The following is a 72,089-nucleotide window of genomic DNA, read 5'->3' on the forward strand; positions in this document are numbered from 1 at the left end:
TTATTTAATGTGAGAAAACAAGAAGGCTAGGCTCAACAAATAATAATAGATTTTGTAGTAACTTTTTAGACCTATTCTAAATTGTGCACAAAAAATACTTGCACAGTAAAAAAAACAAAAAATAAATGCACAAAAATAAAAAAAATGAGTAAAAATATTTGTTCAGATGTAATCACAAGTACCCTAATACATTCAAGTATAAAAGTTGTTTTTATAAAATTGTTTCTATTGTTTATTAACACACTTTTTAAAGGAACATATAAATGAAACAATGAAGAAATGTCAAGAAAAAACTATTTAATTAATCATCTGCGGTAGGCCTAAATTTTTATTTTTGACATAAATCCTTGTTCCTGCTTGGCGTAACCATTCGCTGGTTTTTTCTCAAATGTTGTGAGATCGAATGAGGACGGGTGTTGTTGACGAACTACACCTGAAACAAAATTCACACTTGTGTCAATGTCTGTATTCCTGTGTATAAGGTAATATTAGGGTACGCACAAGATTCACGCTTAGAGCAACATATCTTTTGGTAATCAATCCTTTGTTTTCTTGATGGCAAAACTTAGATTAATTCATTTTTAATGTTTTCATTTTTAACATTTTTTTAACACGTTTAGTGCTGACTACATCAATTGATGTAGTCGCGAAATGAGCGGCCTACATCAATTGATGTAGTTGCGCAACCCCCTCTACATTAGTTCAGTATGCGCTCAGCCATTGCCGGGGAACGTTAAAATCGTTGCTAGCCCGTAGCTTAGAATGTAAGCTTCATTTTGGTGTAGGTTGGTACTAAAATTTCCCGTAAAATCCCGTCTGACAATGCTTTTGTACCGGTTTTGGGGATTTTCTCTCTTCAAGCCATATTACAAAGCCACTGACTACTGATCCAGGCAGTGCTGCTACCTTTGGGTGTTTTAGGGAACTACGTTCAATCTTGGGGGAACGTAGTACAATCGCCCATGCTCTTTTGTTTTTCGTCAGATTGAAATATTTGAATGCCAATTGCGTTTGCTGTTGGTACGGCACCGCGCCAGGGCATTGCCGCCATTGGCGAGCGCCTGTTGGAATGCCTGCCGCACTGAACGTGTTAGGCAAAATCGTTTTTTTTTTTTAGCTAAACTAACAAGTTGCAATCAAGAAATCAAAGTATTGAAGAGGTTTAAAGAGTACAGTGCAGAAAAAAAGGATAGGTACGGTACATTCTACAGACAAAAAATGTGTGTAACATCATAAATTAATATCATATAGCCTATGATAATTAATTATAAGATGATAAATTAATATAATTAAAATCCATTGATCTAGCCCCTGAACCTTTTTATTGACTAATAATTGTTACGTAACTTTACGCCATACTGCTAAAAATGTATGTAAAGAATAACAAGATGTTTCGCCAGAATGACATTTTCAAATAAATAAATAAATAAATAAAAACGTCTTTATTAGCCAGCGTTTCTCTGATACATGTCAGTTTTTCAGAACAACTTTTGTCATTAACCTATATTGCACTTACAACTAAACATTCATATCTTTTAAAAACCTTTTAATCTTAATCTTAAAGGAATTGTTGGATGCAACGGTTTTTAGGCTCTCGGGTAGTCCGTTGTACAATGTGGGTCCGAAATATGAGAAACTTTTCTTTCCCAATTCCAAGGTGACCCTTGGAAAGTGAAGCCTCCCACCATGACGTGTCCTACGTTGTATGATCTCATCCCGGACAGAAAGCCTCTCGCAAAGATAGTCGGGCTCACGGAGAGTCAGTACCCTGTGAGTCATGCAGCACGTCAAAAACCTGCACATGGCTTCCATGGGCAACATCCCGGCTGCTTCACGGAAAGGGGAAACATGATCAAATTTTTTAAGGCAGAATACAAATCTGATAGCTGAGCTTTGAATTCGCTGTATTCTGCACATGTCTTCCTTAGTGATACTATTGCCATATGCAGGGAAGCAGTAGTAGACTACTGACAATATCAGTGACTGCATGAGTTGAAGCTTTGCAGCCTCAGGCAGCATACCTCTGAACCTGTACAGACCTCTCAGTCTTCCTATTGCTCGTTGGGAGACATGCGTGATGTGATCTTTAAAATTCAAATTTCTGTCAATAATGACGCCAAGAGTTTTGGCTTTGTCACAGACTGCCAGACTCTTGCCATCAAGATTGATGCTCAAGCCATTATCTCTTAGTGTCTGTACTAGGTTCACAGGGGCAGTATGAAGTACAGTGCACTTGTCTGGATTTAGCCTAAGCCCATTAATGCTAGACCATTTGGAGATGTTCTCCAGATCAGTGTTGATCTTGTCGATGGCCTCACTCATGTAACCAGGCTCATAAGACAAGTGCAACTGGGAATCATCTGCATACAAGTGTGCAGTACAATGTTTTACACAGCTGGGAAAGTCAGCTGTGTAAAGCGTGTAAAGTACAGGCCCCAAACAGCTACCTTGAGGAACGCCCCGTTTTTTGACGAGGGGATACGATGTTTCACTACCCAATCTGGTAACCTGCATTCGGTCGATAAGGTAAGAGCGAATCCAGGTAGTGATTCTATCACTAAAACCCATATATTTCATTTTTGCAATCAGCATACTATGGTCCATAGAATCAAATGCTTTGGAGTAATCAAGCATGACAAGTGAGCTATGTTTCCCTTTGTCCTTGGCATCAATCATGTCACAGAATAAATTGGTCAAAGCTGTACATGTGCTGTGGTTTTTTCTAAAACCTGACTGTAGTTTAGGTAGCAGCCTATTGTCATTCATAAATTGGGATATCTGGTCAATCACTATTTTCTCTAATATTTTAGATATTGCTGGAAGTATTGATATTGGTCTAAGATCTTCTACCTTAGTTGGTGCAGCTGTTTTTGGCAATGGCCTGACAATACTTTGCTTCCATGCATTCGGGAATACTCCACTGATGAGTGATTCATTTACAAGATGTGTGATTGCTTCAATAGCAAACGGACTCACAGCTTTTAACATGTCTATTGATATTTCATCACTGCCTACAGCTTTAGACTTTATTTGATTCATCACTAGTTTTACAGTTGCTTCGGTGACAGCACTAAATCGACATTCGTTTCTTGTTTCATCTTGTTTATTAGTCATATAAAATTTAATAATTTCTTCATCAGCCTTGATACCAGACCCCATTTTTGTAAAATATTCATTAATGTCATTAGCTTCAAAAGCGTCAATAGTTTCTATACAATTGTTCTTATAAACTTCGCAATTCTTTATACATTTCCAGAAATCTTTGCTGTTTGTTGTCGACAGTTTGTTGGTAAAAAACCTTTTTTTCGCATGCCAGACCATTGAATTCAATCTGTTTCTTATTTCCTTATACTTATGCCAATCAGGATCACTTCTTGACTTCCAATATCTATTCCTTAATTTATTTTTTTCCCTAGTCAATTTCTTAATTATATCATTTCTCCAAGGAGCTACTTTCTTGGTTACCCTTTTACACACTATAGGTGCGTGGTTATCATACACTTTTCTAATTTCATTGGTCAACGCATTTTCAATATTATTTACTCCTTGTAAGATCGTTATCTTTTTCCAATCTATTTCAGAAAGTTCTCTTACCGCTTGGTCAACATTGAATTTTGAAAAATCCCTATATCTGATCATCTTTGGTTTCTTTTGTTCTTTTCTTAGGATCAATTCACAAAAAATAAGCTTGTGGTCCGTAATTGACTTCCCTCTGTGATCTAATATGCTAGGTGCATTTATAACGCCGATCCTCTTGACTTCAACCGACCTGTCCACGAATATGTGGTCTAACAAGGTGGCTGAAGTTGCTGTCACCCTCGTAGGCTCGTTTATTAACTGGATTGTATTTGATTCTCTCAAGAGTCGGCATAAATATTTAGAATCACTACTTGTTTTTGACATAAGATCAACGTTTGTGTCACCCAGACAGATCACAGAGTCGACTTCAACTGCTAAGTCAACAAATAGGGAGTGAAACAAAGAATCAAGGTTAGTGTATCGTACATTGGGAGGCCTGTATACTACACACAGACCCAGTCTCTGGCTTTTTAGCCTGATGACAACAGAAAGTGTTTCTATACCAGGTGGAAGGTTGGCTGGAAAAATATGTTGGTCATACATAATTCCTTCCCTGATGTATAAAGCAATGCCCCCACCGGCTTCCTCCTCCTCAAATAAGCCAGAAATGTGGTGGCGATCAGAGCGCAACAAACTGTATCCTGGTATATTGAAGTTGTCTGAGGGAGTGTCAGGGTGAAGCCAGGTCTCTGTCACACCAAAAATGTCAAAATTCAAATCAAGGACAAGTTCACACATTTCAGTGAATCCAGTGTTCAAAGAGCGTATGTTTAGGTGACCAATTCTGACATTGCCCACACCTCCCCCTCCGACTAGTTTTCCGACACAGTGACAACACTCTGACTGCCGCCATGGCCACAGTCAGTTGCAGCCACCGCGTCATGGCCCAGTACAGGAGAAAGCGGGGTAGGCATTAAGTTGACATCACTCTGACCAGAGACATGTGGGTCATTCTGAGACTGCAAAAGGGTCCCAATCACATCCATGAGCAAATGCCCGAGGCGAGAAACAGCTCGTCGGCTGAAGTGCACTCCATCACGGGCCAGATCCCCTCTGCCAACACACGTGTTAGCCTCCATGAATGTAACACCGAAGTTGTTACACATCAGCTCAACCTGGGTGTTAAAGTCGTGGAGTGCTCTATAACTAACGTCTCGCCTAATCAGAACACTGTTCAGAACTAATTTTGAATTTGGAAAGTGTGTTCTGGCAGAGTACAAAAGGTCAGCCATGCTGTGGAGAGCCTCACGTTTCCCATGACCCCCATTGTACCCCGGGCCCCCCCGATAGCCACGTCTGAGATTGTTGCATCCAACATGAAAATATATCACAGACAAACTTACACCTAAATAACCTAACAATACATTCTTAATATCTAAAATCTTTCCCCCTGGATAGCATTCAACATATGCCCCCTTCTCTTTGCACATATTTGTTGAGTACCTTAAGTGTGAGTCCCCAATTACAAGTACATTTCTTAATGTCTTGTGTTGTCCGTCCGGCTTCTCCTCCGACTTAGGTGCAGGTGAAGTGTCACAGTGTGAAGTCGTAGGCCGAGGAGGTGTGCAAGGAGCAGCAGAGCAAGCAGGGGTAACAGTGTGGAGTGAAGGCTCTTGTTTCTCCGCAGCTGATAGCTCCGCTAGCAGGCTCATGTCGGATGAAGATCTTCTCTGCCTTGCACGACTCTCAGCTCTTCTCAGTTCTCCCCTCAAGCATTTGATCTCTGCCTCCAACACTTCTATTGAAGTCATCAAGCGCTGGCGGTCAGCGGTCAGGTCAGCTACTTTCTGTTGGCTTTCCAGCAAGATGCCTTCATGGTCCACATTTGACTCTGCCCTCTTCTTCAGCTGTTTATTTTCGGCCTTGATCTTCTCCAGGTCAGCGGTCAGACTACCTATGTCAGCATCAAGTTGATCCTCCAACTCACAACAAACCATGGATTGTTCTTTAAAACTTTTGTTTAAGTCCATACAACGACTTTCAGCCATGCTCAGTTGATCTTGTAGCTGATTAATTTCTCTGAGAGCTTCTTCGTTGGACTTACACACGTTGTTGAGTTTTTCCATTAAGCTGGTCACATGCGGAATCAATTTTTCTACCGAGTCCTCACCAAAAGTAGCAATGGTTGATCTCAGCTCAGCATAAAAACCTGAAGCAAGGTCAATAACTTCCTGATCGATAAAAAATAATCCATCTGTGAGATTCAACAAGTCTTTAGAACGTGTGATTACAGGCATTTTACTTTTGGTTTTGCTTTTAAATTAGGATAGTGAGAATAATAAGTAACAAGTATAAATAATGGTTAACTTGGAAATAAATAAATAACTAATACATGAATAAATTACTAATAACTAATAACAATTATAACTAATATCTAATAAATAAAAACGTATACCAATTTAATCAACAGTAACAATAAAAATAAACAGCATAACAATTAATAATAATAAAAATTTTTAATTTCTGTCAAAATTTTAAAATTTTAAATAGGCTATATAAATAAAATTCTAGCAATATTTTAACCGAATGATTTATAAACTCTATATATAGACCAATAAATATATAATAACCACACTAACTAACTTTTACACCTAAAAAAAAAAAACCATACAATAATTTTATTTGCCAAAAGTGAACCTTAACAATGAGTTTTCTAGAACAAAAAGTATTAGCCCTCACTAGGATTCGAACTTGGACATTCAGGTGGGTTTATTACTGAAACAGTCACTTAGACCACTCGACCACCACACAGCTGATAAGGTAGAGTTCAGTAGAACAACAAGAAGTTCTGAGCGTGTCCAACAATGAAGCGTGCGTCTTGTTGTCAGACAGTATGTTGCAGCTTGTTAGTCCATTAGTTAGGTTATGTGTTTGTCCACATCACATTAACATCTACTTACGATGCTCAGCTACACACAATGAGTTCGCAGTGTCCGTAAAACATAAACTTGGACGTCCCAATAATACTAGTTATCACGTTTAAATTAAAAAATCATATATTCCGACAATAAAACTGATTTTCAGCAGGACTGATGTACAGCCGGTTTAGCATCACAGCGCGTGCCTTCAAGTGGGGGTATGAAGTAAATGTAGGCTACTGTATGACGTATATGTACATACCAATTATTAGTTAAATCATAAAACCTATGATGGTAAAAACAGGGTTAAAAAATAAATTACTTACTTTGGTTGAGTTGACTTTATAGAAAAATAAATAAATGTCAAATATAGGCCTATCATTGAAAGAATAAATAAAAGTAACATTATAAACCAAATGTTAAAAACTTACGGCAAATCAACTGCACCAATGCAGAGTTCTGCAGACTCCACTTCTTTCCTCCTCTTCCTTCCCAACTAAATTCTCTCGCAAGCTCATTTTTGAATAGTCTTACAAGGATCCGTCTTGTTGAGTCCTCAACACTGGCCCCGCCAACCGTGCGAAGATAACTGACCTGAAACACATTATAAAAATGCTTAACTCTTCAACCTCTATTACTATTACATTAGTTTAACAAGTCTGGTGTCTTATAAAAAGCTTTTTTGTTTAAAAGTACGGTATGTTATTATTTTCAACAAGGATGGCAGAAAAGTTTAAGTTTACAAATCTGTTTGTAAGAAGCTTTGATTATAGGACCTTCATTTATAATAAACTAGTGTAGGCCTAGCCTACATGTTGCTCATAATCGGGCAAATGCAAAGAAGTAAAGTAGTGTATTTGGGCCCAGCATTTAGAAAAAGAAACGTTCGAGATTCCATACATTATTTAGCACAACAAAATCAACAGTGGCGTAACAAATCTTTACGGGCCCCCCTGTAAACTTATTTTTTGGGCCCCCCTCTTATAGTTAATTTAAGACCACCGATTCAACATAGTGAATCGCCCTCCCCCTCCCCCCAGAGCTATTTTAGGACCACCGATACAATGATCAAACAGATTAATCATAAAAAGAGTGGTACCCTAAACAAATTAGTGGGTCTCTCTGCCCACCGCCCCCCCCCCCCCCCCAGCTCCCGGGCACCCCGCATTGCGGGCCCTTCTGTTACGCCACTGAAAATCAACGGACAAATTATATTTTATACAAAGTTGACTGTGAGTTCAATTCTTAAGTTTTTCCCTTAGCAGGTTCAGTCCCAGCCGTCACACTCCTCTGTATTTTTAGGTTCAGTTATATCTACACTCGGGGGTAAGTTCAGGCCCGCGGTCAGTTATGTGATACGCTATGGGCCCAAGTCATAGTTGCGCCCCCCCCCACCCTGCCGACATTGATTTGAATTATAAAATGAATATAGACATTTTATGAGTTGCTTGCGCATCTGCAATATAGGCCTAACAAATATAAGAAGACTCATTGTGTTTACTTTTGATTGTTAATTGAATTACCCGCTTAGTAACTAAAAACGTAAACCATCAATTAAAGTTTAACTGTTACTTACATACCGTACACACTTATATTTCCAATGGTGCGTTCTTAAAAGTAAAATTGGTTTAGTTGTAAAAAAGTGTGAATTAAAACATAGTTTTAATTTATATAAGTTATAATTGCAAACATTTAAAACTCCAAAAAGTCAATACCGTAAAATGGCTGGTTTTTTCTACATTTTTTTTTTGGCCAACTCGTCAATAACTTAACATCATCAAAGTTCATTTTCAGATTTACCTACATCACTTTCTGTACACATCATCATTTAGGCCTAAATGATTTTAATGACCGTAAAAACTAGGCTACTTATTTTAGGAACTTTTTGTAACACTTTTACCTTACGAATCTTTTATGTCGCCCTCTTTCTAAAATCACTGCCACTTGGTTTTTTGCTCATTTCACAGAAAAAGGGTGTGATATTACAACGTAAAATAACATCCTTCAAACTTAAATAAAATCATAAGCAAAAACACGGCCAGTATCTTTACTTGCTAACAACTGTACTGCTTGATACTGTAATAAGTTTCTCGCCATTTGAAAAAAGCAACTGACATTGAGTATAATGAAAAAAGGACATAACAAATTAATAGCCTACAAATAAAGACAGACGATTAAGTATAGTTAATGACAGGCCTAATATACAAACAGTGGCAGTGATGAGTCATGAGTGGAAGACGAAGTGAGGAGGTTTCAGATATTTTCCAATTAGTGTCTGTTACTAGCGCACCCAACAAAACAAAAAAAACTCTTGCGCCCCTGGACCAGGGCCCATTTTTAACCGCGGTACTGGGTAAGTTAAAACTTTCATCCCTAGATCTTAGAAAGACAGCTGTGATGTCATAGGCATATTTGATATACATTTTGATAGTGTTGTTACCCTTCAAAGTGCCATCTATAAATAAATCGTACCCTAGGCTATTATGTGCCAAGCCTTGATAAAAATTACTAAACGTAGGTAGCTGCGATGTTGTTTCATAAGTTAGACCTAAGTTAATCGTAAACAAAAAAAAAACATACCGGTAGCTAAACCTAACCTAGCCATAACCTACTGATCGCAAACGCGGCACCTTAAGTTATTTGTTTGACATTTCCTTTCGATAGTTTGGAAGGACGTAGGCCTAATTATAAAGCTGCAGCCTTCTGGGGTTACAGTTCCGCAGAGAACCTGCGATCTTATTAAGTTATCAGATCAATAACAATTTATCAATATTTTTATAAATATTAACATAGGCCTAGGCCTAAGTTTAGGCCTAGTTAACTTTAATATTGCATTGACTTTAATTTTCCCAGTTAGCTTATACATTAAGTTATAGGCCTAAGAGGCTAACTTTATGTTTTCTTTTGTTGCTTTTTCATTAAATAGGTTAGGCTATATTTGGCTAGTAAGTTACCGTCTCAGGCTATATTTTGTTTGTGGTTAAATATGCTTATAGGCTAGTTAATATCGATAGAAACGTAGGCAAAACAAATCATAGGTCAATTTGATATTTACATTGGGAAGAAGAATAAACATTTAATTTAACTTACCAAAGATATTTATCATTAAGTCATACATCTGTTCACAGATCACAGGTTCTCTTCGGAACTGTAAGTTAAGTTACCCCCTTCTGGTCTTAAAATATTCATCTGCCTACAAGACTAGGCCTGAATTTTAACATAACCTTACCAATTAACATCATTTTTAGTCTTAACTGTAAGTTAGGCCTAGGCTAACTTATGACAGGTTCTAAGTAACTTAGGCATAAGTTTAGCTACGGTATTTGTTAAGTAGACCTAGGCCTAGCTTGTCTCCAAGCTAAATTAGTTCAGACCAAGGACATATTGCAATGAATTAGGTCTAGGTTATCTCCTGAAGTTGGCTTCCTTAGTTTTGTAAACTACAGCCTAATTTTTCCCTAAAGAGCCTCCATCCGTAGAGTTTTTAAGGGGTTAGGAAGGCTATTGTAACCTATTTCCACTTATAAAGTATTTAAATTAGATTACCACCATTCGAGTTATTAACAAAACATATGCTAAATCTCTTAATAACTTACAATAACGATAATAATTTGTGTAACTTACCTTAACTCAAGTTGGTCGAATCGCCACTGAAGTTAAAAAGTCGAAGATGTAGTAACGCAAATCTTAAAGAATATAAAGTAAAAAGTAACTAATAGACCTATTTAATAAGTAAATAATAACAAAACAACGAATTCTTCACGTGTAACACTGAAAATCAGAAGTAGATGCTCTAGTCTAAACACAGCCACAAGGACAAGACAACGTTTGTTGTGAGTTGTGAGACAAAGACAAGACAAACAATATGGCGGTGGCGGATCGGATCGGATGCTGACCCCCGCTGTTTTGCTCCCATAATGCATCAGCGAACATCGTCGAACCTAAGAAAACGCAGAGACTCGGGTATCTCGCGCGGCAGAATATTTTGTTCATCATCTATGAATATTATAGTATAGTATGTGTTACAAATACATTTTACACAGGATGTTGAAAAAATGCAGGGAAATAAATACAACACTACAATTTTTTTCGTATTTTTCTATTGATATAAAATACATATATTATCTGTATCATCAATACCTTTACTTATTTTACTGCATTCTCGAAAGTTAATTTATGCCCTCAAAACAACATTTAGGTGAAAATTTACACTTTGTTTCTTCATTTTACAGTATTTTATGCAAAATTTATTTTGGATGAAACCGTATTTTCATATTGGTATATAATATGTATATTATCTGTATCATTAATACATATACGTTGGTTATACCTTAATCCCGAATATTTACGTATTATATACATTGCTTGCTACATGGGATGTTATGACTTAGCCTATTGTACAATATGTTTTTAATGGCCAAATAAAATTATTGGTTGATTGATTAAGGCTGCACTTGGCGCAGGACTGCACTGGACCAGTTATTCCCATCGATGTATAAAACTAACATGTGAGTTTGTTGTATAAAACTCAATGTTAGTTTTATACATCGATGGTTATACCAACCCAAAGTCTATTTGACCACTCTCCTTACCTTAATTTTGTTAAATGAAATTGGAAGAACCTTTTCTTCAAGCTAGGAAAAAGTTATATATTTGTCCGTGAACGCGATACCTCGAGTAATTTTGTCCGGTTTTGATGAAAAAATTTGGTTTAAAGGTGTGAGGCCAGATAAACTTGAATAGTTCGTAAGCCAGCATGATCGGACCATGGGAACGGGGTTTTCCGGGGGGGGGGGGGGGGGTTTATGGGGTAAAAAATAGTATTTTTCTAATTTTTGACCCTCAAAACACAATATTTCCTGATTTCTCTTTAGACCTTTTTAAAGAGCTTAAGAAAACAAATCGTTTAGTATATCAGAGTGTTTTTGTACGGTTATTGGTAACGTACATTATTTAAATAAAATCAAAATACTGTAAATTTAAAATTACATTGTTATTCTTATGGAGAATATTGTAAAATAATGTAGTTTGCTTGTTTATGGATTTTTACCAAACTGGGAAAATTTATTTATTTTATACTTTAGCTATTACTATTTTACTAAAAACCACACTTTATTAGCTTCCTTGTAGCAGCAAACCTAGCTACTCGTTAAACCTAATGATATTTAAATAGATTTAATTGAAAATTAATTCAGACAAATGTAAATTCGCTTAGTTCATTTGCTGCGGTGGGGGTATTCCTCTCCTGATAGTAAACGTCCACATTGAACGTTAAATAATTGTACGGCTTTTCATTGAAGAAGGTATCTTTTATAGAGAAAGTTATCTTTGCCTAGGAGATATATCTTTAATTGACAGGTGAACTTTTTTCTTGGGCCAATCCCCAGGTATAAAAATAGTACGTAACTATACCATATTGGTTGAATCAAATACAGACGTTTAGATCAGAAGACAGAAGTTCAATACCCTAACCACTCAACCAGCCATTAATGATCAGCCAGCCAGTAACTTATGGTTTATGCATGCTTGTTATTGTTTCAAAAACAGAAGCAATTGATATTTTATTTTGAAATCATAATAACTTAAACGAAATCATCTTATAAAATTATATAAATATATACTAACGAGAATGAGACTTAGACTATTTCTATGCCTTATCAATCTTTCAACAATCAAGTTGTGGCAAAGTACACATAAAAAATATTTATCATTTATTTCAAAGATCCATAAATTAAGGTCTCCTGCCATCCCATCGCATGCCATTCGAGCTATTCCAAATCTGAGACCAAAGTCGTTCTTACTTATCGAATAGACAATTTCAACCTCTGTAGGACAATAAGAATTGTCGTGGTATTAAAAAAACCATGTGAAAGAAAATTGATGCTACCCACCTAGCATATCTCGTTCTGTGTTAAGGTTTCAGGTTTCTGTTGGAAGGGTGTCGATCACTGATTATTACTGTTTCCAGTTGACAGATCTGAATGCAGGAAAGTTGTTTAGCTTTAAAAATGTGCAGTGGTTTGGGGAGTGGGTAGAAGCCTATGTACATTGGCACGTAGCAGCTGGCAGTTCTTCAGTGGGTGTTCTTCAGTTTTCATCGAGGAAGTGATTTAATTAGAGAAAACTTTGCTTGCAGATCAGTATGTTCCAAAACTCCAGGGCTGATCGCAGTCCTTGATAGTCTTAGAGACGTCCCTATTATTTTGATGATCTCTCTTGTTCAGTCACACCACTACCTACATGCGAAATTACCAAACTAACACTGCTTCAAATGAGACTGATGAAAAACATCAGTCAGCTTAGACAATGAAAAACATTGTGAAAAAGTTTAAAATCACCTTCAAACTGCCTCTATTCCTTGCACAATTTTTCACATCCAATCATTTTAATCCATATCCATCAACTGGCAAATGGACTTTAATAGTTGTTGACGGTTGAGACCACAAAAATCTCATTAAAACGTGGTTTACACTTGGCAGGAGCGTCAATTTTCTATCACAACTTTCTTTGAATACTAATAACAAGACTAATCGTCCCATACCTGCTAGAATAGTAGCGGATAATGTATGGAACATGACTTCGGTCTCAGATTTGAAAGCTCACATATCTACAATAACAACTCAATGGAGACCTCAATTTACTGACAACCCCCCTGGATTTAAATTTTTTGTAGGAGAGAGCTAATAAAGCATCTCAATCCCTCTGTTTGAAGATTCATACCGCTACTACAAGTATTAATATTTTTTACAGCTATAAACAATCCTGAATATACCAACCTAATCACGGATATAACTTTTTGCCACAACACTAGAATATTACCGTACCTCTATCACATGTGTTACAAAAAATAAAAGTAAGGATGTGAATTAACTCTTCTGGTGTGCAACTCCTGTATTACAGAATTTAGGATCTAATTATTTATAATAGCAACAGTGAATTTTGTTTTAAATAATACACTTTTTGCTTGGGCACTTACTGTAAACATTCATTGAAAGTAGGTGTTTTTAAACTAGCCAATATATGTTTTTGATAAGACAAGATAACAAGAACAAATGGTTTAAGCGAATTTTATTTCAAGAAACAAGTAGAAACATTTTGAACTCAATAGATTTTTTGGCAAATTCATAGTTTTGTCATTATACAGATTCATCATGTCTGTTCTTTAATTTAAAATTAAAGCACTTTTATCTTTGAGACAACAATGACTTATATATAATCTTAAGGCTAAAATATAGGACGTATGGTAGGATAGCTTAACTGGAAAAACATTCAAAACTACTTATCTAGTAATATGAAAATATAAAAAGTCTTTAGAATACATGTAAATGTACATGTAAATAGTTGAGATTAGGAGAGAAGGCCAGATTACTGAACTGCTTTGTAGACTCTTGTACAAGTTATGTCATCGACAGTCAGGAGCTGAAACAAATCAAATTTGGTTGAATCACAATGTTTCCAATGTAACTTTAATAACAAGTTAAGTAGCAGGTACAACTACTGTTTGAACAACAATTTCAACAATTTAAAGTTTTTGTTAGGTACTTAAGTAACAATTTGCTGCTAAAATGTTTAGTAGGAGTCCGCCCCAACTAGGGACTATTGACTATTTTGTTTGAATATTGAGCAAGAAAATAATATCCATGTGTCAGAAATTTGTATCTGCTTTTTGAAGGCTCTTAGAAGGGAAACACCTCCTTGTACTTCTAAATAAAGGCTCGTTAATAAAGATCTACAACCCGTTACCAAAGTGTAAAAGGTTAAAATTACTATAAATCATTTTGCATCTCACTGATTAGACTGCTGAAACACAAAAAAATAGTAAAATTATAATAAGTATAATAAGAAGAAAATCAAAAAGATACAACAAGAAACCACCAAAAACAAAGGGAAACATAACACAATCTGGATCAGGTTTACCAATGCAGTGACAGCTACAGGTCAAGAAAATATTACTTAACTAACCAATCAAGTTTTTAAGACAGCAGCTTAATATAAAGCAAACGTAATATTGATGGCGGAGTGAAAATTGAATGAACTGAGATGACCCATATTTTACTTCATTGCTAACTAAGATCAGTGGTTTCTTTGGCCGGGACAATCATCAAGGAAAAATTCTCCAGTTTAAAACTATCAAAAAATGTTACTGAGTGTCTTTAGGGAATATCCAGAATGAGAGTGACTCTCAGCTATTTAACTTTAATCACTTATCAAACCATCTTTGATTTAGTTTATTTTATGACCCATGACTATTTCTTTATAGCAATTTAGCAATCTCTTGAGGGACTAATAATAAGAAGCTACAACTTTCCTAAATGATAGTAGGTAGGTATTTTTAAGTAGGTCAATGTGACACAAATTTCAATGTGTGGTGTGAATTAAAAATAGAGCAGTTGTTAAAATAATGGATACCTGCCTTTCACAGGCTTTCGATTTTTTCCTTTAAAATTTGATATATTTTAAATTTGAATGAAGTAAAATCAGTCATAAACAATTTTTGTCTGACTTTCTGTTTGACTGCCACACACTCTTGTGGATATATTTTTGTGTTTCACTTTCACGTATAAAACAGCTTTAGTGTGTGAAATAGTTACCAGTAGATATGATTAAGTGATAACTTAAGAAGATCACTGAAGATGCCACACAATAAGCTGGTCAAATGCATAGGGTGACACAAACATCTTACCTACTCAAGAACTACAAGTTATAAGATCAAAGGTAATGTAGCTAATAAAATTCAAGTTCTAGAAACTGGGATGGAAAATAAAATAGTTATTGTTTTCCACAAAAATTAATTTCCAATAATTTATGAAAAGTCTTAAGACAAACACTAGCTATAATGAAAGAATGGAGGTCACAGAACAAAAGAAAGAAAGTGATTAAAGGGGTTGGGAAGGGATGATGTTGAATTCTGGAGGGAAGACTTCTTGCTTACTTTGGTTAAGTGCTACACTGACTTTTCAAACAAATCTGAAAGCAGCTTCTTAAAAGTGATTCTAAATTACTGGAATTTAGTTATTTATGTGTAGCTTATTTCACAGCTAAAAGATACCATTAGTAAAAATATAGTTATAAAATTGTTTTAAATTTACTGAAAATGTACCCAACAAGTGTTAAGCAATGCCTGTTATGTCATGCTTCATGTATGGTGTGCTTACTACAAAATGGCAGAATTTCTGCGGGTTTACTGTTACTCTGAGATTGGTTATTTGACAGCTGGGTATTTTCTCTGTAATCCGTAATTGTCCAGCAATGCTTCAAGCACACGATGGCTGTAATGAAAATTTGGTATTTCCACGTTTTAAGAGTAAACAATTGAAAAAACTTATTTTTGAAAAAAATCTAACTCATAACCTAATTCACAAAAGGGGAAGGGGGGGGCTCCTATCACCCGATTTTGCTGGTTTGTGAACTCAATCAAGATTATCCAGTTCTAAACATTCATGCCAAATTTCATCAAAATCAGACCAAAATGGCTTGAGTTCAAGTACACACACAAACAGGGTGTTGAAAAAGTCTTAACACTCCCAACAAAAATTAAACGGCGTAAGATAAAACTTCAACATATTACTATACGATGACTTTTCTAGCTTTTTGCAAGAAATCAAAAGTTTGCCCCCCTCCCCCTATAAGGGTAGAAAGGGGGCAAATAAACATTTTCAAATGTAAAGACCCATGTTGTGACCCCTCATTTTAAAGGTCTTAATTAGTAGAATACAATGCCGCAAATGTGAACTCAAACGGATAACCGAGTCGACAATGGCAGCCGTTCAAAGGTTTTATGTTCAATCATGTCCATTTTATGTTATGTTCAATGTTTTATGTTTTATGTTCAAATTTAACTTTAATTTGATGTGCATATTGACCTATCCATACGTTTATGATTTTCCTCCCACTTCTAGCGGTCCATCCCTCTAGCCCTGGGTCCATCCCCCTGAGGACGTACCGCATACCGGTAATTGAAATATGTGTTGAAATCATAAACGTATGGATAGGTCAATATGCGCATAAAATTAAAGGTCTTAATTAGAAGAATACAATGCCACAAACTTGAGCTCAAAAGAACAACTGAGTAAAAAATGAGAGCTGTTAAAATATTCAAAATGGAATATTCAAGATTTCTTTAAACGGCTGCCATATTGAAAGCGGTTATCGTTTGAGTTCAAATTTGTGGCATTGTATTCTACTAATTAAGACCTTTAAAATGAGGGGTCACAACATGGGTCTTTATATTTGAAAATGTTTAGTTACACCCTATCTACCCATAAAGGGGGAGAGGGCCAAACTTTTGATTTCTTGCAAAAAGCTAGAAAAGTCATCATATAAATATATCATATATATATTATATGTTTGAAGTTGCAAAATTTTATCTTACACCGTTTAATTTATTTTTGGGTGTGTTAAGACTTTTCCAACTGTATATATTTAGACACTGTATATAAAAATAGGTGTTTAATCCTCTGGGGACCTCAAAATGAAAAAGTTAGTGGGTCTAATGTTTACGTCTTTCCATGCCATCCATGGTAATAGCTTCTTCCCTATAGGGAAATTCGCTAAAATAAACCATTAAATTGCAATCATTTAGACATATCTCACCTCCTACACTGAAATCCAAATGTTGTCCTACAAACAATCATGTTTGCTGAACACCTGTCATTAGTTAACCAACCTTGATTGAAAATGTTGACCTGTGCTTGTTTCCAGGGTGACAAATGCTTGTTTTCAGTACTAAAATTAATATCAATGAATAGGATCTATTTTATATTTCTTACAAATAAGTTCAGTATTATTTCTTATTCCTATTTAAGATGAATTTTACCCCTTTTAATACAATTTGTATCCACCTAGGTAAAATTTTTTAAGTAAAAAGGGTTTGTTGAGATTATCAAAGTTTAAAAACGTTTGATAACTAAGATATTGAAGTAAATGTTACACTAGTTGTTGCAACTCAAGTAAATGTTACACTAGTGATTGCAACTGGCAACATTACTGTTGTTATTTAAGGTCAAAACATCATACACTATAATTTACTATCTAAGAAGATAAGATATTACCCTTGATATTAGAATAGTGTTATTTAGGTAAATTTCCAGTCCTTTAGATTCTTCTCAATTGTATTACAATAATTTTGTGACCCAAGGTAGTCCCAAAATGTTAAAAAATATGTTACACTAAAAAATATTCAAAACCTTTTACGAATCTTAATTTTTATAGAAGGAACTAGCTCATTATTTTATGATTTTCCATACAAGAAAACAGGAAAACGAAGAACCGGCCACCTCTGGCCCTAATCCGCATATAGAAGTTTGGTTAGGTTGGTTAGGTTATGTTAAGTTGGGTTATGTAAATTAATATAGCCCCTGAATTTACGACCAGTGGCCAGGACCCCTACACTCAAGAAAATGAATTATAAGCTTATAATGTTTCAAATTCTTGTTGACATTTTTCATCATTTTATGCTATTAAAAATCAATCTCAAATCAAAAAAAGTCATATCTTTCAATAGTTTTTTCATAATAATAATTAGTTTTGGTTTTTACTAACAGTTATTTTAGATAAATTGTGTGGGTGTTATCTGAATTAAAATCATTAAAACTCTGAGTGATAAGGGCAAAGCTCAAACCCCTCTACATGAAGGGCCCATGGATGGATCACTACAATAATACAATCACGAGATAGCCCCTTTAATTGAAGTCAATAGAGTCTATTAAGCCAATTCATTTAAGCAAGAATTCTATTATATCCTCATCAAAGGATTGCTGCTTCCCTTAGACACACTTGAGCCCAGGACATTAAGTTGTGGATTGCATGAATTCACGAATAAATAAACAAATGTATAAAGGCCTGTATGTGTTTTTCTTTATTTTAATCATGAAAATTTTTTCTGTATGTCTTTGTACGAAGTAAAAATAGGTACTTTTCTCAAAATTAAAGATTTTGATGTTTTGTTTAGTTTTATGGTTCAATTTAGCTCTAAATAAATTATTTATAAAAATTAGGTGCCTACATTAATTAAATTACAACTTTGTCACAGTTCACTTCGGGCTTCAACTGTTTAATACGTGTTTTCATGAGGGAAGTGTGGGATCAAAACAATGTGCAATCGGGTCCTAGAAAGATGCAGACATATTTTTTTTATAAAAACAAATGCGTCCGGGGGGACACTCTGTGGTGTCACAAACAGAGAGTTAATAATAGAACGATATTCTTATCCTCCATTGTGTATCAGTTGTTAAATAAACACATGGTTAGTCGGTGGATCATTCGGTAGCGTCACGGACTTCGGGCCCAAGGCAGCGATGCCGTGGGTTCGGATTTTGGTCACTGCCACTACTTTTTATCAGTCACTTCGCCCTTGTACTGTACCGGCTCAGCCCTTGCTGTGCTGGATACGTTCCACACACAGATCCATAGTCTATGTGGACGGGCAAATACAAGGTTAAAAGAGGCCGCCAACCTCTTTAAAAAGAATATTATCATTATAGCTAAAGGTCAATCACACAGGGTATGATTTTACCTATACAACTTACAAACTAGACTTGTATGATCTATTTAGGTTTCAATCTTGCCAGAAATTCTTAGCCAGAAGTATATTGTCAAGAATTTCTGGCAATCTGAATAATAATTAAAATTCAATTGAGAATATTTTATTCAATATAACAGTCTACTCTAGATAATGTTGTGTGCTAAAATGAAAAGGCTAATCGAGCCAAATTTATCTTATGTAATTTCAACCTTTAACTGTTAGAAATGAGTATATTGCATGAACAGTACTCATAGAGTTAGGGCAAATATTTTCATAGGTAATGATAATTAAGTCTTCTTTTGGAAATATTTCTTTCTTTTATATTCGTAAAAATGTAAAAATATAACCTAATGATACTTCTTTAATTAAGAATGTTTTAGAATAAAATTATATTGTGTCATTTTCCTTTATTACTTATATTTCAGGCAGTCAAATATTTATGTCTTAATTTTTAAAAGTATAGTTACCTATATTAATTTATGACAGGTAACGCTACAGGTATTATTAGGAGTGACGGTTTCAGTAACGGCCTGATAAGATTGAACTCTAAGTTTATATTTAAGTTGTTGTGTACGCTGATAACAAATACTGGATAAAGTGGCCAGTCAATTTCCAAGTTGTTTTATGTTTTGTTAAATGTTTGTTTTTAAGGAAATAAATTCATTATTATAAAATTTTTTTTTTAATTAATTGTTTCTGAGGGAGCATTTCACAAGATCAGAAGATGAAAAGTACAGTCATTACTAGTAGTAAAATTTTACATCATGAAGTAAACTTATGAGAGAGACTGTCCTTTGGACTTTGGATTGTGTGATCCTAAGAGGGTCAGAAGATCCAAAATATATGAATCAGTAGTTCCAAATATCAGAATATCTTTGGAACTGAACTCCTGATTAATATATTTATAGGATCTTCTGACCCTGACTAGGACAGTCTCTTTCATAAGTTAACTTTACAATGTAAAACTGTAATTATGGTACCTAATGAATGTACTTTTGGATCTTCTGATCTTTGGATCGATCTAATATTTTTGGATCTTGTGATCTAAAATATCAACTTGGATCTTCTGATTTTGGACCTTGTGAAGATGATCCGTTGCTGGTTGTATGGTGAAAAGTGTATATAGGAAACTCATCCTGGAAGGTGTTAACAGTACTTGCAAGAAATCCCCATCCTACAGGAACTATCATACTCAAATCGCAAACACCTACTTCCCGGTCTTGTAGTGAACATACTATAGCAGCATTTGTAAAAACATACCATTTTGACTTCATCGTTGGTGAACTCTCTGATGATCTTTGACTCTTTGGCTCCTTTCTGGATGTGGATCAGCTTGTTGCCATCCTGGGTGATGATACTTTTGACTTTCCTGCCGTCGGGAGTTTCTTCCTCAAACTCCTCCCCCAGACGGAACTTGATGGCCGTATTCTTGAAGGTGGAATTAGATGTGAGTGTGTACTCTCCAGAGTTCTCGGTTAACTCAATCACGGGACTCACTGTGTTTCCCATCTTGCGAGTCATGAGTCCAACGCCTGCAACAATATAGGTATTTAAGTTTAGAATGAGTAGTTTTTTTTAACAAACTACCCATATAGTTTTAGCAAATTTCCCTATATAGATAATAGCCCTATATAGATAATAGCTATTACTATAAGTCTCACGGTTAGACCTAAACCACTTTTTATTTGTGTCCAGTTTATATTTTTTATGTTTATGTGTATTGAATGTTGAAGGAATAACTCTAACTATTGACTTCTGGATGAAGGGTAAAAGAAACATCCAATAAACTGTGTATGAATTAGCTATAACCAATGTTCATTAAAATAGACCATCGAATGAGCAGCTCACAAATGTACGAAGTTGACTGCAAAACTAACGATTTAAAATGGAACTTTATATCCACAAATTATAATTATTTAATAAACTATTCAACAACCAAATTTGTCTTAAATGATGTACTGCATGATTTATACATTTTATGTACAATACTTTTCTCATTACCGGTATGCTATATTATAATAATTAAGCCTCAGACACAAGTCCTCCATTCTAACCACTAACTAGCTTTGCAGTAAACTTATATTTTATTGACTTCTTTTTTGATGCAACAGACTAGTACGACTATAAAGTTAATTCCAGAGAAATTAAAAAAGTTTTTTTTTTACATTTTCTTTGGGTTTTACCGGTAGGACATTTGTTTTGGGGTGAGAAAAATATGCCACAAACCTATTTATTGTAAATAAAAAAAAAAACATAACCTGTATTACATTTTTTACAAACTAATGTAAATATCTTGATTGTATGATCATGACTTACTTGATAAAAAAAAAAATAAACAAAGTATGATGATTAATTGTGATTTATAATTTGTGTATTTGAAGCAAAACAACTGAGATACAAATTACTTTTAGAATGTTAAGTCAACACCCGGTAGTGATGATAGTTAAAAGGTTATCAAAATATGTACGATTGGGATATTTCTGATAGATTGGCAAACTTTGGTGTCAAGGGCCAGACAATAGAGTCAGCTTCTAGTTCATCACTTCTGCTGACACCCACCTCTCTGTTCTGGCATTCTATTCTGACAAGCACAGCTCAACCCACTGCTGAAACTCAACCCACTGATGACACTCAACCCACTGCTGAAACTCAACCCACTGCTGAAACTCAACCCACTGCTGAAACTCAACCCACTGCTGAAACTCAACCCACTGATGACACTCATCCTACTGCTGAAACTCAACCCACTGATGACACTCAACCCACTGCTGAAACTCAACCCACTGCTGAAACTCAACCCACTGCCAAAACTCAACCCATTGCTAAAAATCAAATCTTTGCTGAACTCCACCCACTGTTCTGAATAATCTTTTTCTGTCTCTCAACACACTACTAAAAATTAACCCATTGCTCTCACTAAACCACCAGTTCTTTTTTTTACTTTTAGATGAATACTTTTAATATGATTGAGATGGAATGTTAATCAAGCGTCAGTTTCATTTCGTCCAACCCGCAAACAAAACCACAACCATTTTTAAACGTATTGTTATTTTTGAACAACAGACATGAAATCTGTAAAATTTATCTCCGTAAAATCTACAGTTTTAAAATCTATGTTAGTTATGGTGTTAAGTATGTTTGTGAATTTTAACTTTTTTATTGAAATCACTTTTAGATTAGATTTTTGGACATGCCCTTTACATATATTTTTAATCTGTCCCCAAAACCACATGGCCTGTTAATTGTCTTAAACTTATGTGATTTATGGACGGTTTTTTTGTGGACAACCTAGAACCTACAGTTATAAAATCAATGTAATTTTATTAGTTAAAGTATTATAGATTATTCAAAGCACTTTGCTTCAATTGTATCAATAAAAAAATAAATTCCAAGAATGGAAAAAGTTCAACTACTTTCTTTAGTCCTTTGTTTGAAGTTCATTGTTGGTGATGGTGAGTTAATGTTGTTCAAAGGTTTATTGCGGACATTTTCCATCACGAATGTAAAAAAAACAATACACAACGTTTCGGGATCTGGAATCTGATCCCGTCTTCAGGTGAAAAAACTTAACTAACACATTACAACTAACAATACACAAACGCCCAACCTAAGTTGGAATACACTACCGAGGGTAGTAGTAAAAAAATATGCACTGTATAGCAGTCAAGTCATGATACAACATGCAATTAATAACAAATCACAAAACACTATAATCTATAAAAGGTTTACGTACAAAAAACTCACACAATGGAACACTAACAACACCGTACGCTATGACTCCACCAATGAGACTGAACCAACATGGCTGACCAATCGGAAACACGGAGACAACAGAAATGGCTTCCGGTCCCTGGAAAAGTAAAACCAACAAAATGGCGGAGCGATGTACGATGCCGCAAGATGGGTGTTAATTATGTTTATTCATATCACGAGTTTTACTACGAGTTAACATAACGCGCGAATTTTGAGGAGAACTCGTTATTTCCCTATTTATTGAACAATTAAGTTCCCTATCCTTTAGTTCCTTGTTCAAAATGGGTAGCCAAAGTGGCCTTATTTCAACCGATGACTGACTGATTGGTTGGTCTGCTAATTTAATGTATGAGGCTTCAATGAGTTTACGTTTGAAAAAATGAGGTTCCTTATGGACAATTTTTGCCTCTTCAAAATTCATACGATGATTTTCGGACCAGCAATGATGAGCGATCTTAGATTTTTCCACTAAACCTTTTTTGGTGTTTTCTCTGTGTTCTTTGATTCTAATGTTCAACGGTCTTTTTGTCTCGCCATAGTAAGGCCTGGAACAATCATTGCAATTTATTCTGTAAACACAGTTTTTAGTATCCTGAGTGTCATTTTTGGGTTTTGTTTTGACGAGACTCTGCCTAAGTGTGTTTTGTGTCCTAAATGCTGTTTGCACATTAAATTTCCTAGCAACCCTTCTGATTTTTTTCCGACAGTCCTGACACATACGGGATTGACATGTGGACGAGTTTTTTCCTTGCGATTTTGTAAAGGTTCACGCGTAGCCCTATCTTTCTTGCATTTGTTTATAATGGATCGAGGGTATCCGTTACTAGCCAAATCCTGTTCTACTTTCTTAATTTCATCCTTTAACTCATCCTGATTGGAGCAAATGCTCTTAGCCCTGTCAAACAGAGAGTAAGCAACACCCTCCTTGACAGAAATTTGGTGGTTTGATTGAAAGTTTAGATACTGCCCTGTGTGTGTCTTTTTTCTATAAACAGATGTTCTAAGACTGTTCAAATGCTTTTCTACGCACACGTCCAAAAAGGGGAGTTTGTTTTGTGATTCCACCTCCATGGTTAGTTTTATGGAGGATGAAACGCTATTAAGATGCTCTAAAAACTCATTCAATTTATCATCTCCATGAGGGAAAACCACGAAAGTGTCATCGACATATCTCCACCATATCCTCGGTTTGAGCCGAGCTGAAGCCAAAGCTTTTTGCTCAAACTCCTCCATAAAGATGTTGGCAAAGATAGGTGACAATGGTGACCCCATGGCCATACCCTCATCTTGACGGTATAATTTACCCTCTAATTGGAAATAGTTACATGCCTACTTCATTTAACGCTTTCTTGAGAATGATTCTTGAGATGACTGAGATTGATTAATTAATTAAATAATTTATTATTTTCCTTTTTACCTTAGCTTAAACACATCAAAATAGAAGACTCGGAAATAAGGTTGCATGGTGATAGATTAGTGGGCCTAATATTATCAATAGTCAATATTTAATCTGATCCCATACTTATTATAATTATTGCAGAACCACCTTTCAGTATGTTCCTATTGCATTTTCTGTCTTTTTTGCTATATACAGACTGTCCCAAAAGTCCCGGACCGGTTTAATATTTTCTAAACGACAACAGATAAATCAATAAGATTTGGTACATCAACATCACACCTAAAAATATACTTTTTTATGGAAATATAAATTTTCTGTCACATCATGGGGACGTCGCGCAAGGAGTCAGAAGGAAATCTTAAATAGAAGCATAGGTTGACATGTACATCAAATTAAAGGTCTTTAATAGCAGAATATAGTGCTGCAAATTTGAAATCAAATGGACAACCAAGTCAAGAATGACAGTGGTTCAAAGATTCTTTTAATTTGCATTTGGGGGCACAGCCCTAGGAATCGGAAAAACATTTTTAACGTAAGCATAGGTCGATATGCACATCAAATTAAAGGTCTTCACTAGTAGATTACAATGCCGTAAACTCAAGCTCAAAAGAACGCCTGAGTAAAAAATGGCAGTCGTTCAAAGATTCAAAATGGCAGGTTCAAGAAATCTTTGAACGGCCACCATTTTGTAACGGGTGATCCTTTCGAGGCGCGGTTTCCGGCATTGAACTCTGCTAGCTAAGCCCTTTAAACTGATGTGCATATTGACCTATGCTCCTATTTAAGATTACCTTCTGACTCCTCGTGGGACGTCCCCATGATATGACAGAAAATTGATAGTTCCTTAAAAAAGTAGATTTTTAAGTGTGGTGTTGATGTGCAAAATCTTATTGATTTATCTGCTGTCGTTTAGAAAATATTAAACCGGTCCGGGACTTTTGGGACAGTCTGTATATATATATATATATGATCTTATGTATCTATTATTTTCTCTAAATATTTTATCAATTATTTTAAGTAAGTAAACTGAAACAGTTATACTGACTTTTTATAGCTCATATGATTCAATGTTTTAAATAGGTAGTTGCAATAGATTTGAATACAATACATATAATTAGTTTGAAATATATGGCATAGATTAAGATAAATTAAGTCCAATTGATAATTTGTAAATATCCAAGTATCGTTTTATTCTTAAAAAATTCTAAATTCACTAAATGTTCATCACATTATAAAAAATATCTCCAAAATTAGGTAAAAATATTTTATTTAATAACTTGGCCTTTTTCCAAAATGATTAGTAAATAATCATGTTATTTGCGATTTCAAAGTTAAAAGCTTTTGGAATCAATGTTTGGCTGGATATTTATGGAATATAATAATCAAAGCAATTATTGTTTGCACAGAGGATGCCTCATGTGGCAGCTCCATTTTACAAATGAACTGGACAGAGGAAATATTGGATTTAATAACATATCAATTAATAGATGTTAGGGAAATGGATTAAAAAATGAAATCACCGTTAGAATCGATGTTTACATTTACTAGGTCTCCAATACTACAGTATCAGCTTTATGAGAACTCTTAGATTGGTCTTTCACTATATTTAGTACCCTGATAATTAGACCAATTCGTTAATTACAAGGCAAACATGTGGTTCGGATTCCACTATAAACTGTAGGTTCCATGGAATACAGTTTGGTATTGCAGTTTGGAAAGAAATTGCAAAATTTTATGTTTTAGCCTGAAAATGGGAAAACCCATTTTTACCCTGTAAAACCACCCATCAACCCCTGTGCCCATAGTCTGATCACGCTGGGCGGGAAATCGTTAGCATAAAATGTAGCTTTAGAAGTTTATACCACATTTAATCAAAATCGGACCATTTTTGATCGAGTTATCGTGGTAACGGACACGTATATAAATAAATAAATATTTATACATGAATTTGAACGAATTGTGTTTTTGCCTCTGGGGACTTCAAAACGAAAAAGTAAATCGGTCCCAGGTCCAGGTCTTACAATGAGACCTAGAATAATAGCTTATTCCCTATAGGGTAAATTCGCTAAAACCTGTTTAATGATGCTTTATAGTATAATGATTTTTTTGTTGTGAAATAAGGTAGAAGAATAAGTAAGGGTAAGCTAGCCAGGTTGCATCTCATTTTATCAGGCAATTTATAATTTATCACATAAAACTCAATTACACGTGCATATAATTACACCTACACACTGCAATATTTCTGAATCGCAAGTTTTAATCCAGCTATATTGGTGCATGGTAAAACAGAAACGAAGTTAGGAGGGTATTTTAATTGCTCACCAAACAACTCCCTAAATAGAGTTAAATTGATTTTTAATTTCCAATCACGGTGAGTCAATGAAATAATTAATTCAATTTGCATCGAGGCGTCAGTATTGTCTGGGTTGATTTTAAATGTCACGTTTTCCAACTAAACCCAAATCAGATCAAATCAGTTTCCTGTGGAAACTTTGGCTTCTGGTTTTAAAAACTCGCTAGTGGAATTTGATAATATTTGTATAACTAACTTTTATATTGCTGTATATTACTGACACGGTAACTTTTATATTACGTATTTTTCTTGGTAGGTATTTTATAATTTCCTCAAGAAAATTTAGTATATTGTCATATCTTATTGTAAAGTTCCATTAAACACTTAGTGGTGGTCAGGTGGAGATGCGTAAAATTCACACGAGTCAATTCACACATAAAAACACACAGTAAAAAAATATTCTTTTACGGATTTTCTATTGCGCTATCTACATTTTTTGACTCTGTGCGGTTCCAGCAGCCGCTCCGCCGCGCGCCGGCGTCCGTCAGTCGATTTCCGATTTCATCTCACCGATATTTTTGATTGTTCGGACGCGTGAAGGACGTGTTAGAAAACAGTTTTTTTTATTTAAATAATTGTGTTTATATTTAAATTGTTGTGAGTAACAACCAAACAAGATGGACAATGAAAATGCGATAGAATATTTTGTTTGAATTTTAATAAAATAACTGTAACATCACCGTAAATAAAGTGATGGAAGACTAACTGAAACCAAATGAAATGACTGACAATTGACGGATGCAACTGAGACTGAACTGTAATTGGTCTGTGATGGAACTTTGGTGGATATTTTCATTGTAATGAGAAAAATTACTAGTGTAAATAAAAAAAATATATTTTGTATATTGTCACAAGAGAATTAAACAACGAAGTCCATAAATGCCAGCGGATCGATAGTTGTGGAGTATATAATCTATCGTAATTGTTTGTAATTGTAAGCACAGATTACGTTGTACATCATAGTACAAACGTTGTCCTTTGAATGTCGTGAAAGAGCATCATATTCAGTATGCAGGCAGTATATTTATTGGGGAGTGTATACAGTGTTTTCAATATGAACTAAATTATTCTGATACCTAAAAAATAGTTAGTTAATCTTGCATGCCAGTTTTTTTATTTTTTTATTTTTTTTAGAGGAAGTAAACCCCTTACGGCCTTAATAATCGTTCACTAGAACCCACATCAGACAGGTTAACTAAAATAATAGTTGTTATTGAATAAATCTGTTGTATTATTCGTCGAGTGTTTTCTTTACTGAGAAATATGTTGAAATCTACTTCTGTTAACCACCGACATTCATTAAACAAAGTAGCCTACCAAAATTGGCAAAGTAGCCAAAAGAATACAGAAAAACATTGGCATGGATATTTCCAAGGCATTGGGAGTAAAGTTCTTTGGGGACAATCGACTCAGTAAATAAAGAACAGGGACAAAAATCAACTCTGTTGCTAATATTTAATGTTGATGTAACAGATAAAACTTAATGTAGTGCTTTGACTGCTTAGAAATGCGATCAAAGGTTCTCTGTATAAGATGAAAATAATGCAGTAGTTCACATTAAACGACCTTCTACTCAAGATAACGTAATTTAAGGTTTGTCAGTTACTTGACACTGCGGACGCACGAAATACGGTGTACAAATAAAACCAGTCCGTTATATTTATAGAGCTACCATAAATATTCAACTTTAAATTTTGACACTGAAATTTTGGTTAGAACGTAAAATGGAAACAGCAATTTGTAAAGTATGATGTAGAAAGCGGAAAATATGATATAATTGTTATAGTTTAACCTTTTCAGAGCCAAACAGGACTTGTAGGGTTACTTGTAGCCGGAGTGTGTTCTTTCAGGGCGAAGATGTAAAGAAATAAAGTCGATTTAAGCCAACGGGACATTACAATATACCTCTATTGCAGCATACATGCAGCCTAAACGGTTTCCAAATTCCAGGTTGTATTTTCACTACAATATTCCTTGTCTAATTGTCAGATTTATTTTCAATTGAAATAACATTAATCTTGACGAATTCTTAACGATTTTGATGCTACAGTGACGGCTTTAAAATATATTTTTATTGAAATTTTAGTTGCTTAGTATGAAATAAACAAATTGACTAAATTAGTTAAACATATACATCCTTAAACCAACAAACTACAACAGTTAATTCACCAAATTCACGGAATTCATCCATAATAATAACGTGAGAGTTTTAAATTTACAATTTTTCTTAGAATTTATCCGTTATGTAAGCCACACAACAGCACTTCAATCAAAATCAAATCAAATCAAAATACTTTTATTCCAAAAATTAAACAGTACAATAATAGAACAATATATTACATGGAATTATTCCCCCGGATAAACTGTTGATCTGTGATCGGGGGAAGAGTTCTTGTAAACCATTGTCAGGCAATATACAAAGTACATTTAAAATTTGTTCGATGCTACATCTACTTCTACCTACATCTACTAGAAATTAAAAAAGACAATGACATTCATAAATTGAATATTAGAAAAGAAAGTATTGGATTATTTGTTTTTAAGCTCTACAAAATATTTTCAAATGTATTGAAAAAACGGGAAGAACCAATTTCTACCCCATAGTTCCTTATAACATGCTGGTTCGCGATTTCATTCGAATAGATGTAGGTTCACACGTTTGTACCAAATTTTATCACAATTTGGTGATTTTTTACCTAAATTATCATGCCAATGGACATATTATACAAATATGTGTTATCTATATGACTTTGAACGGATGGCGGTTTTGTCCTTTGGGGACATCCAAACGGAAAATCGGTCCGGGCCCAGGTCTTACCATGAGAAGTACGGTACCGGTAATATATTTTACCTTTTATAGAAAATTCACTAAAAAAGTAAAACCAAGATCACAACTTAGGATAAGAAGCGTGAAAATGTAAATATTTCATCCTAATCCTCTCACAGAAACCTAAAATTGTTGAATATTGAATGGAGTTACACATGATTAGCTTAGGACTACTCTTAATTTACTTTAAAATCAGCAGAAGCTAACAAAAAAATAAATCCTAACCGTAAAATGAAACATAACGAGAAAAGATTAATTCAATTTTCAAATTTTTAGACAATAGAACAGATAATGGCTACTAAGAGAAAGCTTCAATAAGATCCCATTTAGTCAAACTGATTAGACTTAACGTTAAAAGCCTTATTGTTATAATATATTGTAAAGCAACTAAATCAAAAGGTATTTGAGATCCTTTTAATATCCAGATCTGTTTTCCAACAGTTTAACGCTATCAAAGTAAAATTAGAATTGCTGAAAGCATTTTCATCGAGAAGGATCTCGTCTTACAAGAACTTGTGAATAACTGTAAGCCGATTAAATACCGTTTCGTGGAATTGTTTGTTGTAATATATATTTCCAGTGAATTAAGTGGTCAAGCTAAAATTATCTAACCTAATTATTTGAATTGATATAAGCCATAGATTATTAAATACATCGCTAACGAGCATTAGATTTTATCGAATGTTTGACCAATCTAAACCTGTCTGTAATCCTTGAGTTTTCAACATGAAACTCTCCTAGTTGAAAATTAAAAAAGACCGTAATAAAAGTGTTTAAAATTTTAAATCTTTTAGAAATCTCAAAGAAGATAGACTCACCCAAAGCCTTCATGTATTCTTCGAACTTATCGCTGGTGGCCAACTTGTACTTCCTGTTGAAGATGAGGGAAGCCATGTTCGATTAGCAACGACGAAGAGAAGCTACAGAGAAGACGGAGGGTAGTGGACTGTGTCTGGGTAGGGCTAGGGCAGGGTTCCGACTAGGGTAGGGTTCTGGGCTCAAGACTATGATAACGACTGATAACAATTGACCTTAGATCTACGACCAACCGTCAAACGTGAATCACTCTTCCCTCTTCCCAGTCTTCAACGGGGTCAACATAATAAATAACTAAAACTAAAAAAGTATTGCTGTGTTTGTTAATTTAAATTCATAAATTTATATAATTATGTATGACTATTTGGAGAGTGTTTGATATAATACAATGGGTAATCCTCTTTGACTCTTTGAATATCCTTCATGGACCATTGTGATGCCTTCCTTATTATTCATTCGAACTATTCTATAGTAAGAATAAAATTACAGAACTCCGTTGGTTTCAACAACGAAAAAAAGAAACATAATTAATTCCATCCAAACAATATTATTTCCCCCAAAAAATAATTATACTTTGCTGATTCGCACACTGCTGTAAAAATTGGATGATGCGTACAACCATATATAAAACATACTCACTTGTGTTGCTTAGTCTATGGTACAACTTTCCATAGCATAATATTGTTTTATTCGTCATGCTATTGCCCCACAAAGTTTATCAATGTGGAACTTAATACTACTCCTGCCATCGCTTATTAAGCTTAATAAAAACTATATTATGGTGTTTGTTTTATAACATTTCGTGTTTTAAGGACGAAATGTATGTTTGAATTTATTTTCCAGGATCCAAGGGGGGGCTTTAGCCCCTGTAGCCCCCTCCCCTTGGAATCACCACTGGATGTGTTGTAATTAGAAAGAGGACCTAGTGTTAGCATTTTTTGATTTTGCTAAGAAATGCCTGTACAATTTTAAACCAATATTGATTTATCATCTCCAACAATAAGTTTTAAATAATGATGGTTTTATTTCAAAATTTATTCAACGTTGTTAATTACCCTATGTTTTGTTCAAACAGATCCGTAGTTGGCAATGAAATAGGCCCTGTTTCTTTTGTGAAAAACAAAATAATCTTCATATATTTATACAGTGTATATTAATTTAGCTGTAAATATTACTTCGTAGACAAGATAACACAGGAATTCAAGTGACTGGAGTTTATTTAGTAAGAAAACTAAGCAACAAATAAATATTACTCTCATAAGCTTTTTATTGTTTACACTGTAAAACAATTTCAAACAAAAGTATTGAATCTAATTTCGTAATAGAATTTTTCACAAAGGTTAGCAAACGTTTGAACATCGAGTCAAACGAAGTGGTTTTAATTTCCGTTGATTATGATCCATTGCACTTAAAAGGGTGATTAATATTTACGAATCTATTTAGGTTTTATAATGAATGGGTATCATTATCGTGCCATGACTTTTCAAAGCTATGATTAAAATTCTTTGTTTGTTTGTGTTACTTTACTACCAAGCTATAATTTTACGTTGACAATTTAAATAGTTGCAATCCCACAAGTAACATTATTATGCTTCTCAAAGCCTAGTTTTATTTTCTCAGGTTTTTGTCAAGGAGAACAGGATGTTTCAGGCGAATGACGAGGTGTGTGTATCAAACTTGTCTGCTGATTTGACTAAAATACACATGGAAGCGTTGCAACGCGCACTTGCGCTCTTGAAACCCTACAGTAGCCCCGCGTGTTTTGGACAACGCGTGCTGCAACGAGTGTCTGGGAGGTAAGCAGCACGCGTTACGTTATGATCTGTGGAACGGGGCCATACACACGTGAGAAGTGGAATGGGCGTCTTTGAGCAAAAGACTTTGATTTTTTTATTTATTTACTGTGTATTTACTTACCTTAAGGTAATTAGGAGGTTATTTTGTTATGAAATTTAATACTGTACCTAACAATGTTCTCACAAGGTACTAAACCATCCTGGTTGTTTGCCAACACTTCGCCAAATGAAGCCATTAGTATTCTAAAACACCTTATTTAACATATTTTCTTAGATTACCCGAAGTGGTAAAAAACGGCGAGTTAAACCTTCACGTATTCCCCCAGGGCTTTTAGCGAATCCTTCGTGATTTTCTTTTGTTTTTTTCGTTGGGTACATTTTTCGTTTTGAATGGGATCGGTCGAAACCCTGGTTTTGCTAGCTATCTACAGTCTACATTTTTGTTATAATATATAGCATCATTAATTAATAGCCCAATGACAAAGGGTATGCACCCTTGTTTGACCCGCTGTCCAAAACGAGTGGATTTAGAGAAAAAGATGGAGAATAAAAACGTTAGGAAATTAATTCACGTCCCAAGACAATCGGCTTATAAAATACATTGTGTTCGATAAGACATTTTAAAGCTAGATGCCATCTCGGAAGTGGTGGTCATTTAAAAAAGGTGGAATTAATATATTTTAATGAAAGAAAAAATAGTTTAGGTTCGCCATTTAAGTACTTCTCTAAACAAATTAGTTTCTGAGATACCAATGGTATCACAGTTGTTGTTCACCTTGTATACTGCTTACTTACAAACAATGTCTTCAATTATTACATTCAAGCCTACTCTATGTTTGTACGGGTTAAAGTATATCATAAGACAACACATTTGACAGTAAACTAACCACTTGTAGTGTTACTGGCTCAAACCAATCAGCGCTGGAAGCAAAGTAATTTGAGGATATCATCACACAATCTCGCCATATACAGGATGTCCATAGAAAACGCTTCAGGACTTTGGGAAAAGAATTCTCATACTAAAAGGAAGAAAAAAGTCTATGTGAAGGTATGTCCGAAAATGCACATTTATCCAGTTATCCGCCATTTTGTTTTTTATACAAAAATATTTTTATCTGTGAAGTTTTTCATTTGGTGATTATGAAATTTGGTAACCATGTTAACATACACAATACCTATAATAGAAAAAATAATAAAGTTGTTCCGATTGTAAATTTCAAAATGTCCGATCTTTTTCGATCTTGGTATCGTTTGATAGGAAATTAAAAATGCTAAAAAAAGTATTCTTGACATTTGTTCATAGTATTAGCCGTTTTTGAGTTATTTTAAGCTAGAAAAATTCAAACGGCCGCCATTTTGAAATTAAAAATCGGAACAACTTTATTTTTTTTTCTATCATAGGTCTTTTGTATGTTAACATGGTTACAAAATTTCATAATCATCGAATGAAAAACTTCACAGATAAAAATATTTTTGTATAAAAAACAAAATGGTGGATAACTGGGTAAATATGCATTTTCGGACATACCTTCACATAGACTTTTTTCTTCCTTTTAGTATGAGGATTCATTTCCCAAAGTCCTGAAACGTTTTTATGGACACCCTGTATATGAATGTTGGGAATCTGAAATGACAACTTCAATCTAATGAAGATTTTACTTTTTATTTAAGGCTTAGGAGAAATCAGTGGTTATTTTATATGTTGAAAGGTAAATCTTTTGGGTATTTAAAAACTATAAATTTAAAACGAATATCAAATAAATAATTTATTCATTTTTGAAACTTAAAAAGAAGTAATAAAAGAGTTGTACCAACAAGGAATGATATTAAATCAAGATCCTAACTCACCTTAATGGTAAAGTGGCCGGTTTACTTGTTCGAGAAGAAAATGAATCTCCCCATAATGATAAAATTTTACCTGCCTTCGCTTTCAATTTTGTTTTAAGTCCTTTGTATATTTTGGATCTTCTCTTTCTGTAATTTGGATTTAACGCGTTTTATTATTGCATGGATAAACATATAAACAAAATAAAATATAAGTTAGTCATTGTACTACATCAAAGACTATTGGATCGCACTTTGTTTGCAAAGTGAAATACATACAATTTTCTTAAGCGTTTTTCATACCTATGTATTTTTAATTTTGCCAAACATTTGTAAAGGTTTTCATCACCGATATTATATTATAGTCTTAGTAGTTTTATATTATTATTCATTTGATGCTCACGCCATAACGAAGAAAAAATTGAAAATCTTCGATAATCTGTTGACAATGAAACGTCATAAAACGAACTTGGTACTTTTCAAAGATAGAGAAATTGATTTTCAGAAGACAAAATATGGAGAACCTTATTTTCAATACTTTGTTTTGAAACTATACAAACAGCATTTCTGGAATAGATTTGCATACAGATTTGTAATGCCAATGTGCAACGTTTTATTGAAACTTACAATTGAAGCGTAGCTTAAAATTTAATAAATAACTATCACGCTATAACATTTATGTACTATATATGTGTTGATTTCAATGTTAACTCACAAAATTAAATTAACAATATAAATGTTTAGACCCAGCTTATGGCATTATTATACGGAAAGTATATTTACACTAATACTGTTAACTCGTGAAACGGTAAAGTTATACTGTCTTGTGAATTAACAGTGTCAGTGTAATTATATATTTCAGATGTTATTATACGTATTTTTATTTACTTTCCGTAAATTTAATAACACGTATAATGCTGATCAAGAAGTTGTTTAGTACTATAATACACAACTTTTAATCTTAGTACAAATTTTTTCTTAGTACAAATAATCTTAGTAGTGTGACCGACTACATACCGTCACACTACTCTGTAACTGAGGGATGAGTATAGTTGGTAACAAATGTTTTAAGAGTGATACTATAGCTAGTATGAAAATGACTTTGGTTGTAAGTAGAACAAATAGTGTATTTTTTTCTGTGACAAAAAGCAGGACTTATTTTCTATGACCTGCTTGATGGAAAGACAGGGAAATATTTCACATTCCAACAGTTATAAAGCTCCACCGATACAAATAATACTTGTTTGATGTGGTGGTGCAGGTCGGAATCTTTATCACTAACCTTATCACCGTAGAGTTCACTGTCCTAAGGTCGTGAGATGCACATACAAACAGACATCCGTTTGACTGTACAACATTGAAGTAAAAACATTGACTATGTATACTACAAGTAGACTTCTCAGTAAAGTGCAAACCCTTTTCGATGTGTGTTTCATGTTCAATATGCCGCCATTTTGTTTCTACTAAGGTTAGGGAGTTGAAATTTTTCCAGAATATTTTTATATCCTACTTCTTAAACTGAATAAAGTTTAAAAAAGCTCGATGCATGAATGGGCACGTAATATAAAATCAAACGTTTAAACCCCTTCGTGGGATACCCTATACAATATTCTTTACGACATATGTGATTTTAAATTCAGAAATTACGCCAGCGTACGTATGGAATATTTCACGTTTTAAATTTTTTTACCTAGTATAGGAAAAAAAATATCAATACGAGTTAAAGTTTTGTTAAAACGTAAACTTAACTTTCTAACGTCATGAAATTCCAATATTCAAACCACGTTAAATTCTCATTTACTCGTATTACATATACTACATATAGCCCAGTCAATCTAGGTAAAAAATCATGCAAACCCGGAAATGCGAGATATAAAGCTGAATTTTGGCACAGATGTTCTTTATGATATCCTTGACCATATCCTAAAAGTCCCCTACCGTCCCCTGTTTGCTTCTTCCGGTATAAAGAAAAAAGGGGGGGGAGGGGGCGCAACTTATTTAAACGCACATTGAACGCGATAACTTGAGTAATTTTCGTCCGATTTTGATAAAATTTGGCTTGAAGGTGAAAGGTGGGACAAACGTAAATGAGTAGCAAAATCAGCATAATCAGACCATGGGAACGGGTGTTTACGGGGGGTTTTATGAGGTAAAAATTGGGTTTTATGGGGTAAAAATTGAATTTTATCATTTTTGATCCTCAAAACACAAAAATTTCTAATTTCTCTCTGAACCATTTAAAAAAGCTTAAATGATCAAATATTTTAGTATAATGTAGTGTTTTTGTAAGGTTATTGGTTAGGAAGAAAATTTAAAAAAATTAAAAATTCCCATGTTATTCTTAAGGAGAGTAAGCTGTTGTAGTTTGCTTGTTTACGGATATATTTTTATCAAACTTGGAAAATCAACTTAATTTATAATAAGCTATTGATATTTTACTACAAACGCACTTCATTACACTCCCTGTAGCAGCAAGCCTAGGTACTTGTTAGGCATAATGTTATTTCAATATATTTAATAAAAAATCCAATCGGGCAAATGGAAATTCACTTAGTCTGCAGGTTTGCTGCGGCGGGGGTATTTTCATACAAAGTTGCACTGTCCTAGATTTACTTTATCAATGGTTTTCGTCAACACTACACTCTATTTTTTCCCTTAAAATGTATATTTAAGCTGGGAATAGTATAAATAAACTCCAGAATAAATGCTGACAATGGTGTAAAAACATAACATAAGCATGGTATTCAATAAATAATATAAACTTACAGGATACAGTAATATTAAAAAGTGTTACTATTACATTTTTAAGTACAATCAGAAAAGGTTTCTTTTCGGTTCGTAGGACAGAAAGGTTCTGGGGTGGAAACTGGACAGATATGGTGATTGAGCAGGAGCTCATGCGTTCTTTGAAAGTATCAGGTGGACTTATCCATGGAAGAGGCGTCACTGACAGTAACTTGGCAAAATTTGTCCTAGCACGTCCAGCGTGTTCTGTTGTCACGAATGCTTTTGAAAAATTGTGTCATATAAACTCTGGAACTACAGAACAACATGTTGAGCTACGAGATGCTCGGCAATCAAGAGATGATAACGATTTATACAAACTACTTTGTTGTCTAAATTCACATTCGCCTTTCAGTGTTGACATAAATGGAGGTTTGATTTCTTTGTCAACTGGAACAGTTGCTGACGCTAAAATAAACCCGGAAACCGCCACAGAAACATAACTTCTTGCAATGACTTAATGACTCAAATGACTGGCCAAACTTTCGGTGATGTAAAACTAAAAAGAAAAGTAAAGTTACTCCACTTGCTGCTGTTTATGCCACTATCAAAGTAAGACGTCACGATGTTATAGAAGTGAATCCGAATCAACTGTTTCTCAGAATATCGTGTTTTTTAAAATCACCATCTGATTATGAATATTACATGGCCTTTGAATTGGCTCCGAGGCCACCTTCTCTCTTTAACGGAGCAGCGATGAGAAAAACAGCCAAGTTAGCACTTTGTGATATTTATAGAGATGAGCACACCTGCCCTTCATAGTTGGCCTCAAGACTGTGTTTATGTATTGGACGGAGGACATTTGCTTCATCATGTTGTTTGGCCCAAGCCTGCCACATATGGACAAATAATTTCAGTATATGTTGAATTTATTCGCATCCATTACGGTTCAAATGTAACAATAGTGTTTGATGGCTATGAGGGACCAGCGACCACAAAGAATCAAGAGCAAGATAGAGAGCTTGTCGAATTCCATCAAGAACAATTCATTTCGACTCAAACATGACAACATCAGTGACTCAGGCTGATTTTCTCGGTAATGCTGCAAATAAAATCCGACTTATAAGTGAACTAAAATCGCACTTTGATCGAGCTGGCTTTTCATTTCTACAAGCTGCAGCAGATGCTGACTTTTTGATTGCTTCACCAGCTCTTCAGCAGTGTTCTGAAGGTATGAAAACAGCTGTGGTGGGTACAGACACTGATCTTCTAGCACTTCTTGTCCATGGAGTTAAAAGGTCAGATACATTGTTCTTCATCAAACCAGAAGGCAGTAAAGGTTCATACAAAGTTTACCCAGTAACTGAAATTAGTAGTAACTTAGGCAATATGAAAGACTGTATACTGTTTGCACACGCATTTTCTGGATGCGATACAACATCCGTAACGTTTAGAAAAGGGAAAAAAGTGTCCTGGAAAGTGTTAGAATAAAGTGTGGAACTTCAAAAAATGTCAGATGTTTTTAAAGATTCAACTGCTCAGCCTGACAAGTTAACATCATGTGGAGAACAATACTGCGAAGCTGCACCTCATGCAGTCACTAGTCCTGTCGGTGTTTACATATTGTCTCCCTGCTTATGGAAACAGCATCTCTGGAGTAGACATGACCCGAATGCAGAAACTGCAAAATTCAGCTATTCGCTTCATATTTTGCCTCAAAAAATATGAACATATCTCTCCCTATAGAGCTGTAGCGGGGATGACGACGGTAGACACTGTTTGCAGGATCATGACGTGCTGCATGGTGCACAAGGCTCTTGTCTTACAGGTGCCACAGTACCTTCTTGAGAGGCTCTCTTTCCGGGAGGAGGTCTCTCAGCGTAGTACCCGCCATGGTGGTCTCCAGCTTCACTTTCCAAGAGTGAGGCTTGAGTTTGGAAGAAGAAGCTTCTCGTTCTTCGGTCCAAAACTGTACAACGACCTCCCCTCTGGCCTCAAAAAATATTCTTTATCATCATTTAGAATTAAGATCAAAGAATTGTGCACTGATGGTTAATTATTGTTATTCATATTGTCTTGCTTCTGTTTTGTTATTGCTCTATTTATTTGTTGTTAGTTTTATATTGTTATTGACGAAAGTTGTTCTGAGAAGCAGTATTTGTACTGAGAAACGCTTGATAAATAAAGGCATTTTTATTTATTTATTTAATACTTTCTTGCAATATACGGAGATACAAAAAAAGTGCAAAACATTAAATGAACTAAGGTAGGGCCTACTTTATGTTCAATAAACTGATAGCTAGACAGAAAATTACTTCAAGCTTTGATTTGTCAGTTTTACCGCCTACTTCGGATGCCGCACGCTTACACACTTTGCGGGTTTACTATCAATTGCAGAAATGGCTTGGGAAGGATCTGGATCCATGTTCATGGGGTTGACTTGAAAAAGACGGCGTTCTTGTACCTCAATCTATGACTTTGCCACCGGCACCTGATAACTCTTGAATTTCGTTACATGTGATTGCAAGAAAGAGTGTGCCCGATCGTGTGATTGCATAAGGTCAGGATTAGCTTGTTCGGCAATGTGTGCTCATTATCAAGGTAGAGACTGCAACAACACACTGCAGACAATTGATTTAGAGGAAGAAGACGTTGATAGTTAGTAATGTTCAGTTTTATAATAGGTATAAAACACACTGTTCAATACAATTGCTTAACCTACTGTTGTACATATGTAACTCTTAAAAAATTGGGTTTCATATTAAGGGTGGTTAATCCAATATTTTGTACAAATATTTTTTTTTGTTAGTAATCTTTTCTGATTGTACTTAAAAATGTAATAGTAAAACTTTTTAATATTACTGTATCCTGTATATTATTTATTGAATACAATGCTTATGTTATGTTTTTACACCATTGTCCACGTTTATTCTGGAGATTATTTATACTATTCCCAGCTTAAATATACATTTTAAGGGAAAAATAGAGTGTAGTGTTGACAAAAACCATTGATAAAGTAAATCTAGGACAGTGCAACTTTGTATGAAAATACCCCCGCCGCAGCAAACCTGCAGACTAAGTGAATTTCCATTTGCCCGATTGGATTTTTTATTAAATATATTGAAATAACATTATGCCTAACAAGTACCTAGGCTTGCTGCTACAGGGAGTGTAATGAAGTGCGTTTGTAGTAAAATATCAATAGCTTATTAAAAATTAAGTTGATTTTCCAAGTTTGATCAAAATATATCCGTAAACAAGCAAACTACAACAGCTTACTCTCCTTAAGAATAACATGGGAATTTTTATTTTTTTAAATTTTCTTCCTAACCAATAACCTTACAAAAACACTTCATTATACTAAAATATTTGATCATTTAAGCTTTTTTAAATGGTTCAGAGAGAAATTAGAAATTTTTGTGTTTTGAGGATCAAAAATGATAAAATTCAATTTTTACCCCATAAAACCCAATTTTTACCTCATAAAACCCCCCGTAAACACCCGTTCCCATGGTCTGATTATGCTGATTTTGCAACTCATTTACGTTTATCCCACCTTTCACCTTCAAGCCAAATTTTATCAAAATCGGACCAAAATTACTCAAGTTATCACGTTCAATGTGCGTTTAAATAAGGTACGCCCCCTCCCCCCCCCCCTTTTTTCTTTATACCGGAAGAAGCAAACAGGGGACGGGCGGGGACTTTTAGGGTGTGATTTTACATACCATAACGGACATCTGTGCAAAAAATTAGCTTTATATCTTGCATTTCCGGGTAAAAACCTAGATTGACTGGGCTAATAGTTAAAAAGAAACGCAATCAACCAACCAACACAAGAGTGGTATTGATCTGGGGGAGATTAACGTGATTTTATGTAGAAAGTAATAAACATATTCCATTATGGTATGTGGAGTGCAGCACGGCAGAGGAGGGGCAGCAAAAGGGATAAATTAATATCCACAGACATCAATGGAAGCATTAATTAATGCCAATACTGTATATTGGTGTAGCCATAAATCATTCACAATTGGCAATTTGTTAGCACTAAAACGTGTTATTTTCCCCTTGGTCCCACAGTTGTCAGATTTACGTGTCAATATGGTTAAGGATTAATTCATTGTAATGGCTAATCGGTTAATAAATAATGCGTTCCTGAACAGTTGCGTTCATGTACTGGTTCCGAACTTAATGTTTTACAATTTCATTATAGCTTTTTTCGAAGATGCGAGAAAAAAGTTTCCATATTTTAGGTTAGCTTTGGATCATTGTTTTTCAAAATGGTCCATGTTTGAGCCTGATGATGGCTGGTGTGACAGGTTGAAATCGACTGACATTACAACAACTTTATACGATTTACAGTATAAGTGTAAATATATAGAAAAGTATTGTTTTAATATTACCATAGTTGTTTGTAGTACTATTTCAAATTTTAAGACTCTTTTTACTTTTCTTAATCTTTTCACTGATTAGTATCTACCGGCAAAGTTCAAATGTGGTTTTTAGCACAAATTCCCTATAGGCCATCGAATGAATAACTGCCTAACAGAACTAAATCCTAAGAAAAAAAAACAAATATAGAATTATTGAGAATAGAAAATATTGCAAAGATATTTATAAATTATCATACATCTATAGAAATTGTTGTTGTGAATTTAATTCTTGGAACTTATTATCACAGGTTCTCATATCACTTCCCTGAGCTGTCAATCGGATTCCTAGAATGTGAACCTCAAATAAACGTCGTTTACTTTGCTTTATCGTTCCCCGAAGGGCGGACATGAGTAAGCAATACAGACGTGCAAATAACTTAAGTAATGTGTCTAGACAGATAAGGGTTAAGGAGATACGAGTCTGTCTTCTGCAGCATGCTGAAATAGGAGACGACCCACTTCACTAAAACAATATAGTGATTGAACGAAACGAACCCCCTCGGGTAAATAACTTCACCTCCCTAGCTATCAAGTTGTTTAGAATATTTCATTATACAAACTGTGTTGAATAACTTGGTTGGCACACGTGCTAGCGTTATAATAAGTAGTTATTTGTTAGTTTTGTTTGATTTAAGCCTCCAAATAACTGATCATCAACTTAATTTGACTGTTTTTAACTACCCAATGATCCAAAATATTTGGAAAGTATAGGCCTGCCGCTTTTTATTTACATTAAATATTACTTTAAATTATAACATCATTTAAGTGAATACAACCCGTATTTTTGAAAACAAAATATCTTTCATTTTATCCTTACGTTAAAACAATTTTAAGTATCGGGAATACAGGATGTGTGTTTTGTTCATAAATATTTGGTTTTTCTTACTTCGGTATACAATCCAACAATGTCGTATTATGTGGCATGATTAAACAATATCAATCGTTGTTAGATACCATTTAATTTTTATGTAAAATATTTATATACGATAAATATCCAAGCAGCAGAAACCCTGCAGGGTTATCAAAAGTGGATCTTCACTCAAATGTTTCCTTTAACAAAACATGTTTTATTCCTTGTTTAAATAACATTAGGTTTAACGAGTACTTAGGTTTCATGCTACAGGGAAGGTTATAAACTAGGGTAGCATTTTTTACTTGAATGCTATAAGTTTAGTATGAAATAAATTTGTCAAATTTAATCAAAATATACCCATTTAAAGAACGGTAGAACGGTATCCGGTTTCATTTGTAACAGTTTATTTTCTTAATAGTTTATAATATAACCACTTATTCTCAAGGTATTTAAGGTACTATTTTTCATTGTTTTGACATAAGGAACAAATGTACAAAAGCGTTCCAAAGAGTTTGTATATACCCTGTGTTAATGAATTTGAACAAATGGTGTTTTTAGCCTCTGAGGACATGAAAACGAAAAATTCTTTTCTGGGTCTATGTCTTTGCTTGAGGCATGCGATAATAGATAATACAGAGAAAATATTCCTGAAATGTTCACGAATGATCAACATAAGGTACACTTGATAGAGTAATGAAATTCTACAACTATATTCGCTCATGTATAAACGGTTAATATAGTTTACTGCTTATGGAAATCTTTCTACACGAGGTCTATTAGTTCAATTCTAACTGTTACCAAAGACTTTGGTGTCTTTATACGAATAATGTTTGATGCAATTATTGATGTCATGTTACGTATTATGTCTTCTGATGAGCTTCTAAGCTGGATATTACTGTAAAAATCCTCTTTCAGACATACTGGAATCATTTAATAGTTTAATAGAGTTTAAGTCCTTAATGTTTTACCATAACACGAATCAGGTTGATTTAAAAATAAAATACTCCCTTAATTAAATTTGAAACCGCACAACTGTGTTGCTAGAAATAATAACATAGTGACGAATAAAATACAGGGTGTTTTTTTTTTAAACTTGCATCTTTATTTATGTAAAAACCGCAATAGATAGAAATATGCAGTTTGCAGGAATCATCTATTGACGTAGGGGGACCAATTGTTTTGAATTCAACGTTACATTCACATTCCCCCCTTTCCCCCCCTGCCCCCAACTTAATTTTTTTTAATAGCAAGGTACCTCTTGTGACATATCAAATAAAAGAGCATGAAAAAAGAAAATGTTTGATGAAAAAAAATTGAAAATCGGTTCTATCTGCATATTTCTATCTATTGCGGTTTTTACATAAATAAAGATGCAAGTTTTTAAAAAAACACCCTGTATAGTAATGATTTTTAAAGCTTGCCACGAATAAATTTTTAGTACATGGAAAAAGCTTTTTAAAATTGGAATAATTAGAAATAATGTAATTTTCAATGGCCATTGGCATAACTAGTGCAACTCCAATAGCTTATGGCTATATTTTGAATATTTTGTTCTGCAAAATAGACAGACCTATAAATGGTTAAATTCCATATTTATTGTAATACAGGTTGTTCTAGACTATGGTAAAAATCTACTTTACTAGTAAAACAATAAATAACGGAATTAATTGGACATAAACATGTAGTCAGTCATAATACGAATTACTACCAATGTAGGGGTTATGATACAAAATGAATGGTGATCAAGATACGCTTGCAACGGAAATTTGATTTCTGATTCATAACTAAGGACATTAATATTATATCGGGAGCTCTACCTTGGTTAACTTTCAAATGGAGAAGGAATTTAGATAATTGGCTGCAGGGCCTAAATCCTCTTTACCGCAGTTGAACGCATTCTTCGAAGAAATGCAAATTATAGAAACATATGAATGGCATATTCCCGTGTAATCGACAGGATATGAATCAATATTAAATTCGTTCAGTGAAGATAGTATAGTTATGGTTAAACAAATCTGTAGATGGTGTTTTTACAATTTGAACCAATGATTTACTTCTACTATACTTTTAAGCTATTATTATTATAATTATCTACCATTTTAACACCCTGGCTTCACGTATACATTATTCAACTCATTTTACGCGTGTCCAAGTGTTCTTGGCAGTTTGATGAAGCTACGAATCAAATTTGAGGGCAGCAATAAAATATTTCGTACGATCGAACCTTGATTTTATAACGTTCGTCATTTTGGAACTTCAGCCAGGCGTATACATCAAAATGTAAAATAAAATCCGTACAGTGTATAATACCTAGGCAAAATGGCAGGTATTCCAAAATTTGATTTACTGTATGTGTAAAAAAACACAAATTTCACAAATATGGAAACAAACCTGTATTTTTAAAACCGAAATAGATATATATTCTGTTTATGAAATTGATTGTTAACATAGATTACGCAATTTTTCACATCTGCAATATTTTTTAATCCCTTTTAACACGCCGTAGGGGGTGGGGGTGACTTATTTTTTTCAAATAGCAACCCCTATTGAGTGACCCCTCATTTTGAAGGGGTTTTCAAAAGAAAAACAATGACGTTGATATCTCACACCTAGCCTAAATGGCGGGTATTCCAAAATTTGATTTATGTGAAAAAGCACCCATTTTGGAATACCCACAATTTTGGCTAGGGGTGAGATATTCACCTCGGACTTGCATCATTGTGTTTCTTTTGACAAAACATTCAAAATGAGGGGTCACTCAATAGGGGTTGCTATTTGAAAAAAATAAGTCACCCCTTACCTTGTAAGGAGGGTTAAACAATATTTTTGATGTAAAAAATTGCGGAACCTTTGTTAACAACTATTACCAAAAACAGAATATTTCTACTCGTATCTATTTCGGTTTTAAAAATACAGATTTGTTTCAAGACTTAATTTACACACTGTATATAGTATGCTGTATATAGTATATGTATGCAACATAATTTTGTTTCATATAATTAATTATGCCTGTAAGATTCTAAAAAAGCTACCGAAGGTATTTCACTCCTTAGACAAAGTTGTCAAACAATATGTCGCCATACCTCAGTTTTCCAGCTTCTCCGTTTCTTATTTCCTTGACGCATTCCCAATCTCTTTAATACATACGGAATTTGCATCAATTTCCCATCAAACATGGACTGAACCATATTATTCAAACCAATATGTAGAGCGATATAGATACGTAGGCCTATTATGAATGACAATTATAAATGCATTCCTAACCTAACTGTTAAATAGCCTTTCCTTGTATTTGAAAAGTAATTTATTTCCTTACAAGTATTATTTAAACTTATCGTGAAACACAATGAAGTAAAAAAACCCGTGGAAATTAGAGTTATCAAAAGTTATACATTTTCCTGAATATAATTTTCCTAATTGGACTTTTCGCTATTGATGGTCATACTTGGACCCTTTTGACATTGGAACCTTTATACTTTAGTTCCTCCTAAAACATTGAAATACTAGAACTGATACGAGTAAACAATTTGCCGAGAAGGATATCCTTTGCAGCCTTTGAAGTTCTTTGAGAATCATCTCTGTTTGCGATATCTTAGGAGTGTAACGTTCAAGAAAACACGACCGATTTTAAATTTCCAACTTAAACATTAATTTTAAATACTCAAAGTATAAATTGAGAGTAATTTAAAGATATACATATCCAACCGATAGATTGAATTGATTTATATTTCATGTAGATAGATTATTTCATTTCTGAGAGCATTATATATATTTTTTTTTTTTAATGATAAACAGAGGTCTTATACAATACAAATGGTTAACTTTTCCTTTCTTAGTCTGTTACATCTATACAGGGTGTCCATAAAAACGTTTAAGGACTTTGGGAAATGAATTCTCTTACTAAAAGGAAGAAAAACGTTTATTTGAAGGTATGTCCGAAAATGCATATTTACCCAGTTATCCGCCATTTTGTTTTTTATACAAAAATATTTTTATCTGTGAAGTTTTCCATTCGATGATTATGAAATTTGGTAACCATGTTAACATACACAAGACCTATGATAGAAAAATAATAAAGTTGTTTCGGTAGTAATTTTCAAAATGGCGGCCATTTGAGTTTTTCCAACTTAAATAACTCAAAAACGGCTAATTCTATGAAATAATAGCAATTATACTTTTTTTAGAATTTTTAATTCCCTATCAAAAAATACCAAGATCAAAAAGATCAGACAAAAGATAACTGAAATACAACGTTGTTTGTATAAAAATAAGGCAAAATTAAGGGTTCCCTGACTAACTTTGCCTAATGTTTATACAAAAACCGTTATATTTCAGTTATATTTTGTTTCATCATTTTGATCTTGGTATTTCTTGATAGGGAATTAAGAATGCTAAAAAAAGTATTCTTGGCATTTTTTCATAAAATAAGCCGTCTTCACTTATTTAAGTTAGAAAAATTCAAACGGCCGCCATTTTGAAATTTACAATCGGAACAACTTTATTATTTTTTCTATTATAGGTATTGTGTATGTTAACATGCTTACCAAATTTCATAATCATCGAATGAAAAACTTCACAGATAAAAATATTTTAGTATAAAAAACAAAATGGTGGGCAACTCGGTAAATATGCATTTTCGGACATACCTTCACATAAACTTTTTTCTTCCTTTTAGTATGAGGATTCATTTCCCAAAGTCCTGAAACTTTTTCATGGACACCCTGTACATGTATACTATAGGACTCCTATATGTGATACGTTGTTGAGTTTTTTTTGTAGTTGATGTTGATTTAATAAACACGGAAGTTAAATGTTCGCCTCTTGGACTGAAGCTGGGCGTGATTTGTTCGAGACTGGTCACATCTCACTATTTACCACAGTAGTTACCGGGACTTGACCCGTAACGTGACTACTTTGTCTTTGGATCGACGTAGATGACTATGTCCATGGGTATGTGCAGTTAAAGGGATAAAGTATATAGAGATTTAGAGCTGTCACATCAGGATGCGCAGTTCAAGGTGAAGAGAGAACGAATGCCGGGCAAAAGCGGACACGGAACATTGGGTACATGGGGTTGGCAGGTCTCTGCAAATATTTCAAGGGTGGAACATTGGAGTTTAGGAAAGATGGGTACAAGGAATGTTAGGTACACGGAAAGTTAGGGACAAATAGGGGTTCGATCGGGGGGAGGGAAAGATTAACTGAACTAGGCTCTGAAACGACTCTTTTAAAACGAATCGTTCTCCTGTTTCAGTTCACAGAGAGCTACAATAACGTCATTGACATTAAAATCATAATTCGAATATTTCCAAACGGTATACCTAAAAATGTTAAAAGTCAGTCAAGTCAGGCCCGACCACCTAGGTGGAAATTGGAGGTCAATAATTTTCTATCAAGTGAACTGACCCGAGTGACCCGACATCCCAATAACTGGTCTGTTTGAAAGGAAAATCGAAGAAATTGCAAATGAAGTCCATTCGGAGAAACGTGCAAGGGGATTTACGGGACATCGCTGTATTCTGTTCACTCATATTTCCTTTACCTTTCCAAGTACTGAATGTTTATGAGTTTGCTTGGATTAAACGTTGGATTAATGATCAAGTATAGTAAGGACACATTTCGAACCATTAAACAAATTTAGACTCTTCTCAGAATCGAACCGGGAAGCTGCTGATTACCATGTGAACACTATATTTCCTCAGGTACATATCCATAAAGTAAAAGAAATCATAGATGCCCTCACAGTTTATTCCTATTTTTTACTGTGAACTAACTAAAAAGTGTTGACATTCACCAAAGCTACGATTCACAATGTATAAATGTATTTATAAACCAACAACATTACCAACATGTTCATTAATACATTAACACATGTACATGTAACATTATTTCTACACAACTCAAATTCCAAGCCGAAACACCTTTATTGAACAATAAGGTGTATTATTGTTGGTGGTATAATTGGCCCATACATGCATTCTAGTCACCATGGTTTTAAATCTTTAAACGTGGATAGGATAGTTTTTAAATTACATATTATAATATACTCTTCGTTGGAATGGACTCCTTCGAACATTGTTATCTCTACATTTAGATAGCAGTTCAGTCACTGGAGGGCAATTAAAACTCGTTTTAATGTCGAGTACATAATGTTGACAACACATACAATGTACAACAGTGGTAATGCAGTAAGTGAAGTTGTCAACGATAAAACGAAAGCCGGGTTGGGCGTTTATCAGGCAATCAAACCGCTCTTAAGTGGCAGTTTAGAAGGCACAAGCCCGACCCCTGCAGGGAACTCGTCAGGAAGGATTTGGCTTTAACAACTTCTCACTTAGAGAGAATCTAGAGTCTCCATCGCAATAATCTCTTCTACGCTTTTATTAGAGAACTATGCTAATAAATTCATTATTAAATGTCCAATATTAAATACTAGCAGAGTACCCGTCCTTCGTACGGGGTTGGCATATAAGTTTAAAATGCTTGTGGTATACTATGGTATTAAACATCTACCATAGCCAAAATTTTTTACCATTTCACCTAAGCAATAAAGAAAAATAAATTATGAAACATTCGCAAAAATCACAAATTATTTATGACATTAAAAACATAAACATAACTGTAAACAATCCTACTTTGACACATCTCATTGCGTATCGCAGTTTTTGTTGTTGCTTAGTTCAAATTAGCTATTTAAATAAATGCAAAAAAATTATAGTGCTGCACCCTGTTGGTAAATATTTTAACCTTTTATGCTTTTGTATATCAAAGAACCAAATTTTTTATTTGAAACAGCTGACTAAATTCTTTAATTCCCTTTAAATATGAATACTCATAAGGTTAACATGGCGAACTACAGAGCCACTGGGGTGGAGCCCGAAAGGATGTTTTAGATAAGAATATGCCTATATGTTAATCGGGAATGTGAGCTATCTTCATGCCAAATTTCAGCCCAATCCATCCAATGGTTTATGCGTGATTCAACTTCAAACAAACAAACACACAAACATTCGCATTTATAATATTAGTAAGATTATTAAATGAACCGTAGAGAAATTAACCAAAAGCTGTGTTCAACTATTCTCCAGAGTGGGTTAGTTTTAATGATGGGTTCTAAAAATACTTCCTTTGACGGCTTAAAACAGATGCATCGTGATACTGAAGTTTTACCTTGTAAAGCTTTCTAGATGTAAAATAATTATAAAACATAGAATTATCGATAGATTTTAGTACTATCAAGTATACTAATGCTTGATTTAATTTTTTTTATTGATTTTAATACAAATGAATTAAAATTGTTAATATTATCTTAAATTTGTGAAAATATTTCTCTCTATGCATCCTTTTCCCTTAAAGGAAATCTAGTGTCGATTTTATTTATTTTTCACGTGCATGAACATCAAATGACACGACATAACAGATATGGGCGAAAAAAGATCCCGGGACGTTTAGATATTTAAAATAAAATACAATGCAGCAAATTCCAACTCAAAAGAACAACTGAGTCAAACATGACAGCAGTTCAAAGATTTATTGAATTTGTAATTTAGAATTTTTGAACGGATCCCATTTATGTCTCAATTGTTCGCTTTACTTCAGGTTTGGGATATTGTATTTTACTATAATGAAACGTTAATTATAATGTGCATATCAACATATGCTTACATTTAAGAATTTCTTCTGACTCCTAACGAGCTACCTACCTGAGGAAGTAACTTTGTTCCAAGTTTTGAAGCTCTCTAACTTTTATAAATATTTAACATTCCCGGGGCTATATTGCTATCCTGTATAACTTACAAATAAAACAAAATCTTGAAATGGCTTTTTGTGGAGAGACATCCCTCCTCATCTAAAGAAATCTACATTTTTACTCCCATAAGTATTTCTTACAACTTAAATTATGTTCCGAACCGCCAGGGACTGTCACATAGTTAACATTTCTTGGTGATTGTTGGGATTCGAAAAAACAACTGTCCCATTATTTTTATTCTTAGAATAAATATCCCCGCTGCAGCAAACCTGCAGACTAAGTGAATTTCAACTTCTCTGATGACACTTTTACTAAAATATTTCCATAAATAAGACACATTTATAACCAATTTAAATAACATTAGATTTAACGAGTGCTTAGGTTTGCTGCTACGGGGAAGGTAAAACGTGTTTTTTACCATAGGTCAATAGCATAGGATGAAATAAATAAATTTGCAAAATTTTATCAACATATATCCATAAACAAGTAAACTACAACAAATTTCATTTTCTCCATAAGAATAACATGGCAATTTTAAATTACTGTAAACTTTTTTGAATTTTCTCTGTGAATGTTAGGGATACAACAGTGCTTCCATATACTAAATTATTTCTTTTTTTAAGCTCTAAAAAATGGTTAAGAAAGAATTTGCAAAATCTTTTGTTTTTAGGGTAAAAACTGGGAAAAGCCCATTTTTACCCCATAAATCCCTGTTCCCTATATGGGAAATTCGCTAAAGGAAAAACTGCAATTGTAATTTTCAGTGTTTGTTTATCTTTATTGTCAATAAAATAAAAGAGTCTATTCATTCCAAAATATATAGTATTCACAGCACAGTTTAAGAAAAATGATGGATAACAGAGTACAGTGTAAATTTTCCATATTAGAATGGAGTATAGGTACGAATAATATGACAATGTATATGCCCATCTAGTTTTGTACTCATGCATAGTGCTGGTGTGTTCTACGTATAAAACCACAAAGCTAATAATGTACTGGAGCACTAATTAGTTTTCCATTCATCATCCAATAATGAATACAAAGAGTCTTTAAACAACTATTGTGAATTAAACTCATTATGCATCAACGATTTCAATCGTTATTGGTAAATTTCCTGAACGTGAGTTAAAAAAATGTATGATAATAATAATTTGAGATAAAAACGCATATATAGTTTTGTTGATAAGTCTAATAAACAATTTATCGATTTTATTTACCTGGCCAGACGAACTATTCAAACCCATTAAAATATTATTTGGGTAATAATTTAAAGTATTTGTGTTTAGGATTAAAATTTAGGGGGGTGATAGAGGGGGGATGTAAAAGACGGACGAAAAGACCCTGACTTGGGTTTGGTTTCCTACTCATGTTAAAATACTCAAATCAATTATGAAACTTTTGATTCTAGTGTTTTCAAATACTTATAGGACTATTTTATTTTTGTTAAATACATTTTACAACTTACTAAAACTGGGATTGCATTGGGATCTATCTTATTAAAATCAGCAACGTTTAGACTTACACCTCTTACACAATAAATGTAAAAACTAACGGAAAATCATATATATATATATATATACATATATAATTTTAACTCTTTTTTAGATAATCCATTTCACCAAATCTTGTTGATCACATTTTCTTAACCTCGGAATGCGATTTGACGAAACCGTCTCCTAGCGACTTTGAAACAAGGACTTTGGAACTAACAGGGTCATAAATTTTCCGAGTAAAACAAGTTATAAAATAACAAGTGGTTAGCAATACGTGACTTTCGTTGTATCACTGAGACTAACTTTCGTCATAATTTTGTTCCAACTGACGGTCTGGGCTAATAAAACAAATATTAACTTGTAACTCTTTTACTGAAAGTAATTAATTTGGGGGTTCTTTACTACGGGAATAAAAACCTTACTATGCCAAGAGAGGATTTACGATCGCAAAGACCAAAATCGTTTTTGTTTTATATTTAGAAAATTATATTTGGCGGAAGTATAACTACCAGTAAACATTGAACTTGAGTGTCTCTGAGATCAAAGTTTTATAAAAACGTCACTTTAGGCACAGATTTTGTTAGTTTAAGCCTTTTACATACTAATGAATTGAATAATCAACTTTTCAAACTTTACTTTTTGATCAAGATAAAATGTAAAGGAGTTGGTTTTTAATTAGGGATAACAAAGTTATGTTTTGTTTACCCTTGGTAGCATACATGCACACATTTTTTTCCTAGGACGTTAGGCACGAGCACGGGATTGTTTTTCACATTACTACAGGCTAGAACTAAGGGTTGCGGCATTATCACTTAGATAAAATCCATTGGCGATTTGGCGGGATTTGAACCCAGGACCACGGGGACCGAAGTCCCACGCCCTAACCACTACACCAGCTCGCTCCATGCACACTGCAGTAGGCAGGATAAATAATAATGACTTGATTACTATGAAGGTTTAGCATGGGTTTAAAGCAATATAATATGCTGTTAGAAATTCATTTGTTTTAAAATCGCTCACTTTTAAAGACCTTAAGCAATTAATAATTCTATAACTGAAAATTCGTCCTTTTTCCTATATTTTATTTAAGGTAACTCACCACATTAAATCGTGCAAGACATTGTCAAGCACGTTTGCCTGACTCCAAATACAAATTTTACAAGAAACAAAAGCGTGTATTGCATTTTGTTAAAAGAGTTTGATTTATTAGATGGTTTAATAGGTGTTTATTTGTCTAATCGTCATTTGGTCATCAATAGATTTGTGTTCTGGGTGTGTACCATTGTGTACACTAAAGAAATATCTTTATCTTTTCTGTTATGTTGATAAATGTGGACATTTTCTTCAAGTTCATTTTGTTGTGGCTGTGTTATTAATGTCACGTTTTCCATAATTAACATTAGGACTCTAGAAACAAAGTGATTATGTGGTCTGCGAATGTCGACTTTTATTTTGTTCTGTTGTTTTTTTAATGGTTATTGTATATGCATGTAAAATTTAGTTAGGATTGGTCAGTGTAGGTTTTAAGCATGTAACCCCCCGCCCCCATTTTGTATCCGCCCTCCTACTAAATCTTTCACTTGTTTCACAAGAATTGATTCTATTTAAAATTGCACTAAATACCATGGACTATGATGGGATTTTTTTAAGATTTATGTAGTTCTAGTAAGAATCTAGAAAGAAGATAATTGTGTTTATAATTTACGAAACAGTTTTTCGAAACAAATATATTTAATCGAATTTGAAGTTTCATAATCATAGCACATTATTACTGCAATCAGTTGCGAATACTAGCAGTATTTTATCAGATATATTCTCGGAAGCAAGTGGTTGCTATTACAACCAGCCGCGTTCCTCCAGCCATTGGTTATCAGGTTACAGTGTTTAATTCCAAGTTTCACCATCAAAAATCGGATTCAGTAATTGCTTTTCGAAGTTGAAAGTATGTCGGGAATTTAATTCAGTTTTTCGATACTTACAGTAAAGCAATGCGGGGAAAGTCAATGTAAATGAAACCCTTAGACGGAATGTTTTTTTAACACGATACTTTGTATGATTTTAATTCATGCTATATCTTGCTAATCCATATTGATGGTGTTAATCAATGAGAATATTTTGATCTGCTATTTTTGGTTGAAAATGGGTTACTAAATTCTCTAATTATAAACATTGGAAACTTACAACTACCGCTATTGTTTATTTGAAATTAATTTTGAGTATTGGTAAGTTTATGTTGAAGGATTATTTCATCCGATTATAAAACATAATACAATACTTTTTTCATTACGATTATAGATGGTCATATGAGAATCCCTTCTAACACGTCTGTGAACATTTTGTGGCAACTACCAAGGGTTGATTCAGCTAGCATACGTACCCCCTAAACGCGTTTACTAACCAGAATTCAAATTTTTGTTTTTACGATGGAGAATATATCCGAAATAATACCTTAAAAGCACATCACTTTTGATTTAGGGGTTAACTATTGTGATTCAAAGGTAAATTAGTATCCCTGATTGGTTTAATATGTTCATCAAAAAATTTACACAATCATTAATTTACTCAAAGTTATTTTGCCAAATTCTGGAAAAACGTATCCATATTTAAAGAAAAAATCTTTGGAATAACCTAAACTATTTTGATTTAAAGGTAAATTAGTATCCCATTTTGTTTTAATATTTTATTCATTAAATTTAAATAATCATTAATTTACACGAAGCCATTACAGTGTGTCAAATTAAAAAACATATCTATGCATATTACACAAAACAATCATATGTATGTGGAAATTATTTTAAATAACATAACCTGAATTAACTAAAATTGTCTCTAGTATCAAATTTATCAGTAATCAACAGAATAATCCATATTACTCACCAAGTGCTTTCATAAACTCATCGAAGTTGTCACTGGAATGTAACTTGTATTTCTGATTAAGCACCAACCCGTCTGCCATGTTGATAACAGTAAGGAAACAGAAGCGGACCGAAGACGGAGCCCTGTTATATACCGTAGCCTCTCCCACCAGCACAATGCAACTGGCCGACGACAATTTTCTCATATTCTCATTCATGCTGGTCGATCAACGGTTGAATTGAATGATTAAAGCTTTGTCTAGCTGTTGGTCTGTCGAGCGAGCCCCTTGGATGACCCCGATCGACCTCCAAACCTCTCCTGTATCGTATCAGACATACTTAATCCATACCCACCAAGTTCCTCACCTTCCGTTCCAAATGTTCTATGACAATTTTAATTTTTATGGTTGACATTTCAGTTGCTTGGATGCTTCAAATGATCATGGACGTTGTAGCAGGTACCAAATGTCTTGTGGTAATGAGTAGAAGTACTCCCCCTCCAATTTTCGGTCAGGGTGTTCAATCATGAATGAAATTTTAGATTAGATGAGATTTTGACAACGCATATCATACCAGGGTGTTTTTTTTTAAAGGCAAAGATACATGATGAGAGTTGAATAAATGAGGTTCTAAGCTAGGATAATTTTATTGACGGATCAATCATTGACCAAAGACAGCCGAGTCCAGTTTCGGACCAATCATCAGATTTTGACATTTCTTGGGATCGAACCAGTCACCTTATGATTACTAGACCGAGCGCCATATCCACTCAGCCACCCAGCTGTATATATACACCTAGCGTTGAAACGGGGAGCATAGAACATACTGGTAAAAAGAGCACGAACCTTGATTCGAACTTACGAAACTTTTACCACAGTGGTAGAGCTCATCACCTTAACAATTCATTCCAAGAATGACTGACTTTGTTATAAAAAAATATGCATGAAACTGAATGTTTGTAACTCATTTAAGTTTTACGTTTAGTTTTTTTAGCTACAGAAAAATATATGGTTCGCAAAACACCTTTTTATAATTTCGGGTTTCAAAAGTCAATACTGTACTTGATACATAAAGTCAATACTGTTCAAGGTAGGTATTATTTTTTTAATATTTAGCTACCTCCGGTACTTTTAAAGCGTTAATGATGGTAGAAAAATGTCCATTTTTAATATTCTGTAACCATTCACTTTTACAAGATAATGAAGAGGATCATTCTTGTTTATAATTTTGTGTAGATTAATTTCGTATATAACGTATTTTTTTTAATGCATAGTTCTGAGATATTCAATAAAAACCAAACAAGTGAAATTTTTCGAACTGTTACCTCCTTTCCCCCCAAACCTGACCCTCAAATAGGTATAACGTTTTACCGAACATTATGTGGACTGTACTGAACAACTAGGAGTCAAAAGTGTCCTTTCACTTTGGATGTTCAGGTTAAGCCCTTTTTTGGCTAATTGCACCTTACTAAAAGACGGACAATGGCGTAAAACACTTAGAAATGTTCTTTTCATTTTACATACTATACAAAATTATGCTTATTTTAATTTAACCCCGTGATAGGCTCTAACAAAAGGTTTATTCGTAAGACAACACACTCGTATTTATGAATTCTCTTTCTATTGGAAATTGTACTGTAGTGAACATTTATGCAACTTATATTTAAGTTGACATATATGTATACATTTTGCAGTCAAACCATAATAATATAGAATTTTAATTGCATTTCCTAATGATTTTACGTATGCATTACAAAAATATCCAAACCTCTAGAAACACACGATGCAAGGAATATACAACGCTTGATAGGCACAAGCGGAGGGCTCATTTTCATATGCACACCATGTCTGCAATAAAGTGTTGTAGCAGAACGCAATTGTGCCCTACCTGACGGCTTTCACATTTTTTACAAGCCCATATTGCATCCTTCCCTACAACACAAGTGACCTTTAAATATAAACAAACAAAATCTACCTTCATGATGAAATATAGTTAATTTTATATTTTCACGTTTTCTATTATGTCTAAAGATGCATTGTAATTTTCTTTGCCCAAACAGACGTGGGTGATTAAAAGACGTGGCATTTAATTTTTGCCATGGAAGAATAAAATTAAAATCCCGCAATAGATGCGTATTGCGACGGTGACGCTGGTTGGGGTGTTGAGCCCTAGCACCAAGCACTGGAGGCATTTTGAGCCTATCGAGTGCATCATATAAATGTATATTTATTAAATGTAATATATTTTTGTGGGCAAGTCATCAGTGAACCGGATGATTATATTATAAATTAAAAAGAGCTGGAGATGTAGACACGGAATTGTACCCCCTGCCAACATCAAATTCCGGAAACGTCTCCCCCCTACGTCACATTGACGTCAGAGACCGGGGGAGACGATTCCGGAATTTGATGTTGGCAGGGGGTACAATTCCAAGGAGGCCTTTCCGCGTCCCCGTTGAGTCCCAGCACCCCACACTAGCGACGTGTTTGGGCCATATGGTCCTTTCTTACACCTAACCTGATATACATAAATACATAGAAAAAGAATGCAATGAGATTACTTAATCTAATTTAACATTAACATATTTAACAATTTAAGTACATTTCTCAGAAAAAAATGAAAAGCATGCAAATTTAACAAAATAAAAAAAACGTTTGCACGCTCTCGCATACACGCATACCCGCACTAGTGTTGAGCCCAAGTATCCGTTTTATTGTCCGTTTTTAAGTCCCCGTTAGCCAAATGAACAGCCTCCCGGGGGGCAGGACCACATTAAAGAAGAAACGCTATTCTCTGAGATTAAAGGGCTTGATAAGTCATAAGTCATTTGTTCTTTGAATAGGCACAATTTTTTAAAATTGTACATCTCAGTCATCAAATATAAGAACTACAGTAATAACATTTAATAAATAAGATAGACAATATATCAAACGTAAAGATGCAATCAGCCAGTCATGGTCGAGTAAACATCCAGACATGGTGATAATAAAGATTTTATAAAAATTATCAATTCTGACACATAACCATTTTGTATCATACTTTGTCTTTTTAATTTAACAAGGGCAATGCACAACTTTAAATATAACATATTCTAAAATAACTGCTAAAAGAAAAAGACCATTTCGAGACCGTAGTAAACCGTAGTCTTATTGTATTACCCACTCTCTTTCTGCCTCAATGCACTTATAACTAAAAACCGAAGTTTAAGCTTGATACTTCCAATAGTTGGAAAATAAATACTTCCATTAGTTGAATGTACACATAATTTAGTAAATTCAACACTCATATTTATTAGTTTCATGCAGTTACAGTAATGCGATAGTGTATCTTAAATAATATGGAAACTAAAACAAAAAAAACACGTTTCGATTAGGAAATCAACCGTCATGCCACTTAACTGTGTAAATGTAAGAAAATCTGATAATTTGTAAAAAATTCAAACAAAGACTTTCTAGAGAACAATTATTTTTGTACAACATCCTATTCAATAGCAATTCTTATCTTCAGCATGGGTATGGCAAAAATTTTGTTCAGCACATACGATTGCTTGAAGAGTTGTTGTGAATGATAACGAAATGCTTATCATTTAAGGAGTATAATTCTTGAGGTCTTTATTGTCCCCCCCTCGCGTTACTAAGTTCTCCCTCCGCTTTGCAAACCCCTTTATCTCAAACAAAACGTTTGCACAATCACAACCTTAAAGTTTCTCAATTCTTGTCCAAGCCCAATCTTCGAAATGCCAATGATTAATTATTCAGGACCTTTCTTAAGGCTGTCTTATTTCTTCGTAAAATTTTAACAATCCATATCTATTTTTTAATGTACGTATGCACCAAATATTGTTAACATGTATGTTAACAGAAGTCGGTATACGAAAGGTATCACTGCTGACTAAAGCATAGACTTAGATATTTGAAGTTATACTAAATGGTAGAGGTTGTTGTTAATCACTCTCATAAAAACGTTTTAGGTCAGTCTGCATCAACTTTTAATACTTTCGTTGTGGAGCTGAAGTAGCTTGTTTTCTCTCCAGAGCAAAAAAGCATCAGTTGGAGTTGAGAATATCAACTAAATATACAGCTTTAAAATTCTTCGGTTAATATGCAGAAAGAAATTGGTCAGATACTTAAAATACGGCCGTACCTTCATTAAAGTTTGTTCATGTTTCTGTATTCTATTGCATATTTCTCTGAAATATACATTATACCCATTTATGAACAATAAACAAAATTTCATTTACTAGAATTCAAGTAAGTAAATATAGCATGGTATTGTGTTGGTGGGGTAATACACATTGCATCAAAATAAAATTAAATTCGTACATAATTTCAATACAAGAAGGAAACCATTTTGGGACTATTTATAAATTAAACAGTTTACAAAATTTACGTATAGCTGTACTTTTGTCCTCGGGTTCCCAAAACCTGGTTCGGAGCCCACCTTCAGCTGTTAGCCTAACAAGAAAGTATGACTTTTAGGCGAGAAGAACAGAACTATATCTGCATTAAAGATCCCCTCAACGATTGTAACGTGAGGTTAACTGGTTTACAATGAGAACAGAAAAGTTAATATAAACTCCACGTAAATTCTATGATACGAGTTACTTAAGCCCTCTTGATATGTTCATTAATACTACACGTGTTCGTTAGGTTAGTTTATAGATTTCGCGCGGTTACAATTAAGTTAAATTTTCGTTGCTCCCACGGGAATTGAACACACGTGTTTTTAATAAAAGGAATTTAGCTCCCACTGACAATGCATGAAATCCCCTACTCTATTAACTCACTTTTTATTTGCCATAAAGTGCAAGTGTTGTATGGACGGATAAAAGGTTTTTGAAACATCCCACCAAACAACGAAGCAATTAGATAGTAACACGGTTGTTCTAGTCGCTACATTTCCCTGGGTGTGTTGTTTCCAAATGTAAACTGTCAAGTTTAAAAGTGTATTTCAACACTTTAAAGCTTTAAAATTTCACGGATTGTATGAATATAAAACACGTTAATTATGTTTCAATGCACAACCAAAATTACATTTGAGTTAATTTCGATACATTTTATTGACAATCATTACATTTGTTTACTTTCTTTTTAAACGATTCCCAATGAACTGTTTTTCCGATAATGTTTTTTAATAATGTATGTCTATGCTATTAAATAATTTACTATAAACAGTTTTTTGAATATGAAATTCAACGATAATTCAAATCAAATATGTAAGTAACTACACACATAAAAATTAATATTTTAGTGAATTTCTCTAAAAACTATTAACGTAGGTGTCATGGTAATACCTAGACTCGGGACCGATTGGTGTTTTCATTTTGATGCCCATGGAGACCAAAAACACCATTCATATATAACATACGTGCGCGTGTGTACGTTAGCACGATATTTCGAGTAAATAATAAACGGTACCAGCAATCTGACACATACTTTCTCCCATTAGCTTGTCAACAACCTTTATCATAGGCAAGCGGTGGGAGTAACTGTGATAAATATTTTATAGGGTAAATCACACAAGTTGCAATGCTTGTCGAACGGTATTTTTTTACAAGAATAGGAGCTGCACCATTTCGTTCAGAATTGAAAGGGCTATAATTTACTAACATTTTATCAAAATCGTTCAGGCCATTTGAGAGAAAATGTTTTTTTCCATTTTTTATGGGTTTTTATGGGAAATCACCATGAAAAACAAAAATTTTTAAATAAATTTTTAAAATGACTGGAGACAAAACACACAAACACATGACTTCGAAACCCACTTTTTTGGGCCCAGGGCGACCCAAAACGGATATATCCACTCAAACTCGAAAATGTTCTACCATGTACTATACCAATGTCTATAACATGTATTATGGTATAGGGGGAGAAAGTAAATCTGTATCAGCAATCTGACACATGCTACTTTTCCCATTTACCTCTGGGAGTAACTATGATATTTTATGGGGAAATCAGAGAAGCTGCAATACATTTTGAACCGCAATTTGTACAGCCTTAACGGTTGTGCCATTTTATTTAGTATCAAAATGACAATAGCATACTAAATTTGAATAAACATTGTATTAGCCGTTATTGTGAAAATCCATCACACATAAAACACATCAATTCGAAAACTAGTTTTTGCGTTTGACTGACTCAAAATTCAGTCTTAATGTTTTTACGTAAACAATAATTTCTCCATATACTGTACTATGTAAAAGGGGAAAAAGTAAAAATGATCCCATTTTTATGAAATGTTTTTATCTTGAAGCGTTGTAGTACGCCTGATTGTTATTGAGTAAATATAAAAAATTGCCATACATTTGAAATTCCAATGTTATTCCAATTGAAAATAAGTAAACTAGGCTACTGTAGTTTGTTTGTTTATGAATATATATTCTGAGCAAATTTAGCAAACATACTTACTTCATCCTATGCTCTTAACATTTCACAAAAAACCACACTTTATTTATTACTTTCTCTGTAGCAGCAAACCTAATGTTATTAAAATAGGGGATAAATCTGACACATCTAAGGAATATTTAAGAGGAAATCCAATCAGACAAATGGATGTTCGCTTAGTCTCCAGGCTATGGTGAAGGGGGGAAGGAAGTATTTGATTTTGTTCTTTTTTTAATTGACTGTTTAAACATTTGTTGTTTTACGATATTGGTTTTCCTTGTTGTGTATGGTTCGTGCAATACTGGACTCCTTCTGACTTGAAGACTGGATTAGATTTCAGATCCAAAATCGTCGTGACACTTATGAAAATGGTTATGTTTCATTTTGAGTGCCTCGGGATTGCGTTTACTGACAAATAATGGGTGAAACATACCTCACCAGGAAATACTTCACAGTGTTACATGTGGAGAACTTGCCACATATGTTTCTGCGGTTATTATAATTCTGCCATGATAAGGCTCACAAAAGGATTCACTTCTCGAGGTGTCATCAGAATATGTTATGTTTTATTAGATGTTTCGTAGATCTGAAACACCTGCAACAGTCATTAAAAATATGTAAACCTACAATAAATGAGCTAAACAAGTGATATAGTTTCCTTGTAAAAAAATAAATCTTCTGTAGTAGTTTAAGTATTTGAAATCTAACTAGGCAAAATAAATTTGTTGCTGTATTAATAACATTTAGTGGGGTTCAAATGTATGTGTTACAAAACTCACAAATATAGAAACGAAACTAAATATTCTCTGAGTATAATGTATAATTTTCTTGGCATGTGATAAGGAATAATAGTTTTAGTGGATACCACAACAACCATACAATAATTAAGTAGGGATTTTCAGTATAATAGTTTAGAAAACAAACCGGATAATTAGGGCTGCAGATACTGCCATAATGGACGCTGTTCGCCGACAAAGCTGGCTAGTTCGGGTGGAAAATTCTCTGCAAGCCGCTTACCCCTCCCCCTTCTATCTCTCCCACACAGGGGTTTCACAATTATTTGCTTTTATTATTAACTTGACAACTTTTAGATACAGAAATCCCTCTGAAAAAGATAACGTTTGAGACACAATAGTAGTATAGGCTATTACAAAATATTTAATTATTGTACTTCTTTTCGTAAATTAAAAGCTTCGATATAGATAGATTTGAGCCTCAAAAACTTATCTATATGTCCCGATTGGTGTGCCTTTAGCTTAAGGCGAGTTCTAAACAATTAAGTCTTGGCCTTGTCACAAAGCAGAAAGTTAGGCATTCAGGTCAGAAGTTATAAACCTATTGAGCCGTTGATATACCCTGGACCGAGACCATAACGTCGTATTAAAAACTGTAAATCCGATCATGCGTTACTGACAACTCAAACACACAGAGAAATAAGAAACATTTAATGTATTTGATATTAACGTCCTTATGTATAGATTGTAAAGTGCATAGTGAACTAGCATAACATATCACCACGGTTGATTAGTATTTTCATTCATAGCTGTATATATATTGACGTTATATGTGCATTGTAAGCTGAATAGTAGCTTCCAATTAACATATGCCCATATTGGTACAATCATTCATTGCTGAGTATATGGACATTAATATATGACGATGATTAGCTGGATAATGAGTTGTAGTCAACGCAAACGGGAATCGGTCATCGCAAACCCCCAGTTAAACATTAACCCACTCGTTGCTTTAGATATTGAAAATAATATGTGTAGGCTGTAAGCTGGATAATAATTTGCAGTCAACGCAACCCCCCTCCCCCCCAACATTAAGGTACCATAGCCACTCGTTGCTTTCGACATTGAAAATAATATGTGTAGGCTGTAAGCTGGATAATAAGTTACAGTCAACGCAACCCCCCTCCCTTCCAACAGTAAGGTACCATACCTACTCGTTGCTTTAGACATTGACATCAATATGTGTAGGCTGTAAGCTGGATAATAAGTTGCAGTCAACGTAACCCCCCTCCCCCACCAGGAAGGTACCATACCTACTCGTTGCTTTAGACATTGACATCAATATGTGTAGGCTGTAAGCTGGATAATAAGTTGCAGTCAACGCAACCCCCCTCCCCCACCAGGAAGGTACCATACCTACTCGTTGCTTTAGACATTGACATCAATATGTGTAGGCTGTAAGCTGGATAATAAGTTGCAGTCAACGCAACCCCCCTCCCCCCCAACAGTAAGGTACCATAGCCACTCGTTGCTTTAGACATTGAAAACAATATGTGTACGCTGCAAGCTGGATAATAAGTTGCAGTCAACGCAACCTCCCCCCTCCCCCATCAGGAAGGTACCATACCTACTCTTTGCTTTAGATATTGACGTCAAGATGTGTACGCTGTAACGTTGTGCTGTAAGTTGGATAATTAGTTGCAGTCAACTCAATCATACAGTGAAGTTAGTTTAATCACTCGTTGCTTCCGATATTGAAATCAATACCTATGTGTCGGTTGTAAGCTGTATAATGAGTTAGCGTGAAAACAAACTTACAGTGAAGTACCCCGTTCACTCGTTGCTGTGGATATTGACGTCTATATCTGTAGGTTGTAAGTTGGATAATTAGTTGCAGTCAACACAAACCCAAAGTGATAAACCCTGCCCACTCGTTGCTTTGGATATTAATTTCAATATGTTAATGCTGTAAGTTGGGTAATTAGTTGCAATAAACACAAACATGTTGTTGTACTCAACTCACTCGTTGCTTTGGTTATTGACGTCAACATGAGTAGGTTGTAAGCTTTCAATAATGCGACCACAGTGAAGAAACATACCCGCTCGTGTTGTGCATATTGACGCCAATATGTGTAGGCTGTAAGCTGGATAATGGTTGGCTGTTACTCACAGTGGAATCAAATACCCAATAACATATTTATGTATTATAACAGTTAAAGATCCTAGCGTGGGCTTATAATTGCATTATGTACACACAATTGTAATTTATTCGTACAACATATTTGTTGAGAATGAAAACATGTTATATTGTGTTGAAATATGTAACCCACACTTGTGTATAAAATTTAGTTCTGAGAAATATTTTTCTGGCTAAAGAAACAAGGTTTCAGGAATTTCAATAGTTTTCGACCATTACTCGTGCGATAGTTAATGTTTTGTAAAACCTTATTCAAACAAAAATCCAAAATGTTTTGATGGAAAATAGAACACACGACAATTAAACTGGACTCATAAACCCTTTCAACAACTCTGTGTAAATGTATAATATTAACGAATGTTTTACAGCCTATAAATTCAAATTACACAAAATGACAAATTCGAACGGAAAACTTATTTTTACGGATGTTTTATGGTAAACGAGATCAAGCAAATTTGGAACACAGTTCGACAGTTGTGTTTTATTCACTCGTAAAATGTTGTTGAATCTACAATTGGTCAAACAATAAACTGTAACCGAGTAAATAGCATATTAAAATTCGCCCGAGAGCGATTTTGAGCGGGGTTTTAACTGGGGTAATCAGCAATATCGAGATTTGATCTGGCGATTCAATTCCATACCTCTATACGATTGCAAAATATTAACTTTGAATTAGGCTGCCAAACTTTTAACGGCTAAGTCTTGTGCATTTCATTGTTCATTACTTTACAGGCACATAAAAGCTAATCCAACCCAAGCCAATCCAAAAGCCAATAAGAGTAAATATTGGTAACCGTCCAGATATATATTTATCTAGCGTAAGATATCAGTTAATAACAATATATAATTAAATTCATATATAAACGAGCCGATTGTGTCAATTCTATAAAATCTAATTGAAGATAAATGTGTATATATACGATGCTAAGAAATATTGTTCTATCATTGGCAAACTTGAGTAACTGTTTTGCTTAACATTGACCACCCCTCTACCAGCAGGTAACAGAAGTTTTCTATAAAACATAAAAAACCTCGAAATATAGCCCTAAAATAATAAAAGACTTCGTAACAAACCAAATGTGAGCGCGGCCACTCGAGTCGAACTGCTCAGCCGCTTGGGGTGGCCACAGTCGCTTGGAGTGGCCACAGGCGTAGCGATATGTGTGGCGAGGTTGCACTTCTAACCGAATTTTATACAGACTTGCACATCGTTTCTCAGATGTAGTCGTCAAGTTAAGAAGGTGCGCTGTGGCTGCGCGTGATACGCAGCATATTAGACTGAGCAAGGGTTATAACTAGGATTATCTTAAACCACATTCACGAGTCTGTTGAAAAGAAGTTAAGGGAGGAACAGGAAGGCTTCCATTCAGCAAGAAGTAGTTGTGTTGACTTGATTACTCTCCGCATCCTACTATAACAGAATACAGAATTTAAAGCTACCCTTTGCCTTACTTGTTTGTGGACTTCGAGAAGGCATTCGAAACAGTAAAACAACATGTGCTGCGGCATGTCCTACAAGAGTATGGGGTTCCCTGTAAAATTATAAACATAATAAAGGACATTTATCATATGAATGCCAAATGTTGCACCAGGGGAAATCAACTGGAGCAATCTCAGTGAATGCGGGTATTCGACAGGGATGCATCCTGTCGTCGATCTTGTTCCTTTTGTTGTTGGACTCAGTGATGTGGAAAGCCACAAGTAACATGACAATGAGAGTGCATTGGGGGCTGAGAGAGTAAATGGAGGACCTTGCTGACGACATATGCGTGCTTTCCAAAGATATAGAAATTCAGGCCAAGTTTTGTCCTCCACAAGAAAAGGCCGAACTTGGTTGGTCTTAACATATAAGCAAGACTAAGGAAATGAGATTAAACGCTAGAGCAGCTGGTGCCTTGGAATTGAACGGGAAAGTATTAGAGGAGGTTGTATCGTTCCAGTATCTCGGTAGCATAGTCTCAGCGGAAGGAGGAGCAAAAGAGGATGTGAGGAGTCACATTAGGAAAGCTAATGCTACTTTTATTCAACTATACCCTATATGGCAGAACACATATTTACCGTCCAGAACAAAGTTCCGAATTTTTAACACTACGAAAAAAATACAGTGATGTCAATTCTGTCATCCTGTATGCCAGCTAGACTTGAAAGATGGACAGGAATAGTACCTTACAGCTCTAGGTTTTTGTAAATAGATGCATGCGGTGGATATTAAGAGTGTTCTGGCCAAACACTATCTCAAATGAGCAGCTACGGGAATGCACAGGGCAACAAAAGATAGACTTAGAGATTCGAGGGAAGAAGTGGAGGTGGCTAGGACACACCCTTCGAAACCCCGACACTACCATTTGAGAACAAGGAATTAGAGTGGAACCCGCAAGGGACACGAATGAGAATAAGACATTGCGGCACCTGGAGAAGAACAGTTTGGAAGGAGCCTGTGAGCATAGGAAGAACTTGAGGTCAGCTGAGGGGCCTGGCACAAGATGGATGGTGAGCTCTTTTGGACGCCATATGCCCCTAGCCAGGAGATACAGTAGATACGATAAGTTAAGTCAAGTCCATTGGTTGTACACAGTTTACCTTTGTTCCTTTAATCAATGGTAAGTGTGTGACTATTTTTAAATGGTCTAATAAATGGTGAGTGTAAACCTAATTGCCATGACAGCTAGAACTAGACTTAAACCAGCTGTTTGTATATGTTGTTTGTGTATGTTTGATTTCTAATTATAAAATTTGTGTATAAGTTAACAATGGCTTTTTTTATTAACGTTTTTGAATACTTTTAAATTAGTCTAATGAACTTCAGGGATATTGCAGCAATGGTAAGAAATTGGTTTGTTGTTTCACAGTGTACCCTGATGCAACATTACTTAAATATAGGTAGGTTTCGTCAAGTAAATACCCTTTTAATTAAGTATAACTTTTCAAAACGAAATCGCGCAGTTTTATATGTCCATTGGCACTACTTAAATCGAATTTTAAAAAAAAACTCTTGTGACAAAAGTGGTACAAAAGCATTTTGTTACTGAAATTGATTACATATGTTTAACTATTTCATATGGTAGACTTGAAGAATCAAACTTTTCTCTCCCAAGTCTCTCAACATTGAAAAACACATTTATAGCGGTTAGTAAAAAATAACAAAAATCATTAATCATTGAAACATAAATAAAAATGTTACACATTACAAAGTCTAAAATACATGGCAGTTTATACTTGCTGTTCCATTAATTTTGCGATGGAAGCCTGGCTTAACGTCCAATGGAAATGTTTACCTACTTTTAAACTTCTTCTACCAAAGTTCACTTAAATATTGATATCGTAATTGATGAAGCTTTGAAGGTAAATGAAGGAAATTTATATTTGATCGTTTTATCAACAAACAAATTTGGGCTGTTTATGTGTTCCACATGTAATGAAGATTAGAGTGGACACATTTCAAACTATAATTGTTTGCAAAATTGCTGTAATCTGGATACACTAAAAGTGTGATAGAACCCCCTCCTGGAACAAGATTGCGGTACCCTATATAATTAAAATCCTGCGGGAGACTTTGCTCTTTAACACAGTCTTTTATATGTATACTGCCGAAACCACAAGATAACACCTTAAAATTACTTTGGTTCTCTGAAGCTAAATATCCGAACATCTGTATTTTAATGTTCTGTGGAAATTAGTAACGCTACGGACTTGAGGCCGAAATGGGTTAAGGTGTTATGTTCATACCACTCAACCCGAAATTGTGTTTTGACGGGCGTTTGAACGGAATATAAATTTACGACGGCTTGTGGTGTTTAGCGCCGAGTTAACCAATGAGAAACGTGACTTGTAGCATGGTCCATCTGGGTATATATGCACTATAACAAGCTGACGTAACGCAGGTCGTGCGAGGAGAGAGATACACGGTGTCCACTTATGGTTTGAATAATTGCTGAAAAAAACAACAAAAATAAAGATACACTTTCAGTGAATCAAAACTGTTGTGAGAACAGTTTATTTCATAACACCTGTTAATTTCTATTAATTATAATCATATGTTTATTTGTTATTCTATGTTTGTAAAAAGGTAAATAAAATTAGTTGAGTTTGAGTTATGACATAAAACAGTGCATCCACTTAATTCTTAGTAAAATAGTACATGGTGGCAGCGGTTTAGAGCTATGCCTCAAAAGAGAAATCCAAGAAGGGAACAATCTGACTATGAAGATAATGAAAATGAACAAGAACAAAATGAAAGAAGCAGAGAAAATGAATACAACAGTTCAACTAAGAAGTCAATCATTGTATCAAACACTCATTCAGTTATTCAACCTCCGCTAGTTTCTCCTTTGTACCAGCAGATTGGCCAAGATGGAAAACACGATTTCAAAGATATCTTTCAGCATCTGGGTTATCTGAAGAGTCTGAGAACAAACAAATCAACACTCTTATATACACATTAGGTGAGAAAGCTGATGAGATTTTTGCATCTTTCAATTTAGCGACCGAATCAACGCTAACATTTGTAGAAGCCTTAGATTTATTTGACAAACATTTTATTCCACGTAGGAACTTAATTTTCGAAAGAGCAAAGTTTTTGAAGAGACAACAAAAAATTAACGAAACAGTTGAAGAGTTTATAGTTAGTCTCCATTCCTTGGCTAGGACCTGTGACTGGGGTTCACTTAATGATGAAATGGTGTTGATGGTACTAATACTGGGTTTAAATTATGTAAAACTTAGTGATCGCTTGTTGCCAGATCCCGAGATGAATTTAGACAAGGCCATTACAGTAATACGACATGCAGATAACGTAAAGAAAGAGAAGACAAATTTATGTGATGAGAAAAGAGTTCAAATTGAAGCAACTACGTCATCGAGTTCAAACCAAAATCAAGGAGATAGGTTTCGTCAAAAGAAACGAGAATACCCAGCACAATGCATCTGGTGTGGTTATAAACCGTCCCATCCAAGAAGCACATGTCCAGCAAAAAGTGCAACATGTAACTTGTGCAAAAAGATTGGTCACTTTTCGAAGGTCTGCAGATCTAAAGAAGCACAGGAAGTAACTGACGAAAATGAAGTAAGTGAACTTGGACCTTCAAATAATAAAGTATTCATAGGTACACTTGGGGATGGGTCGAAATGTAAGCCCTGGAAACTAGAATTAGTATTTGAGGGAAAACCACAAACATTTAAAATTGATTCAGGGGCAGATGTAACAGTAATTCCCCCTGGCATAGTTGATCCAAGTAGGATCCAGCCGACTCTAGTTGAGTTGTATGGGGCTGGTAGAACAAAATTAGAAACTGTAGGTTGTGTTAGAGCTAATATCCAATACAGAGATATTAAAATAAATCACATGGTATATGTAGTGAAGGGACTCATAACACCCTTGCTTGGTCGTCCAGCAATACAGGACTTGAAAAATTTAACTTTTGTTAATTCAGTTGCAGAGGTAGACAGTGACTTTTTTACCGAATACCATGAAATGTTTAGTGGTCTGGGCGTCATTCCTGATCCCTACACAATAGCACTTAAGGATGGCGCAAAGCCATATGCAATAACCACTCCTAGGAGAGTACCTTTACCCCTAATGTGTCGAGTGAAAAAAGAACTAGAAAGTATGGTACAAAATAATGTAATCACACCAGTTGAGCATGCTACTGAATGGTGCTCAGCAATGGTAGTAGTGCCTAAATCTAATGGAGATGTCCGCATATGTGTTGACTTAACAAAGTTGAATGAATCTATCCAGCGGTCTTATCATCCGATTCCCAAAATTGAAACGTCTCTCAGCTCAATCTCAGGATCAAAATGGTTTTCAAAACTTGATGCAAACAGTGGTTTTTGGCAAGTCCCCTTAAATGCAAAATCCCAGGATCTAACTACTTTCTTTACCCCTTTTGGACGTTTTAAATTTCTCAAACTTCCATTTGGAATCACATCAGCACCTGAACATTTTCAGAAATGCATGAACAAAATCTTAGACAACCAGTCAAATGTCGCCGTCCATATGGACGATATTCTGATTTGGGGCAAAACGAAAGAAGAACATGATACAGTTGTTCGGCAAGTACTTGAAAAACTTAAAAATGTAGGAATGACACTTAACAAAGACAAAACTGAGTTTGGGAAATCAAGTATTAAATTTCTCGGGCATTTCCTCTCATCCGATGGAATTTCTGTTGATAAGGAAAAGGTTTCCGCCATTCTCAAAATGGACTGCCCAAAAAACGTAAAAGAACTTCAAAGGTTTAATGGGATGGTAAACTTTCTTGGTAAGTTTATTCCTGAAAAAGCAAAGATTTTGGCCCCAATGAATTCATTACTTCAAGCTAACGTTCCATGGATATGGGGTCTAGAGCAGGCAAAGGCATTTGATGAAATAAAACTCATTTTGACTAACTCTCCTTGCCTTGCCATTTACGATGTAAATCGGGAAACAATTATCTCCTGTGATGCCTCCCTTCAAGGGCTAGGATCAACTCTATCTCAAGTTCAAGATGATGGTTCCATACGACCAGTATCATTTGCATCCCGAAGCCTTCTTGCTTCTGAAAAAAACTATGCAAACATCGAGAGGGAGGCTACAGCTGTTGCTTGGGCATGTGAAAAGTTTCAAGAATTTATTATTGGCAAGAGAATAAAAATACAAACAGATCACAAACCACTACTTCAAATTTTGAAATTCAAACATCTTGATGAATTGTCTCCAAGAATTCAAAGAATTCGATTGCGTCTAATGAGATATGATTTTTCAATTACCTATATTCCTGGAAAGCAGCTTCTAGTTCCTGATGCTCTTTCAAGAGCACCTCTCCCATTTTCAGGTACTGATGACCGTGAGTTAGAAGAAGAAACTCAAGCGTTTGTTCAAATGGTTTTGTCATCCATTGATATAAACGACTGCATAGTTGCTAAAGTATTGGAGGAACAAAATAAAGATCCGACTTTATGTGAACTGAAAAAAATAATCATCCAAGGTTGGCCTTCTAAGACATCATTACGAGATGACCTAAAACCATATAATTCAGTTAAGGATGAGCTAAGTGTTGATAATGAGATGATACTACGAGGTTCAAGACTTGTAATTCCACCAGCTCTCCAGTCTTGGGCACTTCAAAGAGTGCATGAAGGTCATTTTGGAATTACCAAGTGTCGTTTACGTGCAAAAGAGTCAGTCTGGTGGCCAGGAATTTCTTCAGCCATTGAAAGTATGGTGAAATCATGCCCTACTTGTATTAAACATTCAAGGAACAGTCATGAACCATTGCTTCCCACACCATTCCCTGACAGACCATGGAAAACACTTGCAATGGATTTATTCAAACTTGAAGGCGTTTGGTTTTTGACTGTGACAGATTATTACTCCAGATATTTTGAAATAGCTGAATTAGAGTCATTAACATCACGAGAAGTAATAATGAGATGCAAAGCCTTTTTCTGTCGACATGGCATTCCAGAAGAAGTTAGGTCTGACTGTGGGTCTCAATTTCAAGTCCTTGAACATTCAGATTTCAAGACATTTTCCAAAGTTTATGGCTTTAAGCATATAACAAGTAGCCCAAAATTTTCCCAAAGCAATGGAGAGGCCGAAGCTGCAGTGAAAATCGCCAAAATGATTCTAAAGAAAAATGTGGAAGACCCTTATTTAGCACTTCTAGCCTATCGAACGACACCCCTCTGGAATGGGTACAGTCCCTCTCAGCTTCTCATGAACAGGCGATTACGGAGCACATTGCCTCAGACAGGACATTTGCTTTGTGGAAAACCAGATCTAAAGGATCTTAAGGGGAGAGAAGAAACATATCGTGAGAAGTATAAACACAACTATGATAGAAGGCACAAAGTGCAAACTCTCAATCCTCTTCATATAGGAGACCCAGTTTGGATTGTGGACATAGAAGACATGGCAAAATTGTGAAAATCCTGGACAGCCCTCGTTCATATATTGTTGAAACTGATAAGAGGAATGTGAGAAGAAATCGATTCCACCTCAAACTTGCCCCTTATTTAAGAGAGGAAAACAGTGAACAACATTTGTCTGAGAATGCACATCAAACAGAACCATACAACCGTCCAAAGAGAAATATACACAAACCAAGCTGGTTGAAGAACTTTCAAACTTAAAAGGGAGGATGTTTTGAGAACAGTTTATTTCATAACACCTGTTAATTTCTATTAATTATAATCATATGTTTATTTGTTATTCTATGTTTGTAAAAAGGTAAATAAAATTAGTTGAGTTTGAGTTATGACATAAAACAGTGCATCCACTTAATTCTTAGTAAAATAGTACAAAAACAAACTGAACCAAGATAATTACACGAAAAAAAAACATGTAGCCAAGGTTCCATTTGCCTGATTGGTTTTTCACTTCAATATTTTCCTCAACATGTCAGATTCATTCCAAGGCTGCACTTTACTTTAGGTCCTACACTCATTCGAATGAAAACATCAATTATTCGATTGTTTAATTCGATATATCGTTTGGTTAGTTATGTTAGGTTAACCTTACCTAACTAACCAAACGATATATCGAATAAAACAATCTATTAATCGATATATCGATCGATATTTTCATTTGAATGAGTGTAGGACCTAAAGTAAAGTGCAGCCCATTCCAAATTAAAATAAAATTAGGTTTAGTGAGTATTTAGGTTTGTTGCTACAGGGAAAGTTTTAAAATGTGCTTACAGTGAAATATTAACAGCTTAATCTGAGATAAATGAATTTTGCCAAATTTGAACAAAATGTATCCACAAATAAGCAAACAACAACTAACCCATTCTGCATAAGAATAACATGTGAAATTTGAATTTTCAGTTATTTGGAATTGTGTCCCTAACAACTAAACGTAAAAAACACTAAACTATTTGCTTTGGAAGCTCTAAAAAGAATAGTTTATTCCCTCTATGGGGAATTCGTTAAACGTGTAGTACTAGTTTGTATATATTACA

General features: G+C 34.5%; 1 protein-coding gene across 2 annotated transcripts; it reads right to left on the reverse strand.

The window, feature by feature from the left end:
* Positions 1-13,488: 13,488 nt before the first annotated feature.
* On the reverse strand, positions 13,489-54,007 carry LOC128997972 (fatty acid-binding protein, muscle-like). Of its 2 annotated transcripts, none has more exons than XM_054423845.1 (3): positions 53,856-54,007; positions 20,221-20,492; positions 13,489-13,856 (listed from the first exon to the last, which is right to left on the reverse strand). In XM_054423845.1, the coding sequence occupies exons 1-3, from the start codon at positions 53,932-53,934 to the stop codon at positions 13,803-13,805; spliced, it is 405 nt and encodes a 134-aa protein (XP_054279820.1). In that variant the 5' UTR covers positions 53,935-54,007; the 3' UTR covers positions 13,489-13,802. The 2 variants fall into 2 exon arrangements, with proteins under 2 accessions (XP_054279820.1, XP_054279821.1); XM_054423846.1 differs by lacking the exon at positions 53,856-54,007 and adding an exon at positions 30,111-30,270.
* Positions 54,008-72,089: the final 18,082 nt, after the last annotated feature.

The sequence above is a fragment of the Macrosteles quadrilineatus genome, unplaced genomic scaffold (assembly GCF_028750875.1).
Source record: "Macrosteles quadrilineatus isolate MER2022 unplaced genomic scaffold, UCM_ALF_1.0 Scaffold_7__1_contigs__length_78375512, whole genome shotgun sequence".
In the NCBI taxonomy this organism is placed as follows: domain Eukaryota; kingdom Metazoa; phylum Arthropoda; class Insecta; order Hemiptera; family Cicadellidae; genus Macrosteles; species Macrosteles quadrilineatus.

What these genes read in the sequence shown, in the direction of transcription:
- LOC128997972 (XM_054423845.1), bottom strand. Translation starts at nt 53,934, where the DNA reads ATGGCAGACGGGTTGGTGCTTAATCAGAAATACAAGTTACATTCCAGT. An exon ending in TGAGTTTATGAAAGCACTTG is followed by an intron (nt 20,493 to 53,855) that starts GTGAGTAATATG and finishes ATATTGTTGCAG; the next exon opens with GCGTTGGACTCATGACTCGC. An exon ending in CCAACGATGAAGTCAAAATG is followed by an intron (nt 13,857 to 20,220) that starts GTATGTTTTTAC and finishes GATTTGTTTCAG; the next exon opens with CTCCTGACTGTCGATGACAT.